The sequence below is a fragment of the Elaeis guineensis genome, chromosome 4, assembly GCF_000442705.2.
Source record: "Elaeis guineensis isolate ETL-2024a chromosome 4, EG11, whole genome shotgun sequence".
Taxonomy (NCBI): domain Eukaryota; kingdom Viridiplantae; phylum Streptophyta; class Magnoliopsida; order Arecales; family Arecaceae; genus Elaeis; species Elaeis guineensis.
Genome location: NC_025996.2, coordinates 29,841,114 through 29,913,202, shown reverse-complemented (window position 1 = coordinate 29,913,202; position 72,089 = coordinate 29,841,114). Strand labels below are relative to the sequence as shown.

Genomic DNA, 72,089 nt, shown 5'->3' with positions numbered 1-72,089 from the left:
TAGAGAACCATCCATGCAACTGTAGGACTCCTCCCGCTCGTACTGTGGTAAACATAAGAAAGAGGACACCTTCCAGCCATACACAGACTTCTCTTTGATTGGGGAACTATATTGTGATGTAGAAGAAAGAGTATCATTAGTCCCACATTGATTGCGAATCAAAAAAATTCTTTATATAAGAAGGAGCCATTCTTTGCACGTGAGATATCTTTTAAAAGACAAAACCGTGAGTCCATGGACTAGAGCGGATAATACCTCATATTTATTGGCCGCAATAGGATCCAAAGCTCTACTGGCATTTGATCGTTGCGACACAGATCTGGGAGCATAAGATATATCGTATTGAGAAGGCATCAAATAAACCTTCAAGATATGGGAGAAGCATTTCATCATTTATTTTGAAAGCTGGCTTTGTAGTACAAGCGATAATCACTCAACAGGTGTTGGAAAAACAGCAACATCAAAAGCTAATTAACCTTAGAATTCACAGGTCAGAGATGAACCCATCGACTTATCCCATAAACTGGATAGATGAGATTTTTGGGCTCAAACACCAACTCTTGAAAGGGAATGAGGCGCCGAGGAGTACATCCCTAGAAATGTCTACTTCCTCCATTGAAGACAATTCTTTGCCTTGCGCCAATTCTCATAAATTTTCTTGAACAACAACAGCATTACTGGTGGCGCGTCAGTCATATGGTGGAGCAGCTAGCAGGACCACCTCTCGTCTGTCTGGTATTGTAGGAATTGCAGCCCGGACACTTGTGAGCCACTATGTGGAATTGGACATTTGACCTCATTCCACAATCGTTGCAAAGGATCCACACCTGAAAAAGTATCAATTGACAGGAAAATTTAAGAACCCATTGGCACCATTTTTTGCTCCAGCCACATTCATTTTACAAAAAAATTAGCTCTCTCTCTCTCTCTCTCTCTCTCTCTCTTGTTGGAATTAGTTCAATCTTTCTTACCATCTTATTCTGGTACATTTCAGGCATTGGTGTCGAAGCTACCTGTAATTGGTTGGCAGGACATTTAAGTACTTGCCCATCAAGAGTTGCTAGTAATTAGTGATCACATCATGATGCGAGGAGAATAGATATTACCTCCTGATCAAGCTTTTTCCATACACCGGACATGTTGCAAACTGATCTTGAACAAACAGGGCATGTGAATCTGTGCATAATAAACCATGAAAATCCTAAGCATTGCAAGAAATAATGTAGAATCTATAGAAATAAGCATAAAAATCTTGTCCAGTTGAGAAGCTATCAGCTAATACATTCTTCATGTTTACTTACTGGAAATGCACCCTCATCTCCTTCAAGCATTCCAAATGTATTGTGTGACCACAAGGCAATACACTTATGTCCTTGGTTGACTCAAAAAGATACTGACAACACAATGAGAGAACATCAAATTTGTGAAATATTAGTAATAGCTGACTGCAGTATTAATTAATTAATCAAAAAGCACACCTCAAAGCAAATCGGGCAGTTGTGGTGCATTGCTCTTTCCACACAATGGTGTGAATCCTTCAGCGATGTGCTATAGCAACATCCTGAAATAGATGTCACAAGTCACAATTAAGTAAATTTACACGACTGAAGATCAAAGATACCAATTACAGAGAATACTGCAGGAAAAAATAACATACCACAACGATAGCAGTGGAAGAAGTTCTCCTCACCCGCGGTTCTGTTAAAAAAAAAAAAAAAAAAAAAAAAAAAAATTAATACAGAAAGAGTGTAAGGACCAGCCAAATAGTATAATAACTAAAACATGGCTCCGAAATAGTGATATGCTATGAGGGTTGAAAAACCCTAACCTGCATATCCCACATCCGTCACAATGGTATTGATTCTTAGAAACCTGGAAAAAGAAACGGATCTTGTCAATCACAAGAAGATTGACATAAAAATTTTTCGCCTACATAAGACAAAACAAATTATAGTAATAAGAGTTGTTGAGAATAATTATCCTTACATTGTCATCAAAGAACTTGCACTTGCCACAAAAGTATTTTCCCATGCAAACTCCACAGTTTGAGCAGTACTGCTGAACCTGATTATCAGAAACACCAAAAAAAGATTAGTTGCAATCCAGCAGCACTTCTCAGCCTCAAAACTGTGAGCAAATTGGGTGATGATAAAGTAGTCCAGAGTTGATTTTGAAACTTACATCTTGCTCTGTGTCACAGAGGGAGCAGATAACCTGGGACATACAGCACAAAGAGAAATAATTAGTGCAAATAATGATTTGTTACCTTGAAAGATTATGATTCCCTCTTTGAGGAATTAAGAAAATTAAACGAGGAGATAAAAAGTTCAAAGGAAAAGGAAGACGGTGGGTCTCTCCAAAAAGTTAAGACCTTATCCAAAACAGCCCTCTTTTCAACAAAATAACAATTTCCAAAAAAACGCTCCCAAAAATTAAAGAAACAAAGTACTCTCAACACCATAAAATTTTTTTAAAAAGTATGTGAAATTCAAGGGGAAGAAATGAGAACCACCTTGAAAAAGTCAGACAATTGATTATGGACAACAGTTGCATGTAATGGCAGAGCTATCTATCATTCAAAAGTTAAAAAGCACAACCTTATCCATAAACTAGCATCTTTTCTTAAGGAATTAAAAAAAAAAAAATCGAAGACTTTATCAACATATTCCCAACAATGAAACAGGTTCCAAACCATCAATTAAAACTCACACGAGATAAGGAGTAGGAGAAAAAGGAAAATTAGATACGAGCAAAATCGTCTAAAATTACAAATACATCTCCCAAATGAATTAAAAGCCCAACCTTTTTCACTTCATGGCGAGGAATCTCGTGACGTTCTCGAAGGTCAATTTCCAGGGAGTTCTGCTCAAAGTCATTAAACAAAAATTAGATTTTTTTTTTCCCCATCTTCACATAAGAAAATTTATATTTATCAAAACAAAATATCGCATTAAAGCCTTAAAAAAAAAGGTTCAAGAATCTCACCTTCACTTCGTTGTGGCAATGCCTGCAATCAAAGATCTCGTCACAGCACGGCGCCCTTATCTTGCATCTCCTCCTATAATGGGAGCACCTATTGCAATCAAACAACACTATCGAAGTCAAAATCAAAGCCTAATTTTTGTATATAAAAAAGGAAAAAGATTCAATTTTGACGAAAGTTCAAACAAAAATTCTGAAATGGTAACATACCCGTACTGCCCAGATCCCAAACCCATCTCGTTCGATGCCATGTCCAACCGATATCTGGAATCCGGATTGCAATAGACTCCACCAAAAATATCTTCTTTTATCTCCACTTAAAATCCAAAAACACCATTAATTCACCTAGTTACCTGAAGAAAACCCAGAAATTAAGCCATTTTTTTTTGACCGAACAGAAATTAAGCATAAATCCCCCCATCCCCCCCCTCTTTCACCTCCCAATCCATCTCCATCATCCTGCCATCCATTCTCACCTCTCGTCGGCTGCCAACGACGAGACGATGAGATACTGTTTCCCCGACCGTCAGGAAGCACCACAGAGGCCGGGGAGAGAGGGGGGGAGGTCGAAGGGTCGGCAGAGACCAATTAATGGCCTCCCCGGCGCCCTTCTGCACAACCATACGTCATCACCCCAATCACAAAGCACGCTTCACTGGAGAAAGTTGGTGCGGTAACGTTACCGGTGACTGAGGAGACGTGGCGGAGCGTGCGGGGGCAGCGGAGAAGAAAACATGGGCAAGAAGGTGCCCATGCGAATCGCGGGATTGGGGTTTTATGCCGGGGCGGTGGGGCGGCGCCGACAACGCCGGAGTCACGTGACGCCACGGCAGCATGGTGTCGGTCAAAAATCAAGGCGCCACGGAGAAATTATTGGTCCGACAACGTGGACTTCAAATCATCCAGCAAAACACCACGTTAATCAGTAAAATTTTAAAAAAAATCAAAAAAAAAAAATCGGAATGACTAGATATGATTAACTGTACATTTTATTTTTATTATATATTAATAAAAAAATAAAATTTCAAATCTCATGATGCTTTATCAAATGATCCAAAATCCACACCATAGGATATTTCAAACCAATAATTAAATATTGAGCATATCTCCCGAATATTGTATTTATTTTGAGATTGAAAAAAATAAAAATTATTATTAGATTAAATCTATCAACCCAAAATAAATCAATAAAACTGAAAAATAACACATTACACAATTTTTTTTTGTCAAATTGATCCACCAGCTAAGCGGTTGGATCCGATCCAATTAGAAGTTAGCTATACGTAGGAAATTAAATTAATGAACGTGAAGGGGTGGGACCGTGGGCCCAAGAATGGATGGAAGTAAATCAATGGACGGAGCTAGAGCTGGGTTTAGGACGGCGGATAAAGTTGGGTCACTTAGGATAGGGAGACGTTGGATACACGTGGGACGGAGGAGGTTGGTGTGTCGGCTACCACTTTGAGGGTGGCACGGGTTTCGGATGGGGACAGGTGGCAAATCATATTTTTTGGATTTAATGTGATGAGATTTTTATGGGCAATAATTGGGACATAAAATGGGTGCGTTGGATGGTAACGCATGAAAATATCTTGGGACTAAAAAAAATTATTAGATAAATCATATCTGATCCTAGAGCACGTGTACGGTGGATAATGGGGTTAATTTTCTTATCCCTATTGATTGAATACAACGGGGATACTGGGACAAGTCATTATTGGACTGATCCACTAAATTGGATCCATTTAATAATTTATCGACCGAGCCACAAGGTGCCATGAGCAAAAATTTCCTTCACATGGTATTGCCACAACCGAATTGTAGTACGACCAAGGCGTAACCCATCCACGTAGGGCTTTTAATAAACAGTGGGAATGGAAACTGGAGAAATTATTGCCTGGACCGCGCTCAGCTAGACCAGCGCACGTCTCGAAACCGTGCACGGTGGATAACGTGTAATCGGAAATCCATGAAATACAAGGATTGATGTGGTGTGTTATCCACCGTGGGATCTGGGTACCCCAGGTAATAATTTTTTTGAAAACTGTCTGCATCTGCTTGCCATGTGGACACCGATCGGCACAAAAGTTTCCTTGGATCGTTCTACAAGGCGTAACCCATCCACGTAGAGCTTTTAATGAACAGTGGGAATGGGAACTGTCTGCAGCTGCTTGCCATGTGGACCCCGATCGGAAGAAAAGTTTCCTTGGATCGGCGTGATGCTGCTGGCATGGCAAATGGCATAATCACCATTGATTTTTGTCAACAGTTCATCGGATTTTTAACCAATTTAATATTAATTTAAAAAAATTATCAAAATAATATTTTTTAAAAATTATTTACTGAAATACTATAAAAAATAAAAATATCCTATAATAAAATGATTTTTCATACTGACTCATCGTTCTTATCGTCAGTTAAAAAATAGGTGGCATGAGTCTATTAAGCTAGCATTCCTCCTTTTTTTATCCTGAATTTTTCATGACCACATGGCAAATAAAATCATCTTATAATTAGATAATTTTTTGATAGAAAATATTTTTATAAATAATTTACATGAAATATTATTTTTATAAATATTTTTAAAATTAATATTATTTTTGTAAAAAAATCTCATCCCACCGAACATCTCTTCTTTCTCTCTCTCCCGAGGATTCCAATTGTATATTTCACACCAAACCAGCACAGCTTTCAAAGCATTTTAATTTTTTTTAATAAGATGGACTATTTATATGATTATTATGCAAATATATATAATATATATATATATATATATATATATATATATATATATATATTAAAAATAAAATATTTTAAAAATGATCTAAGAAACTCGCTCATGTCAGTCCGCTAAAAGCGCAGATCTTCGAATAACCATTTAACAATTCAATAATGGTGCAAGCGAAAAAGAGATGCACCCCTCTCTCCTCGGTGAAATCCAAAAAAGAAAAGAAAAAAAAGAAAGGAATGAAAATTGGAATTCAGGATCCTAAATGCAATCTATGATGATCAATGTTTTAATAAAGGGAAGACAAAATTGAAATGAGGGGAGGATTCATCATGCAGCCGAGTGGAGGATTTCTGATGATGATTTGTTTGCAACGGGTTTTGCAACCTGTATTGTGCTTGAAAACCAAGACCGATTGCTAATGGTATTCTATTGCTCCAATGAGATTATTGTTTCGACGCACTGATGCTCCATTTACGTAGCAAGTTTGCTTTCTAATTTTGTTCGGCAATAGTGCTCTCTAATTACAAATGGAGACATATCTTGCAAATCAAGCATGCTGCTAGCTGAAACTTGTTGAGAACTTGAGATGCTCCAAAATTTATTAATGTGACCGGTGAAGGATCGTTGGAGGCATTCGTTGTGCGGTGCCCCAGAAGAGTGAGGCTCATGCAAGTGGCGCATTAGGCCTACTTACCTGACAACAATTGGTGAGTCCAGTTAACAAGCTAGATCCAGGGGCCTTTGATAGTTTAGGTTGACAGTTGTGTTGAATCCTTGAATCAACTAACCTGTCTGTTATACCAACATTGCACCTTGTACACCTGTGTGCGTGTTTTGGAAAAATAAATGGTTGAACAATAGCTTAAATGTTATCATTTTTTTGTTGCAGCTAATCTCTTGTTGCATCTATTATCGATGAAGAGTACATGTAAAATAAAATTCACACTGATCAGAATTATGTCCGACGGGATCCTCCAATGCTTAAGTCAGTAAGAAATGATGAATAACAGATAAGTATTTAGAGAAGCAGAGTTTCAGCTCCAAAGAGTCATTACCAAATACTGTTCATTTATCTCCTTTTATAGATGAGTTGTTGGTAACTATTTATAACGGTTAGACACGTGGATCTCGTTTATCTCTGCATTATGTGATCATAGGATGGATGGTTATACCGGTCACTGATCATGTTCTGGATATTATGCGCTTTCTGCGCTGGCAATTTTTGGTTTGCCGACTATATATCGGTAGTTTGAAGATATCGACTATATGTCGGTAATTGAGGAAGTCCGAATGACCATCAATTGGCAACTCTGATATGCCGACGGTCATCGATCTGAAATCAGCCGAGTCATCATAGTTGGAGTTTGTCAAGAATGGTTGAGGATAGCCAACTGTCAATCAGTCCATCGATTGATAGTCGACAGTTCGTGCTAATCATGCCGATTAAAAGTTAGAATCAGAGAGTCAGCTAAATTGTCCCAACAGTTGCCCCCCACTCGCAAGTCTAAAGTAATCTAACATGTGGATTGTCACGTAATTTGACACGTTGGACGAAAAGAGTTGTCACATATTGTCTCGAGCCCCGATTCAATTGCAGACATTAATGATTTTTTGAAATACGAAGGATCTCCAGCTGTTTTATCGTTTCGATAATTATGAAATCATCATTGGGGTGTCACTTCGAAAAGATAGTCCGACGTCTGGTGAATTCGGACGATTCGATTCTGACTAGTCGATTTCAGCCACGTGTCCAGATGTCATTGGCTTTGTGCTATTCACGTGGATAGTGATTAGGTGGCATGATCTGAGAGTAGGTGTGTCAAACCATCCGATCAATGGCCGATTTTGATATAGCTATGTGTCGAAATCTGAGGAAGCTCTGATTTGAATAATCTCATCCAGATCGTTGAAGGGTTCTATATATATAATGTCCCTTTTCTTGGGACTTTCTGCTTTTGCATTCATCATTTTCTTCTGCAACAGAAAGTTCTACCCCAGGCACTGAGAGCTTTCCTTATTCACGTCATTTTCTAGTTCCAGATCGAGTTCTCGTTTCCTTCTCCTAGGTTTTTTCTTCTTTTCTTCTTCTAGCTTCTTTCATTTTCAATTGCACGTAGGGGTAAGAAAGCGAAGGCTTCATCTTTTTGAGATAGTCGATCGAAGAATCCGACCAATGATTCTCATTCAGGTTCAGAGACGGAGGTTTCTTCCTTGTCCGAATCCAATGTTGATCGGCTCTGAGAACAGTATCATATCTCGGAGCAATTTTAATTTTTTGCTCCTAGTCCGGATAGTCGAGTGAACTCTCCTCCTTTGGATCAGGTTGCATTTTATGTCTTCGATTTTCGGGCCAGTCTTCGATTTTTGATTTCAGAGTTTGTCCGAAATTTTCTTGACTATTACCGTCTTTGCTCTGCTTAACTAGCTTCGAACTCCATTCAGCTGATTATCAGTTTTGCTCTGTTGTGTCATTTTATCCCGTCTAGCCCTCGTCCTTCTCTTTTCTAAGCCTTTTTTATCCTTCGTCCTCATCCAAAAGCCAAAGATTGTTAGTTTTTCAATCCGAGGAAGGGTCTTTCCTTTATTTTCGATCTTCCATCATCCATCCATGGGTGGAAAAATCAATTTTTTTTGTTTCTTCTTCATCTTCTTGAGGCTTCCTTTCATCTTGGGGCGATCTGAGATCCGACCCCAATGAACATAGTCGGATTGACATCATTGATCGGGAGGATTTTTTTTGACTTAAAGATATGGAAGTTCCAGTGCAGCGAGAGCTAATGACAAAGCAGGCTCTTTATGATGTGGACTTAGTTCGATAACTTCTTTAGCTATAGCATAATCGGTCACTTTATTTTTTTATTTGCTTTCAAAGTTTGTACTGAACTTCTATCTTTTGATTGTAGTTATGCGGTCGATAGCACGAGTTTTAGCTGCCAATATTCATCTTCATGCTGCTAGGAAGAGAGCAACGACCGACGTCGGATCATCCCGATTGACGAAGAAGAGTCGGGCTGATCTTGGATCGGTACCGATGAGGGAGGCTGACATTCGGTTATTGCATTGTCAGCTCTGATAATGCTTCCTTCTGCTAAAGTACTGTCAGTCGAAGTAGAGACAACAAGGATGAAGATGCCACACTAGAACCATCAGTAGCTCCTTCAGTCGGGGTACGGGCTGACCTACAGTCGCGATCAAACCAAAACTATCTGTTGCTATGCAAACCATTCTTGAGGTGGTGCGGTCTCGAGTGCAGTCGACACTGACTTTATGACGATTTCCAGCGAGCGACCGTCGATCGAAGAGTGGGGAAAGGCGCCGGCTACTTCTGTCGACAATGGATCGTCGGGGGTCTCCCCACCCTCTTTGACATCAAAATTCTGATTGATGAGTCGTTTTGGCCAATCTGACATTGGCCAAATACCTCATCGAGGCAACTCTTCTCTCGATCAACAGAGAGAAGGAAAGATTGGATAGTGTCCGAGATATTTTTTTCTTTTTATTTGACAATGCTTGGGATAAGTCAATGATACTTTTCTTTTTTTTTTTGATCTAACTTGTCCTTTCTTTTCAGCCGGCACACGATATGTATGCTTTGAAGAGCATATATCAAAATTCATTGAGCTTCGTCAGGCGTGGATGGATAAGGTCACAGTCGCCAACACAAAAAATTTGCTGCCATCGAACAACTTCGAGCAACAGCCAAATAGGAAAAGATGCTTCAGGAAGAAATCTCCCACGTGATGGTGAACTAAATCCTCTAGAGCCGAATTAGGATCAGCTCAACAGAGCATTACATCCCTAGAATCTCGGATCAAAAGTAAGAAGCATTCAATCAATCAGCTTCGGAGAGAGAGGGATAGATGCATCAAAGAACTCGAGGTAGAGCGTGGAAGGCATCGAGCCACCCAAGAGAGGTTGGCATTGGCCGATGCAGAGTCGGCCTACGTCATGGAAGAAGCTGAATCGACGAAGAATGCTCTGAGTTTGGCCATTGAGAATTTCAAAGAATCATAAGAATACAAAGATGAAATTTCGAGGGTAGATTCACCTCATACTGTATCAAATACAAACACGGCAAGATGCAGTCAAAAATTATATCCGAACTTGGATCTGAGCAACATCATCCCCCCTAGTTTGGGAGAAGAGGTTGCTGAGGAGACCACCATGTCGAATGAAGGAGATGCACTGGCTGCATCAGAACTTACTCCAACCATTGAAGTTGTACCAGAGCAAGGTGAAGAAGAAGCTGACTGGTGATCGGTGTAATACTTTTCTTTTTTTCTTTTTGTAATCATCTTAGTCCAATTTTGTAATTGGACCTTGGATCCAATTATATAATTTCTTCTTCAATGAATGAAAATTTTTAAGTATGAAATCTCTTTTTACATTTGTACTGTAATGTCGTTGAATAATAATCAGATTACTGATAATCCATTGGTGAATTGAATGTCGACCCATCCATCGGTATGAATTAAATATCGATCAATAATCGTAGTAGGGTTTGTCGCTAATCGGGTGTCAGCTGACTTAGCATCTATACTTTAGGTATTTGATAGACGATGATAAGTTGAATATTCTTCGACTGACCGTAGTCAAGTCTGTGTATTTTCTATTCGATCGGAGTCGAGTCGGTATAATATTCTGCTTAGCTAAAGCTAAGTCAGCATGAATAGTCATTCGACTTAAGTCAATTTTTATAATGAAAAATTGAGATATAGTCGGTACAAGTTGATTGATTACACAGTATTGTTCGACTTAAGTCAATTTTTATAATCAAAAATTGAGATATAGTCGGTACAAGTTGATCGAGTACTTATCGATCTGATGCTATTTTTGTAGATGACTAATAGTTGACTGAAGATTTCAAGATTCAGAGTCCCAATTTTTATTTTGAATATCATATGTAAATAATTTTATTGATAGCACATCTTCAAATTATCGACTTTCCAAGTATGAGGATAGTCGTCCCATCAAGGGTTTCTAGTCGATATACATCCGGATGAAGTGTTTCGATTATTCTATAAGATCCTTCCCAATTTGGAGATAATTTTTCTTGATCCAAAGCTCTTCGATATTCCAAATTACTTGACTCATTATATTGCTCTACACTTACTGATGGCAATCCGATCTCAAGTGGAATCATCGTTTCAGTTCTATAGGCTAAGTTGAATGGCATTTTCTATCGATATATGAGAAGTTATCCAATATGCCCTTAAGATCGAATATAATTTTTCTACCCAGAAGTCTTTAGCTTCATTCAGTCTGGTCTTGAGACCATGTAGAATTGCTCGGTTTGTCAACTTCACTTCACTGTTGGACTGTGGATGATCGACTGAGGTAAGCTTGTATGTAATATGAAATTTCATATAAAATTTTTTGAAATCTTAATTGTCGAATTATCGACTATTATCGATGATGATGGTGTATGGTAGACTGAACTATATATGATTGATTTCTGAATGAAATCTTCCATCTTACTTTTAGTGATTTGTGCTAAGAGTTCAGCTTCTACCTATTTGGTGAAGTAATCAATGGTAACCACTATAAATTTTCTCTGACCAAATACCGGGGGAAAGGACCTAATATGTCGATTCTTCATTGTGCAAGGATCACGGTGCAATGATTGATGTTAGCTGGTTGGCTGGTTGATGTTGTGTGTTAGTATATTTCTGACATGGTTCATATCTTCGAACAAGTTCAGCTGCATCTTTCTTTATGGCGGGCCAATAATATCTTTGTCGCAAGACTTTATAAGCTAATAATTTATCCTCCAAGTGATTTTCACAAATCTCTTCATGAATTTCTTAGAGTGTATAGTCGGCATCCGTTGGTCTCAAGCACTTTAGTAAGAAAAGAGAGAATGACTTTTATAAAGTTGTCCATTCATTAAAATATATTACGAGATCATCCATCATAGTTATTTGGCTTCTGAAGGAGTTGCAAGTAGAGTTCCATCAGTCAAATACAGGATAATCGGATCCATCCAGCTTGCTCGCCATTGATTTGCAATACTTCTTCGACTTTATCAATACTCGGTTGTTTAAAACATTCGATAACGTCCGACCAAATGAGCTGAATGAAATAGTTACGAGTCGAGAAGTGTATTAGCTTGAGCATTTTTTATTCTCGGAATGTAAGAGATCTCAAAATATTTAAAGTCGATGTGAGATCTTTCACTTTCTGAAGGTACTTCATCATAACAGGATTTTGGGCTTCAAACTCATCTTTAACTTGTCCGATAATCAATTATGAGTCGATGAAAATCTTAAGTTATTGATGTCAATTTTTTGACAATCTTCAAGCCGGTTAGAAAAGCTTCATACTCGATTTGGTTATTTGAGGCTTTAAAATTAAATCGAAGGGCATATTCGATTACGATCCCTTCGAAATTGATGAGGATGAAATCGACTCCACTGCCTTGTGTGTTAGATGCTCCATCAATATGCAGCATCCAAATCAATGCTAAGTCGGTCTTAAGAGTTTCAATTTATTTCGATTTATCGTCGAGCTCATCCTTAAGATTATTGTCGGATATGGTACATTCGACGATAAAATCGATCAAAATTTATGCCTTCATTGACGGTCGTAATGATATTGAATATCAAACTCACTGAGTTTTATTATCTATTTCATCATTCGACTAAAATATCAGATCGATATAGAATTATCTTCAGTGACTGATCTGTCAAGATAACTATTGGATGTACCTGAAAGTATAAATAAAATCATTGTGATGATATGATTAGAGCATAAATCATCTTTTTCATTCTTGAATATCGTATTTTAACATTATGAAGTACCTTATCGATGTCATAAATCGATCGTAGAATTCATTTTCATCTTCTTGAACAAGTACTGAACTAACCACTTTCGCTAAAGTTGCCAGATAAAGATATAATATTTCTTCCACCTTCAATTTTGTGAGTAATAGTAGAGATGTCAAATATTTTTTCGGATCCTCGAAGGACTGTCGGCACTCATCTGATCATGAAAAATCTTTAAGATCTTGAAGAAAGTAAACATCTTTCTATCGATCTTAAGATAAATCGACTGAGTACGCGATCCTTCAGTAGTTGTTGTATCTCTATCTTGGAGCTTGACGCTTCATATTGATGATAGCCTTTATTTTCTTGAGATTAACTTCAATTCTTTATTGTGATACAAGAAATTTTAAAAAAAAATTAGAAAGTTACTTCGAATGCATATTTAGTCAAATTCAATTTTATCTGATGTCATCGAAGTGTGTCGAAAGCTTCTTCCAAGTTTCAAATATGATTAGAAGTTTGGAAGCTTTTCATTAGCATATCATAATATAGACTGTCATGTTACATCCAATTTGTACCTTGAACAGTTTGTTAATCAGTCGTTGATAAGTAGCTAAGACATTCTTTAAACGAATGGCATTACTTTGTAGCAGTAGATACATTTGTCGGTTATGAAGGCAGTGTGTTTCTCATCTTCGGATACCATCCAAATCTGATTGTAGTCCGCGAAAATATCCATAAAGCTTAAAAGTTGATATTCTGAAGTTGCATCAACTAGTTGGTCGATCTTTGGTAAGGAAAAACTATTCTTCGGATAAGCTTCATTTAGATTTATATAGTCGATGTAAATTCTCTATTTTTCATTAATTTTTTTCACCATCATTATATTGACAAGTCAATCAAATAATTAGCTTTTCTGATGAAGCCAGCCGCAAGAAGCTTGTCAACTTCTTCATCGATGATCTTTTGCCTTTTAGGAGCAAAATACTTTTCTTCTATCTCACCGACTTAACTTTATGATCAATATTCAGTCAGTGAGTTATTACTTTTGGAAGAATTTCTGATATTTCGATTGCGATCAAGTAAAAATATGACATTTTTCTTAGTAGATTCACCAGTTGTTATCGCTCCGGATCAGATAATTACGATCAGTTGCTCAGCTAGTTCACTCATTTCTTCATTTTCTCTTTAGTCTAACTTATCAACAGACAAAGAATCTTCAGATTGATTATTCTTTGTAGAGATCATGAAGCAATATCGAGCAAGTTGTTGATCTCCATGCATTTCTGTGACTCCATTTTTTGTTGAAAATTGGATCAATAAATGATATGTCGATACTATTGCTCTCAAGGTATTAAGTTTAGATCACTCAAATATGATATTATAAGTCAAGAAAATTCAGACAACTGTGAATATCACGAGAGTGATACTTTATTGTGGATCTGTTTTCACAGTTAGTGGAAAAGTAATTTTTTTTTTCACAATAATTGCATCTCCAGAAAAATTGATAAATGGCGTAGAGACTCTTCTGAGTTGGTTAGTCGGTAGTCGCATTCGAAAGAAAGTCGAATAAAAAAGAACATCGATAGAGCTTTCATTATTGATTAATTTTTTTTTTACATCATAGTTTGCTATCATCGTCAAAATGATGATAGTATCATCATGAAGAATTTGTATTCTCCGAACATCATCTTTCGAAAAAAGATTATATTGTTAAGTCATCATTTTTTTATCGACTCTTCTTCGAAAGTTGCCTCCCAGTTCTTCGATCGTCTAGAGATCATATTAATCACTCCCACCATCGATCGATTGTTGATCATTTTCTCAGCTTATGGTTGAGGCTGTTGGTCAGTGGGAGGTTGAGTCGGACGATCTCGTTGAAATTTTTAAGGTAGCCACATCGGATCATGGCCTTTATTTCATTCCTGAGTTGAATATATTGTTCGATATCGTGATCGTAATCACGATGAAATCGATAATATTTTTTCTTGTCGTGACTCTTCGATGGCACTTTCATCGATGGAAATGTCGAAGATACTCCTTTTCTTCGATCTCTATTAAGATCTGCACACGAAAAGCAGAAAGAGAAGTACAGGAGTCATACCTGCTACCATAGTTATTCGGTCTTGGACTTCATCGATGGGATAAAGCTCGCTTCTTGACGTTAATCGACTTGGTTCGATCGAAGCTTCATTTTTTTTTTTTTGACTTTTTTTTTTGTCTGGCACCGGTCAGAAGTACCTTCATCCATGCAAATATACTTGTATGCGTGCTCCAAGAATTCATCATAGATCTAGAGGAGAGTCTTATCCAAAAGTAGATGAATCTGAATCTCCTCAGATCTCTCTTCATAGTCGAGATGACCATATCTTCATTGAGATCCCCGATCTCAGGCATGGTCGTGTTAAAGCAAGCCATAAAATTTTCAATGTATTTGTCTCGCTTTGCTTGATGGAGAAGAACTATCTAATGTCCTTGGCACCTTTCGACTAGTGTGAAATGGCCACGAAAAAATATTTGAGCTACTCGAAAGAATTTTGCTCTCTGATTGAAGTCCAGAATACCAAACTCGAACAGCATTCTGAATAGTTATCGGAAAGTCAATATATAAGAGGACATCGGTGGCCCCCTAGATCATCATGAAAGCCTTATAACTCTCCAAATGATCAATTAAGTCGGTAGAGCCGTCATATGACTCTATTTGCAGTATCTTGAATCGAGACGGGATCAGCTCGTCCAAGATACGCTGAGAAAGAGATTGGACAGTGTGAAAGTTGAGGTCATTGGAAGATTTCTGACTTTCCATATGGAGTCGGACAAGTTAGCGGTCAATCTTCTTAAATTTATGCTCGTAGTTATTAAGCCGCCATTGCTGAAAAAATCCGATGGTAGAATCTCCTGAAGAATTTGAGGATGGAGAAAGAAAGGTGCACGGTCTTTTTTCCTTTTTGATACTATGTACATGAGAAGGAGAAGAAGATCATCGTGAAGGATGAGTGACATGATGAGAATATCGAGAATGCAGTTGCTTGACTTGATGAGAACATCGAGACGATCGTCGTTCTGGAGATGAAGAGGGTGAGTACCGTGGAGGACGATGGCTGTGCCTGGATGGCACTGAATAAGCCACCGGCTCTTTCATCGATGGCTGCTGTTGTTGTTGTGTCTGTTGTTATTAGAATCTGTGCACCACCTCGTCAACACCTTCATTTGTTACATTAAAGCAGCAATTTGTACATCCATAGTGATTACAGGATGCGAAGAGCTGGGTGGAGGAGGGAGATCTTTTCGGTGAGAAGATTGCCTCACGAATCTTATAGAATTATTTTGAGCTTGATCTTTACTATGATTATTCATATTTTTGTCCCTTCCTGACGTGCTAATCTGTTGCAGTCAATCTCCTGTTGCGTCTGTTGCCGGTGAAGAGCACCTACAAAATAAAATCTACACTGATCAAAATTATGTCCGGCGAGGATCCTTCGATGCTTAAGTCAGTGAGAGTGATGAACGACAGATAAGTATTTAGAGAAACAAATTTCAGCTCCAAAGAGTCCTTACCAAATGCTATTTATTTACCTCCTTTTATAGATGAGTTGTTGGTAACCATTTGTAACAGTTAGATACGTAGATCCCGTTTATCTCAGTATTATGTGATCGTGGATGGGTGATTATATCCATCACTAATCATGTTCTGGACATTATGCGCTTTCTGTACTCACAATTTCTCATTTGCTGACTATATATTGGTAGTCTGAAGATATCGACTGTATGTCGACAATTGAAAAAATTCGAATGACCATCGGTTGACAACTCTGATATACCGATGGTCATCGATCTGAAATCAGTCGAGTCATCATAGTTGGAATTTGTCAAGGATGGTTGAAGATTGCCGACTGTTAGTTGATCCATCGAATAATAGTCGACAGTTCATACTAATCAGATCGATTGAAAGTCGGAATCGAAGAGTCGGCTAAATTATCTCAATATTTTCTTACTTGGATAAGGGAATAGGATTCAATTTTGATTAAGGTCAGCTCATGGAATGATATAGATTAGTAGGTAGGGATTTTTTTCTCTCGATCTTAAACAAAAGTGAAAAACAAAAGAAAAAAAAGAAGATTGAGCATAGGTTGGATTGCATATGCCATATGATCCAATTTAAATTTGGGTTACTATTTACCATCCAGCTCAGTACAAATAAAAATGATGAAATATATTGACCAGAGCAAACTTAATGACATGGGATATTTAGCTTTGGATTAACAAAATATGAGTTGTTTCCCTTGCCACCTCATGGATGTGATCTAGTTTGGTCACAGAACATGAACTATTATGGCTTGCTTGCTCGCTAATAGTGGCAATTCATTTCACAAGATCATCGATTTGTTTTAAAATTGTATTTATATTTATATATTTGAAATACATTAGTTGATCATCAATAGGTTATTGTTACCTGTTGGAGAAATTTCACATGGATCAATGATATAAAGAAGTCAAAGGCTCAAGATATCCCAACCTAATAAGTCCATCTACTGGGGCACCGTCGGCGTATTGTCGGCCATGATTTTTTTCGCTCCATCATCGACTAGTCTTCAACTTCTGTCCATCGGTGGTCCATAGCCTGAGCAGATGAAGACCACCGACTGACTCTTGATAACCCTCATCCGAATCTGCTAATATTTTCTCAATAGCCAATTTCTATAGACTAGGCTGAAGAGTCATCGATGCACTCGAATGATGAGCTCAGTCTGCATAGATAACGGTCTTGAACTAATCACATCCGATCGATCGACTTTCTGCTGTCGAACGGACTTCCAGCTCTTGACTTTCTATCCGAAGATGGCATAGAGCATTTGACTTCGAATCGTGACCAACCAATCCTTGACTCACTGATATTAGTTGGCATATCAATGCAAAGTGCAACGCTTGCTAGGCGACAACTGTTACAAAATGGATAAGGCAACTACTACCACCATATCCTGAGAGTCTCGAACGACAGTTCCGCCACTATGTACAAATTACGTCCTGACCGGATGGGATCGTACCAACTGACTTACTAACCAAAACTTGCCTCTGTCCATAAAAAGAGATCGAAAGGGGATCCTAAAAAAGATATGTCATTATTCTGCCTCTCACGCTCCTCCATCTATTGAACAAGAGTTCTGACTTGAGCGTTAGAAGGTCCCCACCGAAGCAACCTTCATGACTTTTTTACAGATCACTTCTCCAAGAGACCCAATTCGCTGTCCACTCCAGTATCCCGACGTCCTGCGAAATCTTGCACCAACAGATTGACGTTAAAGAAGGGCTATCCCATTTGGAGAAGTACAAATTGAGAGCAGTAAAATCATGCCACCTAAGAGAGCTTCATCCTACCATACCAATATCATCACTCCTTGATCGATAGAGAGCCAGACCAACAATCAGGTACAACCACCAGCAGCGAAAACTCCCCCGCCTCTTCAACCGATGGGGATAATGGTGGATCAGTTCAACCTACTCTTTCAGCAGGTCCAAAATTTGATGGCTGCTGTCCAGATGATCTGAGCCGCTCTTATACCTCCACAAACGATGTCGCAGTCTGATCAGGCCATCCCTGCACCTCTATCAATGGCACCACCACCAAATTCAGTCTTACAGTCACCACCATCGAAACAGCTGTGGGCCCCTCTGCAAAGTCTGGAGAGAAGACAAATCCGTCTTAGAACTCTGGAACCAAGAAAGCGACGATCTTCAAGCCCCCAGTCAGGACATGACTCTACCCCTGATTGGCATCTCCCTAACACTCTAAGGTTTGCACCACACAAAATGATGTACTCGAGCGATGGCTTCGGAAGATTGATCAATGGATTGATGCAATCGCAATACTCTTTTGGCACCATATGACAGGTTCAATAATGACCTTTCTTTTGATTCAAGGACTATACAGGAGTCACTTCTTCGACACATCAAGGCTCCACAGTTAGAAAACTATCATGGGACTATCGACCCCATCGATATTTTGAGAGCTTCAAGACGGTGATGCTTCTTCATGGAACCACTAATGCCATCCTTTGTCGAGTCTTCCCTCTACTCTAAAAAAGATGGCTCGATATTGATATTCTAGTCTGAAACTGGTCTCGATTCATTCTTTTGGATAGTTGAGCTGATCTTTTGTCGATCATTTTGTTAATAGCCGACATCAACAGAAGCGATCCAACTACCTCTATATTGTCAAGTAGAGAGGGTGAGTCGATCTAGTTTTTTGTCAACCGCTATGGCTACTCTGGATGTTCACGATCTGGATTATTCGATCGTGATGTCCGTAATGATGAACGGACTTTTGAAGAATGACCTCAAGAGGTCACTGGTGAAGACCTATTCCTGGGACTTCCCCAACATGTTGATCCAGGTGGAGAAATACGCCCACATGAAGGAGGTCTTCGTTGAAGATGAGGCCTCCACTAGTTCCATCATAAGAGGAAAGTAGAATAAGGAGCACTCATCGAGGTGAGAGGAGAGAATCCAACAGCACTCCAAATCTCCATCTCGAAAGTCGAGGAATGGGACCCCTCCTCAGAACTACCAACCTAGGAGTCTACAGAAAAGGGATCGGCATGCCTCACAACTGAGGAGGTATAATAATTACACTCTACTGAATGTCCAAGGACTCAAGTGCTGATAGAGATTAGAAGATAGCTCCCGGAGGTGAGGAACCTATAGACACCCCTTACTTGAAGAAATTCTAATAAGTACTGCTTGTACTATCGAGATCATGATCATGACATAGAGAAGCATATTCAACTCCAAGATGAGATCAAGAATTTCATCAAGCATGGATGTCTCGATCGATTTATTCAACGAAGAAGGGAGCAGCGAAAAGATCGATGGAGATCTCCTCGGCCAATAGAGCAACCACAGTAGACCGAGCTACAGAAAGATCGAACCCTAGTCAGCATAATAGACACTATCACTGGGGGGCACCGCAGCGAAGGGATCGACGAAAATGAAGAAGCGGTAAAAGATGGAGAACTGGAGAGCCTATAACTTTTATCGAAGAAGATGCTCAAGAAATTCAGTTCCTGCATAATAATGCGGTGGTTGTAACTTTGAATGTTGAAAACTATGATATACGTCGTGTCCTAATTGATAATGGAAGCTCTGTTGTTATCTTATTTTATGATACTTTTCAAAGATGAAATATCTGTTGATCGACTAGAGAAGATTGATTCCTCACTAGTTGGATTTATCGAGAACCCCAACCCTATGGAAGGAGTAATCATGCTATCTATGAATGCTGGCTGATTCTCTCTCTAATCCATCATTTAAGTTGATTTTCTGATCGTCTGAGTATCCTCAATTTATAATGCTGTCCTCGACTGACTAGACCTGAATGCACTTTGAGCCATTATGCCCACATACCATCTGAAGGTAAAATTTTCAACATCACATGGAGTCGAAAAAGTCTATGGAGATCAGGACTTGGCATGTCATGGCTACAATATCGCTTTTCAAGAGCCAGGCCTGTCGAGTCCTTCTTAATTGAAGGGTTGGATACTCACATGAGCTAGTCGAGAGTGGAGAGAACCAATTGAGGACCTCATCTCAATCCCTTTGGTGGATGAAAATCAAGAGCACACAATTTAGAATGGATCAAATTTGTATTAGGTAACAGAAGACCAACTAACCTTATTTTTGTAGACAAATGCGGACGTCTTCATCTAGACACTGGTGGATATGTCGAGGATTGATCCCTCGATAATGGTGCACCAATTGAATGTAAGCTAGAATCAACACCCCTTCAAGCAAAAAAAGTGGAGTTTCATGCTTGAGCAGTAGAAGGCAACAATCGAAGAGGTGGACAAACTGCTCCAGATAGGATTTATCAAAGAAAATAATTTATCCAGAGTGGATCGTGAATGTGGTCATAATTAAGAAGACGAATGGAAAATAACAAATATGTATTGACTTCACTGACCTTAACAAAGTCTGCCCTAAGGATAGCTATCCCCTATCGATGATTGATCAGCTGGTCGATGCCACATGGATCATGAGCTTCTAACCTTCATGGATGCCTTCTTCAATTATATCCAAATCCAGATGGCATCTAAAGATGGAAAAAAAATAGTTTATATTACTGACCGAGGTCTCTTTTGTTATAGGATCATATCTTTTGGTTTAAAAAATTCAGATACAACTTATTAGTGCCTGATAAACAAAGTTTTCAAAGATTAGATTGGATAAAATATAAAGATGTACATAGATGACATACTCGTTAAAAGCAAGTCTATGATGACCCATATCGATAATCTCAGAGAAATCTTCACCACTCTGTGAAAGTACAAAATGAAGCTGAATCTGACTAAATGTGCCTTCAGAGTGACTTCGAAGAAATTCTTAGGCTTTATGGTTTCCAACCGAGAAATAAAGGCCAACCTGAAGAAGATCAAGACCTATGCAAGAGATAGCTCCTCTAAGGATGATCAAGGAGGTACAGTGTCTCAAACAAAGATTGTTGCTTGGAACTTTTTGTCTCAAAATCGGCTGAATGATGTCTATCTTTTTTTTAAATTCTGAAGTAGTCAAAAAACTTTCAATGGATCGAAGAGTGCCAAAAAAATTTTATAGATCTCAAAAATACTTCGGATCCACCTCGCTGCTCGGCAAGCATGATCCTTATGAGGAGCTATTCTTATACTTTGCGATTTCGCCCACTACAATGAGTGTAGTGTTGGTTCAATAATGAAGTAAAATTCAAAAGCCGATCTACTACATCAGTTGAACCCTGAGAAATACAGAGACCCAATATTCAAAGCTGAAAAATTTAGCTTACGCTCTCTTTATTGTGGCTTAAAAGCTTTGATCTTGCTTTTAAACTCACACCATCATTCTCCCAACGAACCAACCGATAAAGAATATCCTTTATCGGCCAGATACATCAGGATGAATCACAAAATTGGTGATTGGACTATCCGAGTTCGATATTTAGTTTCGATCTCGACCAGCTATTAAAGTCCAAATCTTGGTCGACTTCATGGACAAATGTACTTATTTTGAATGAGCTAGCTAAGCTGAGAGAAGCCAAGCCCCAAGTGCCAATGGTCGAAGGTCCTTCAGAAACTTGTATCAATTCCTAGGTGATGTACGTGGATAGCTCATCCAACTCTGTAAGATTCGGAGTAGGATTGATCCTCTCAGATCCAGAAAGGATAGTAGTTGAGTATGCCTTGCACTTCGAATTTTAGCAATAAATAATGAAGCTGAATATGAAGCCTTGGCCGTAGAGCTCCGAATAGCTAGAGGGTTGGGATACGAGATCTGAAGGCTTGTAGTGACTCCCATTGGTCGTCGAGCATATTCAGAGTAATTATGAGGCCGAGGTATCTCTAAAGATCAGAGATCTGACATCCATGTTTAATAAATTCGAAGTCCAACAGATATCCAACTCAAAAAATTCTAAGACCGACTTATTGTCTAAGTCGCAACATCGGCACTACTCAACTTGCCTAAAAAAGCTTTCTTTGAAGTAATAGACAGATCGAGTATTGAGGAGCTGACGATCGTGATGCAAATGAACAAGAAACCCTCTTGGATTGATCTACTGATCAATTATCTTAAGACGGAAAGCTACCTACAGATCGAAAAGAGGCTTCAAAATAAAATATCAATCATCCAAATATCTTTTTTATAAAGGAAAGCTGTACAAGGGGTCCTATTCTTTGCTCCTTCTCAAATGCCTACAACTATCTGAAGCAGACTACGTACTTAGGTAGATGTATGAGGGCATTTGTGAGAGTCACATCGAAAAAGAGTACTAGCTTACAAGCTCCTTCAATAGGGCTACTATTGACCGACTTTGCAAAAAGATTTTGAGAACTATGTTATGTGGTGGCAAGTGCTAGAGAAATTCGAACATATAATGACTGCCCAATGCTGATTATCCCCATTTGCGCACTCTGGCTCTTTGTACAATGAGAAATGGATATTCTTGATCCCTTTCCACTAGCTTCAAATCAGCGAAAGTTTCTGCTCGTCGCTGTAGACTACTTCACCAAATGGTTAGAGACCGAACCACTAGCCCACATCACAAAAGCAAGGGTGACAGATTTTATTTGAAAATCAATCATATGTCGGTTCAGACTACCTCGAGTGCTAATTACAGACAATGGACGGCAGTTCATTAGAGCTAAGTTTGAAGAGTTCTATGAGGAGCATGGGATTTCGCACCATCTTACTTTTGTAGCTCACCCTCAAGCAAATGGAGAAGTTGAGGTAATGAATCGGACCATTTTTCAGGGTCTTGGATAAGATTGGATAGAGCCAAAGGATCTTGGACTGATGAACTCCACCATATGCTCTGGACATATCAAAATACCAAGAGCTTCGATAGGAGAAATCCCTTTTAGCCTAGCCTTTGGGATGGAAGTAGTGATTTTTATTGAAATTGAGGCCCCGTCAGCATGAGTTGAGAACTATGACAAGTTGATTAACTAAAAAAGGCTACGTACTGATCTAGATCTATTGAGAAAATTTGAGAAAGAGTGCATATTTGAATGGTGGCTTATCAGCACAAGATCGCTTGGTACTACAACTCCAGTGTTCGAAATAAGATCTTTAAAGTCGACGATTTAGTTTTGCATAGAGCAAAAGTTTTTCAACCTGACGAATGTGGCAAGCTAGCTCTGAATTAAGAGGATCTATACCAGATGGATGAAGTGATCAAGCTAAGAACCTACCGATTAAAGCAATTAGATGAAACCCACTCTTTCGACTATGAAATTCAGAGAATCTCTAAGTATACTATCAGTAATGTATCGTACAATACTTTTTAATAAAATTCTTGCTCTTTAAAAATTATGGTTTCTTATTTGCCCATCAACTTGCAATCCTCAAAAATTGAAGGAACCTTTGATCAGCTTTAAACTAAAGACGATCTTTATTCAGCCTGATTGAAGAAGTCTTTGATCAGCTTTAAACTAAAGATGATCTTTGTTCGGTCTAACTGAAAGAGCCTTTGATCAATTTTAAACTAAAGATGGCCTTTGTTTGATCTGATTGAAGGAATCTTTGATCGATTTTAAAGTAAAGATAGTTTTTGTTCAGTCCGACCGAATGACTTTTGATCGGCTTTAAATCAAAGATGGCTTTTGTTTGGTCCGACTGAAGAAGCCTTTGATCAGCTTTAAATAAAAGATGGCCTTTGTTCGGTCTGACTGAGGTTGCTTTTGTTCGACTTTAAACAAAATGACCTTTGATTGGCCTAATAGAGGAATAACTGATGATCAAAAATTTTACACATGAATACTACGCAAGGAGATGTAAAATTCATTTTTATCATTAAAATGTTTTACAAAAATAGTGCTTCACGCACTACCAAAAAAAAAAAAAAAAATAGAAAAGGGATGAGAAGTTCATTCCTCATTCGAGGAGAGGGCCCCTATTTTCTCACCATTGTTGTCAAGGAGGAGGTAGCTGAGGTCCAACTGTGGCATCATTCGCCACAAGCGGGCCTTACAATCTTTGAACCCAAAGATGAAGGCGGAGGCCACGGCATCAGTGATTTCTTCCTCGAATGTCGTCGAGGTCTTAAACTCCTCGATACAACGCTCGTGGACCACATAGGGGATTCACATAGTGGAGGACGAGGCACTCTCACCCCCGTAGCAGTGGCGGCTTCTTTTCGGGCTCCATATAGGGAGTAGAAACCTAGCTCGACTGGGGGCAAATGGCATATCAAAGGATGCGGACTGGCCCGGCTCCCCTTTCTTCATCCTTTTTGATGAAAGGGCCTTCTTCAGGCGGCCCTCCTCTCCTTGACAGTCTCCTTGATAGCTTTCTTAGAGAGCATCAAGATGGCGGAGGGAACAGAGAGTTTTGTAAGTATTATGAGAGGAAGAATGGAAGGTGATGTTGAGAAAAATATCTCAAAATTCAGTTCACAATAAGACTAAAACGAGATCTAGGATGAAAAAATAAAATCCAATAAGATCAAGATCAGTCCAAATGGAGTCCAGATGAAGAAGATACACGTGAGGAAGTAGGTTGGAAGCAGCTGGTACCGTCCATGGGCCGTCGGAGGGGACCACAGGCCAGCACAGGTCGGAGGTGGTGCAGGCTAGGCTCGATAGCATGCTGGCACTGGGCCAGCCTAGGCATGCGCATGGCCCATGAACACGGGCACCCAGGCCCGTCTGGGTATCACAGTCCATGGTAGACCACACTCTGTGGCGGTTCATAGGTGATGGCATGGACCAGAGCATAATCCGATGGCTCTAGAATGGGCCGATCGTGATCAGACGGTTGAGAGGCTTTTCGAGTTTGATCAGGAGCGTAGGGATGCATGATTGGATGGCCACAATGCAAGCCGGTCACAATTGAATGGTTAGAATTGATTTTGAACTTTGATGTGGACTTAGTCTTCTAGTGAAACACTATTTTAAAATTTTTGGAGGCTATAAAACTTCGATTGACGATTCGTTTATTGGGTCAGATAGCTGGTGACGTCCTGATCATGCAGAGAGATTTGTTAAGAGATTTTAGAGAGTTTTTATGAGAATTTTGGAGCTTCTTTTTGAGAGACTCTTGTATAAAAATTGAGTGGTAAGTTTCTTTTATATTCTTTGATTTTGTTTCTCTCATAGTGAAGCTTGCACGCCCCATGAAGATAGGCTTGAAGTCAATCCATGTATTTTTATTGTGTTTGTTTATTATTTTTTTTTCTCATGTGGTATCAACATCTGCTTTCGGATATTGTTGCGATCTTGAGTGGGTGATCCGTGTTCCGCAATTGAGGGATCTACTCCAACAGGTGAAGCTTTCGCGAGCCATCAGCCCCTTTTTATAGGTGTGAGTGCCTCCATTGATCATCAATCACTAGTTTTGATGGTACAATTATTCTCTAGACCATAAATGGCACGTCTTTCCAACCTCAAAAATCAATCCCAATGATGCCTCACAGATCGGTATACCGTCATGCGGTGCATCTCCATAGGCTTGAAGCGTTCTTTCAAATTTTAGTCCATCGAAAGAAAAACAGCCGTTATTCTCCATGATCATTGCCCAATCACGTCACATCCATCTTAAATGCATCTTGATTTATGAAGTATCACCCATAGCTAATGTATATAGGGAGCGATTGATATGATGAGTGTCGAAGATTTCTCGTCAGGAATGTAACATGAAGAAGTCCAACGATGATACTAGATAGCATTGCAGAGCGAAAGAAAATGTGATATAAAAAGTTTTTATTGCATTTATCAAATTTTTGTGATTACAGGAACGTCGTCACCCTGAATGGATGACGATAAAAATTGGTACATGATGTCACAACTAGCCCTGACCTCCGAAGCATCATCAGAAACCACCTCATGGATCTTTGCACCGTCGGGATCGACCTTGCTCCGCTCCCTAGTCAGATTCTCAGGATTCATCATCGGAGAAGATCAGTCTCCTATAGAATTGTCGGAATCCGCCATTCAAATCAAAGTGGAGAAGCTGAAAAACCAATCTGGAGGAAAAAGTAAGGAGGAGAAAATAGATGGGCAAGAAAAGACGATCAAGAAAACCCATGAGAACAAGGGTAGATATAGAGAAATGGAACAGCGGAAGGACACCTTCAGAAATACTCCTGAAAGACTACGGTGAAGACGACATAGTGGCGATCTAGACAAAGAAGATAGAAAAAAAAAGAGAAAAAATAAAAGAGACTAGGAACAATCGAAGAGTCGAGATAGACTTTTTCCTTACTTATAGTCGAAGAAAAATAATCCTCAGAGATATTGAATCGTTTCCTGTCAAATGACCTGTGGCATGTGGTGCCCCCCTATTTGTTAGCCTCAGCCACCAATTGGTCAAATCAATACCACACTCCAAAAGAGAGATTTCGAATCACCCCTCATTTAATTTAGCTATGATGGTTTGGCCATGTTGCTTCCCATCTGTTCTAAAAATCATGCATGTCCCACAATTGAAAAGTCTCTTCATATCTTCAGCTTAGGGAAGAAAGTATACTCCCTTCGCCTGATCAAAGTTTGGACTTGAGAGTAAGGGACATGTATTAGGAGAAATTTTATGCTGACCGATGATATAAAGAAGTCTAAGGACCCAGATATCCTAGTCTGATAAGCCCATCTCTTGGGCTACCGTCGATCTATCATTGGCCATGACTTTTATCACTTCATCATCGACTAGTTCTCGACTTTTGCCGATTGGTGGTCTACAGCCTGAGCAGATGAAGCCCTGCCGACAGGCGCTTAATAACCCTCATCCGAGTTTGCTGATGTTTTTTCAATAGTCAATCCTTGCAGACTAGACTAAAGAGTCATCGACATGCTCAAATGATGAGCTCAATCTATCCAGATAATAGTTTTCAACTGATCACATCCAACCGACTGACTTTCCACTGCCGAACGGACTCCTAGCTCTTGACTTCCCTATTCGAGGATGGCATAAAGCATTCGACTTCTAATCGTGACCGACCGTCAGCTCACTGATATCAGTTGGCACACCAGTGTGAAGTTCAACGCCTGCTAGGCGACAGCTGTCACAAAATGGATAAAGCAACCACAACCACTATATTCTGAGAGTCACAAATGACAGTTCCATCATTACGCCCAAATTACGTTCTGATCAGACAGGATCGTGCCAACCGACTTATCAACCAAAGCTCCTACCTCCGTCCATAAAAGGAGGTCCAAAGGAGATCTTAAAAAATGTACGTTACTATTCTGCCTCTCATGCTCCTCCATCTATCAAACAAAAGTTTTGACTTGAGTGTCAAAGGATCCCCGCCAAATAATCTCGGCTAGAACTTTTTTATAGGTCACTTCTCTGAGAGACCCAATTTTGCCGTCCCTCCAGCATCCAATGTCCTGCAAAACTTGCACCAACATTGTCCAACCCGGCTCACCGATGAATCAATGCCAATAATAACCTGCATAACTTACTAATTCCCTATCTTCTCTCAAGGAAAAAGAAAATCTCTAGCTTGAGAAACCTAGGCAACTTACTTGGCATACTTTTTCTTTTATTGTTTTTGTCTTCTCGAATATATAGAGATTTACATAGAACTATAAACAATTCTATTTTATATTATTCCTTAAAGTATATAAAAGCATCTTAATTTTTATATATTTAAATTCTAAAAATAATCCGGATTATATTTCTCTTTCAAAAGGCTACAAAACCATAATAGTATTTTCTTTTAAAATGCTTTAAATATACTAGAGTTTTATCACATAATGGACTCCCAAAACTTTTAGAAATATATTTCAGTATATTTCAATCTAGGATCTCAAGGAATGAGAAAAAGAGATGCTTTTGAGCCAAGAGATGAAGGCATGAAGCTGATATATAAATACATTAAAAAATAGTTATAACTAGTGTCTTTAATAGACATGCATGCATCATAACTAGTAAGATAAAACATGTAAAGATTTCTAATAGAATCTTAAAATAGTACAAGAAAATACTTGATGGGGTTAAGGTGCCTGCCAGTGGGTTAGGTAAAGCCGAGCTAAGTTTGGGGGTTGAGTCCTGTCCTTATTGTTGATAGGTGGAGGATCTGGCGGGGGGTTTAGTCTGCCCTCACTTGTTGATAGATGCAGGATTTGGCTAGAAGTATAAAATAAGATCTATCAATGTAATGAAGACCTAAGCTGAGATGGCAATTTAGTCTAATCCATCGGATATCCAATCTAATCCAACTTGAATGACGTAGATTTTATCTGACTTGATTAGAATTCGGGATAAATATAAGTTTAGAAAATACATCCAAAATAGATTTGGATCGGATATGGATAATAATATGCCACATTTCAAACCATCTGATATAATTTTGATCTAATAATTTTATAATATTGATATATATCTGATTCGATCATTCGATTCTATCTTTTTTTATCTATTTGATTTGATTTGATTATATTTTTATTTAACTCGGTCTAATTTAATTCAAGATGGATATAGGTGTAAAATTTTTTATTGCAGGATGGATGCATGTTGACCGGTATCCAAATGGATCCATTGCCGCCTCTGGCCCGAGTCACGATCGTCCAAACCCTAGTCGAGAGAAGGCCAAGCGGTGGAATATTGAAACCCTTTTTTCGAAGGAGCCGCTGCGTCTCCAAGGGAAGGCCAGAAGAGCAACGGCGAGAGGCGAGAGATGGCCGTTCCGGGGAGGCGCAACGGTCTGATGGACGATGAGGAGGACGAGGAGGGACTCTTCGACGAGGTGGAAGGAGAGGCCTGGGCCGATCTCCAGCGGGACGTCCCTCCCCACCTCCGCGCCCTCGTCGACGCCGCCCAGCGCGGCAACGTCGATGCCCTCCGCCTCGCCCTCGGTACCCCCTTCAAAACCCCTATATCATATATTCCTCCTAAGAAATCGATCTTGTTCAATTCTCTGATGTCCTAACAGGATTTTATCTTTCGTTCGGTGCAGTTTGATGGGTTTTGTTTCTCAGTGCTATTTAAATCGATTGCCGCCCTCTTTTTTCATAGAAAAATCTATTAAACTTGAATTTCGGTGAATAACATTGTCCATCTATAATGCCAGATGGGCAAGTCCTGTTCTGAATTGAAACTTGATTGCTCATGGAAAATCAAACTGTTCAATTGCTTATGTGTTGGGGAAGCTTTGCGATACGTCGATTGATGTATGAAACGGAATACTAATAATTGTGTGAATAAGTATGTGCTTTGTTTTGTGTCTGATTGGAACTGTAGAGGAGGTATATCAGCTGAAAACTTTAAGTTCTGCATAGGGTTCCTTCACTTGCACGTGCTATTATTTCATCATATCTTCCTTCCCGCTGCAAATGCTAGGATAATAGTGTCTTGTTTGATATAACCTCCGAGTCATCAATGTTAGCTTTCATTTGTTTTAGTCGTCAATATCAGGGTAAAAGAACATAGGATATCAAGCAAGAAGAAAAGGGTACAGATTACCATGGCAGAACCTGTTAGGATGTTGAAATTTTCATCTTTATTAGTAACCATCATGTTCTCTTAGCAATGCCATATGATGTGTCAATTTCCTTGATTTTTGTGCATCCATTGTATGGTTTAAGAAAGAAATATCAAGGTACCTAGAAAAATTAGAGTGATGAGGAATCTTAGTAACCTAAGGCGGAGTGGGTGTAGGAGCAGATTCAAGTGTGGGCATGGGGAAGCACATTTTCCTGAAAAGTTAGAATAAGAAGTGCTTATATAGTGGGTGCAGAGTGAATTTTTTGCGAGATTCAAAAGTGGGTGCAGTGTCCTAGACAGAATTTTCTCACTAGTATGTAAAAAACTAGTCATATCTGCTGAAAAGCCAACTTGTGATTACTTTTAGGTAGCATTTGATGATCCAAATGGGACACCACGGTGATCTAAGATCACTGATGATCTGAATCCTATGGTGATCTAATTACCAGTAATTTAAGATTACGGCGTTTGGTAGGCCATGGTCCAGCGATTAAAGATCCTCGAATATCTATGAGTAATTTATTTGATATTCTATAGAAATTTAGATGACTGATTATATAATACCAAAACGACCCATAATATATTCTATATTATTAATCATATATAATATATCATAAATATTACTATATTTATTAATATATTAATAATTAATAGATTCTATAAAAATATGTTTACTAGTACTATAAATTATTAATCCTGTAAAAATATATTAATTATTATTATAAAATGAATATTTTTATTTATACTTATAATATAGTATTTATTAATATAAAATTGATTAGAAAAATAAGGTAAATAGAAGTAATATATTAAATAATTTTTATTATATAAATATAAAATGTAATAAGATATTTTTACTCTGATTTCAAATTATCATTGAATCATAGTATGGCAATAATATGATTAATAATATATTGTAATATAATATATATCATAAATATAATATATAATATGAAATATAATATAATATCATGTATATAATATTGATATAATATATTAACGATATATTGATGTATCTTTTTTTTGCTAAATTAAGGGGTATTTCTATCCTTATATTTTAGTCCAAGATCGTTGTCTGGGGGTGATCTTGGATTTCAATCTGAAGGACGAATATTCCATTACTGGGTTGGGGGGTGATCTAAGAAGTGGAGGTGATTTAGAATCACTGCCACATAGAATCACCGTGGTGCAATCAAACGTAGTGATCTCATCACCTTTACTCATATCATCTTTGATCTTAGATGGATCACCTCATACCAAACGTCCGCTTAAAATATCTTTCATGAGGTAGAAGCTGGGAATCTAACTTGGTTGAACTTATGCCTTTAAAGTACAAAAGGAAAACAAGTTAGTGTGCCCATGATTGGGCTAGGTAAAACTACTCGGTATTAAGAGTAGAATGCTTTCACATTTCATTTTTCTATTTTTTATTCTTACTTACAGCACCTCTATTTTTATATGTTAGTTAAATCAAACCGTTTGATTCATCCTTGAATACATGCACCTGCAATTAAAAGCAAGAATTAGTATGACACTTAAATATTGGATTTTGAGAAGAAAATAGTTTGGATATTGGAAGGATTCAAACACTTAGACATGCACTTGAACTTGAGAGATGTACCCAAGTTCATGTAGCATAGGTCTGACTGCGTGCTATATTATTATTATTTTTCATTTCCCTCCTTGGATTAGCAGCTATATTTTATGATACCTTGATCTTTTTTTTTTTGTCCTAAAGGCCTTTATTTGAGGTGTTTTTGGAATAAAAGATGCCCGCAAGATAAAAATTCTTTTTTTCTTGTCTAACAGATGCTGTTCTCTGTTCCCAAACCATGAAAATAAATGGTCTAGTGAACTAGTCATTATGTAAATTTTGGCTTCAAGGGGACTATTAGTCACATATGTGTTATCAGCCTTATCTTATCAATTACTCAAGCTACATTGATGAGGCAATACTTTGTCCTCTAGCATATCTTTTTGCAATGTGGTTGAAAAGAAAACCTATAACTCAAAAAAGGACTTAGCTTATGTTTTATCTTTTTGTTAGCAAAGGGCTTTATCTCTAGTGAGTAGGATTGTCTAGTGAAATTCAGCTTGAGACATTGCCATTTAGAAGCTTTTGTAGTTGGGTTTTAATTGCTTCTTGAGATACCTGTAGCTTTCTTGATGGCTAGATACTTGCTAACCGGTCAGCTAGTTGGTTTGCTTCCCTGTAGACATGTTTAGCCTTGAACTGTAGAAGATACTTCTTTGGATAAATCTGCTTCCAACCCAAGGTTCTGCAGGTGGAGGAATTGCAGGTTGGAGCACCCTCCCTAGCTCTCCTCACCAATGTAAGATAGTCACAACATCTGTTTTCCCTATTCTCTTGAGATGTGGAAGCTAGCACCAACCTTTCTCCCTATGTGGTAGAATAGTAATTTATATTTAATTCATATTTAGAGTATTAACTTGAGGGTTAACACCTAAATGCCATTGCATGCAACTTGGGTTGTGCTCAACCCAAACCTGAATGGCCTGAACCACTTGTTGGGGTAGGTTGGGCCTATGCTTAATGAACTTGTGTTGCACTTGAGTGCAAAAGGTCCAATGTGGCCCCATGTTTTGTGGTGTTAGGGTTGAGCTTAAACCCAATTTGTGGTCCATCCCATTTGGATAAATAGATTTATACTATGTTTTGCAAAATGAACTTATCTATTTCACATAACTATATATTTGGTTTTATCAGGTCATAGAATTGCATAGAGGCACTCAAAAAACATCCTAGCTAATCCAATTTCTAACCTAACAAGGATTTCTAAATCCTTTCCCTAATCTCAAATTACCTGTATTATTTGACTTAGCCCGGCATTGGTTGACTTAACACAACCCAAACCAATAATAAACTGACCCAACTGAATTTTGCTAATATGGTGTTCTGTTGGATTAGATTGGAGAAATCTCAACCCAAGAAAGAATTGGGTTAGCATTGGAGATATAGTGGTGTGTTGGGGAAATCCCAGTTCAAGGTAGAGATGGGTACTTGGTTTAGGGTTGGCAGATCTGGAGTTTTGGGTTAGTCTTAAACTTGACCCAACCCTTCAATGTCCTATGTTTTGCAAGTTGGATGGTTGAGGAAGCTTAACAATCTCTACAACATGAGCGAAAGACAACAATGAGCTATTACCTTGTCTTGTTATATCATATGCTTTCATGGATTTTAGAAATCACAATAATGAGTATGTAAACAAAATAATTCACAGCATATACTGGAAGAGTGATAATTTGTTGAAAACAGTATAAACTCTGAATATCTAAATGAAGTAGGTGATCTAAAGATAATTGAGTGACCTTTTCTTTACAAAGTTTCTTGGCTGATATCTTGAATGATGGACCGAGCCCACTGTGTGGGGTCACATGGGCTACTTGACAGCCTTGCTTGAAAGTTGTGGGTTAATGGCGAAAATAATAGATTACATGGATTATCCATATGAAACTACACATTGGAAAAATGATTCCAACCATCTATCCTATATGAATGGGATCAGTTTTTTTATGTAAATATATTACCATCAATCCTTATTCAATTTGACGATGACAGTAGTAGGTGATGTAATCATGAGGGAGAGAGCACCTTGGAACTAAACCTGGTGATTATTAAATTTATTAAAGATGACCTGCAAGTAGTTAATTGTACTTCTGTTAGTAGGATACCATCTTATCTCCTGTGCTTTTTTTTTTTTTATGGATCAATATTTGATCAACCGAAGTTTGAGAATGTGTTTCATCTGTTCTCAACATGAAGCATTCCTTCTTTTTATTAGCATTAATTTCTGGCCAACCTAAAATTGAGCATGAAGGGGCAAGATATGAAATCTGAATTGCTTTTTGGAAGATGGGATGACAACCTTATTGGCTACCTAGTTTAAGTTCTTCCAGTCATTGGCCATCACCTGAGACTCAGGTCTTTTAGATTTGGGAATTGTTTGAACTTTGAACAAGGATGGTGAAAATAAAGGGTCAGTAATCAGTATAGAGAACCCCATCCACCTTTTAGGTATAAGTTGTTAGCCAAAGAGCCAAATCAGAACACAGAACCCACTTAATGTGACAGGGCAATGGTAAAAAGTACTTGTTTACTGTCATGGTGATCCCTTTGTTACTAGCTGTAAATGCAATCTGGTTGTCAGGTTAGTAATCAATTATTTGATATACAATCGACTATATTTTTAATTTTTGTAAATTATGCTTATTAAATTCTTTGAAGCTCCTAACATATTGTTGATCTTGTTGTGATATGGTGTGCTATTATGTGTCCTCATTGTGACAAGTATTTTTCGTGGCCTATGAGTTAAAGATGGAACCAGTTATGCTTTCCCTGCTTTGATCTATTATTTATTATTAACTACTGCCTGATTTTATTGTGCTTCTGCACACTAAATACAGATAATCACAATGGCAGCATTGATGATCCAGTTGAAGATGGTGATACTGTCCTTCACTTGTCCTGTCTCTATGGCTATCTTCCGTGTGTACAGGTTGGCAATCTAATTTTTGATTGGTTTTCTTTTTTTTTTTTTTTTTGGGCTTCTTGATTGATCATAATGGTGACATAGGCTAAATCTTCCTCTCAGCTACTGTTGCAACGGGGGGCTAACTTAGAGTCTAAAGATGAGGAAGGGGCAATTCCTCTTCATGATGCTTGTGCTGGAGGTAGGTATCACATGATCTGGGTTTTAGGCCATGACCTAGTAGGGTAGTTTCTGACCTTTTAAGTTCATGGGATCCAAACCTGATGCCCATCAACAGGCGAAATAGTAAACCAAGAAAGACCTATGTGCCTTTTTTTATTTTTTTCCTTTTGATTCCTCACATGAAACAAATGTGCAGGATTTACCGACATTGTTCAATATATAATCAACTTTGCTGGTAGCCCTGAATGTGTTGAGCGAATGCTGAATACCACTGATGCTGAAGGAGATACTGTAATTTAGCTTAAACTCTAACCCATTTGTCTTATATGCCTATTTTGTTTTCATGTTTCAAGATATGAATAGTCTTGATTTGTTGTATGTCCAGCCTCTTCATCATGCAGCTAGAGGTGAACATCTTGATGTCATACGGTTGTTGCTTGCAGCTGGGGCTTGTCCTAAGAAGACAAATGCATATGAAAAGGTTCATATGACATGATTTTTGATGCCATATGTTAGTCATTTTTTTTTTGTAGTCCAATCCCTATTTACTAGATTTACTGGTTCTCCTGTTCTCCAATCACAATTATTTATATCTAAATTACTAACTAGTGACCTCAACAGACTCCTGCTGAGCTTGCGAGTCAAGATACAGAAGTTCAGAGTGTTTTAACAGCAGCAGCGGCTTCTGCCCCAGATGCTGTTTGTTGTCAGTAGGATTGGCAGAACATTTGAAAGCCAGTCATAAGTACAGCCCCCTTTCTTCCACCTCTACAGTAAACTGAAACTTTCTATAGGAATGATTTGGTAAGTTGAGATTTATAAGGATGGAGATTGTTTTTGGTTTGCTTGGTTAGAATGGTTTCATCATAAGAATATCACTTACAATTAGAACTTTTTATTTGTGTACAAGTACTTTTTGCTTTTGGGATACCCAGGATCATAATGTATACTCTCAAATTTCTAGTAGATTATTTGATGAATCAGTTCCTTGATTAGATCTCTTCATATTCTGGAAATGGTTATTTATAAAGTTTAATCTTTTTTCTCTTCTTTCTTACTAATAAGTAACTGAACTGACGACTTGTTTGGATGATTTTTTGCTAGTGCAACATGTATATTTTGCATGTGATGTATCAGCCTGGTTAGAGAACTATATATGTCCATTTCACGACCAATGATTCCCCTATTATTTGTCTACACTCAGATCTTGGGATGATAATATAGTGCAGATGATACTTCTAAGCTTCTTGCACTTGTGGCACATTCACAATGAGAAATTCTTTGTGCACCGCCTGCGGTGTAGAAAATCCGACGTAGAGCGCATCGCTTTGTTCGATTGGTCCACGTAGCCATCGCTTCCCAACGCGCACTTAATGCCAGCAGGTTGGCTTTTTCGTTTAAAAATTTTGTATGATGAAAATACCCTTCTTAACAATTATAACACCACTTCTTAAAAATTATGACACCTTCACAAAAATTATGACAACTCCTGCATAAAAGGCTAAATTGAAGCCATGTGTCATAATTTTTGTGAAGGGGTATCATAATTTTTAAGAAGAGATATCATAATACTATTTCCGCATATATTCATTATCTTTTTTCTTCCGTGCAGTATTATGACATCTTTTCTTAAAAATTATGACACCCCTTCACAAAAGTTATGACATTCCACTTCAGTTTAGTTTTTTATGCAGCGGATGTCATAATTTTTGTGAAGAGGTGTCATAATTTTTAAGAAGGGATGTCATAATTTTTAAGAAGGGGATTTCGTCAGACAAAATTTTTAAACGAAAAAACCAATCTATTGGCATTAAATGCGCGTTGAGAAGCGGTGGCTACGTGAACCAATCAGACAATGTGGTATGCTCCACGTTGGATTTTCTACACCACAGGCGGTGCAAAAAGAATTTCTACATTCACAATTCTTTTGTGGATTTTTTGGATTTTCAACATGTCAATTGGGGATATTGTGTATCTACTAGTTATGTAGGGTATATTTTGAGGGAGTGGGTGGTATTAAATTCTTCACCATCTATTCTGTGCCAACAATAGGGTGCTATAGCCCATAAGTAGATTGCTTGGATCAAGCATTAAGGATGAACTTGGGTCTTGGGTCTTATATGGACGTCTCTTTTTCTTTTAGAAGGCAACGGATTCAGAACTGCAGTGTGAGTCGCTCTTCTTCGGTTGGTACTTACTACCCTTCCTCTGTCTAATGACCAACTCCCTTGATTCACTAAGACTATCGGATGACATGGGAAAAAATTCTTCCAATCGTTCCTGGGGATCTTCTACTGAACATAAAAAAATTCACTTGGTTGAGTGGGTACATGTTCTGCCAATCAAAATCTAGTGGATTTTAGGCAATCATGCTCTTAGACGTGCAGGCTCGCTTTAATGGCTAAAGCTGCACCCAATATAATCCTCCATCCAAACTTATTGTCGTCCCAGGTTCTTTGGACCGAATATCATTATGATGCTTCATTGTCTTCTCATACTCAGAGAGGTGTTTTTTAGGAGATTTGAAGAGGAGCCTAGCTTCTATGGATGGGTTATTGGCAAATGAAGCCTTATTTGGGTTTTTGCTGACCCTTGGCTTGACACCACACTGCTTGACTTACGTTGCCTTCAGCTTTTAACGAACAATAAACAGTTGAATTCTTAGCTTTTGACTCTATCTTTTCCCTTCTCATCTTGCTGCTTGAGTGGCTGCTTTGCAAATATCCAGAAGTGATTGGAATGATGGACTAATATGGGGTGCCAAACAGTGCCATACCAAGATGATTCGTAAGGGGGCTTGCAGTATGATTCTCATCATCCGGAGAGGGATGTCAGGTTCGCCTTGGTGAAAGTTTTCATAGATAAACATATTGAATATCAATTAGTAGCATGTCAAGATTTACAAATCATGATGGTCATACTTAGTAAAACTAAGTTGATGAGAATTAACTTCCCATTCTTTGACATCATTAACCAACCTATCACCTTGCTTCATAACAAAAAAATCCACCCTAAATTACCTATCTTGAAGGTTAGCTGATGTGCACCCTATATGTCTAGAAAATTCCAAAACACCTATCACGTCGTTTGATAGCAAATCTCCATTCCTTATATTTCAAGATAAGCTCCTCGTTTGTCAGTGTTTGTCATATATCTATTTGCTATATAGTCAATTGTTCCTCCAAGCACAAAGTTCATGTTCATGGCCTAAAAGTCAATAAATTTCTTTTCCATTGGGGGTTTGCAGTGTTGGGATACCATGTATGCAGGAAGAGGGTCTGGGTGGCAACTATATTCTTTTAGCGTATCTTGCTAGCAACAAGTTTTCCTTTTTAATTCTTTCCCAGTAACATTCCAAGCTTGTGACATTCTCTACGATCTTTCTATTCTTTATTTTCATTTCATTTGTATATATTACATGTGAGTTATTAGTTTCATATACTTATTTAGAAGCCTATCTCTCTTCACATATATTATAAATGATCATCACCGTGTGTGGTTGCCAAATAGCTTATTCACACGTAACTGGAGCATGAATGCTATATCAATTTACCAACTCAAGATTTTGGCTTTTTGATGATATTAAATCAAGATTTTGTTAAGAGGGAATTTTATCATTTAAATAAATAGTGGATGCATTGTTCTCGCATAGAAGAGATTGATGATAACTTGACTGAGAAGTTAATACGAGTCTATATGCTGGCACATGTTTTAAAATATATCGGTCTAACAAGTTTAGTCATTATTTTCCATTTATGTTGTAGCTGTTGTACACAACCACCTTATGTTTCCTTAAAATTACTAGCTTCTTGGATGTAGGCATTTGTGATCTGTGCGCTTTCGCTGATTATAACTATGAACACAAATGATTGCTTCATACCTGAATATATAAATTGTTGCTAATTGAGAAAGTAGTGAAATTTGTCATTCGTCCTATTAGTGATTTGTGTTAATCAATTGCTCATTAGACAAGCACTGGTATTTATTATTTTTCCCATGTACAGCTTGTCATTCTACCAATGAATGATCTATTTTAATCATTTATTTGAATGGTATAGCTGGACTCATAATTGAAATCATCCTTCTGTTTTAATATTAATTAATTAGAGGACAGTTGTAGTTGAGTTTAAAGAGAAAAAGAGATTAATGATAAAAATGTGCATATTATAATTTTAAATATAAAAAAATAATTAGTATGTCATTTTTCTATTACGTCTAATATGCTAATTTAGAAGTTAAACTTTGTCTCTGTATTGAAAATTTGATTCTTTAAAGAGTCAATGAATCATGCTGACCATTTTTCCTGATGAATGTGTAAATAAACTTTGGTCGATGGTATGCTAGAAAATAATGCCACTAGGCTCACTAGTGTAGATGGCCTAAAATGAGGTACTACATAACCTATTTTTGGAACATGGATCTTTTGCAGACTGCGCTCAAATGCTCACTCTGTACCAAGAGCACATAAGTTTAGACTGATTGACATTATTTGACAGTCTTTAAGCTCTTATTAGTTTCAGAGTAAAATAGCTACAAATAAGTATTTATGCATATATTCATTTCTTCCAGCAAGCTTTTGCAACTCTTAAAACATGTCACAGTGATCAAGGAAAAGTGGGTTGCCAGATTAATAAAACGTATTTCAGGTAGTTTGCTTGACGTTGAAGGAATTCTTGGAACTAAGCTACCATAGTTTAGTTCAAGCAAGTGGAAGTAGCATGGTTTTCAGGTTAATGAAGGCAGGCTTGATAATCATGTTAAATTACATTAGGAAATTAAGTTAGTAGAGAAATTGAAAAAATGACTAGATGTAACCTATGAGAGAACTTATGGATGCAGGAAACTACATAATTTTCAGAGAAAGATGGGGATGGCGGCCTTTGTGGACCAAAAGAAGTTTAATGCCAGACTAATGATGAATTGATACTTGTCCTTTTGTCGAGGCTTTTTGGTTTTGCTAATATACAGAAAATGAGTTCATTATTCTAAGGAGTACCTTTTCTCCTAAAGATGTTTGGCAGTGAAAAGAAAACTCTAGAGAGATGACAGGGACCGAGAATATAAAAGTATTGATTTTGACTGACCAAAGAAGTTGGAAAAATTTTTGCTACCGTGCCATATTCAGACTAACTCATCCATATCATGATCACTTTCTCAAAATTTTCTTGCATATCGGATTGTCCTTCTGTGATTGTCTTTCTGTTATTTAATTTGCGAAAAACACATGGTTTCTTGTTCACTGTAAGAAATGGAATGGAGAACAATAATAAGAAAAGCTTCCTCTCAAAAGATAAAAAGAGAAGTTACTGTTTGTAGTTTACATTTTTTTTTTTGGCATTCCAAGCGCTCCACCAACCCCCGGTCCAAGTAGAACCATTAGAAAGATTTCAAAGGAACAGGGAATAAAAGAAGAATTGCTTCATAAATTCCAAAAGTGAGATGATGCTGCTCTAGCCTGACCTAGAAATATACACGCAATCATGCATGTATGTGGACTCTACCCGTTGATAAAGGAGAGATCTATCCATGGACAAAAGTGAGGGGTAGCTTACACTTGAGTGTAAAGTCTCATGAGGCCTGCGTGAGCTGGGAGTGGGATCACTAGATGTTAAGTGAAGAGTAGACATGAACTTATGGGTGGGATTAGGTCTTAGGTCACTGTCGTTAGAGGGGTTCTGAGGCCACTTGTCTCTTTCCTTACATCACCAAGGCCAACATGCATTAGTTCCAACTTCCAAATGGTACTCAAATAACAACCACAATACTACCGGCCGCTATCAACTCCCCTTCTTTCCACTTCCACTAGTAAGTAGCTACCCCCACCCCAAGCCTCTCTAGCACCATCAAAGGGCTTTGTGTTTTTATTTTTGTGTGGCCATCACATGCTCCTCTTCTTATCTCTACGCTACCTAGCAGCCTTGTTGACAAAATGGATGGTGACATCTTTACAGTGTATCCATGCATGTCTTAGTACATGTGGGAGCAAATGAATGGCCGGCCTTGTTCTACATGCTGGTCCATTAGAACTCAGCCTTGCATACATAGCCATGGTCTGTTTCCTTGTATTTATTTTGGCGAGCTGACACATGGGATGACATAGAGGAATGGGATTAATTACCATTCAATCAAGGGGGTGGTGACTGGTGTTTGCCCATTAAGAAAGCTAACAGTTTCTTTAAAATTAAGAAGGGGATGAGTGGGGCATTGACCATATCACACTGCCACTACTCCACGCTGCTGCTAAGTTAAAAGCCAAAGCAGTGAAACAAGAGAAAGCTGGAAATGCCAACAAATGTTTTTAGCTGGTTTTAGGTGGATGAATTGTTTTATATCATGCTGTGGGTTCATCGCCGATTATGTTACGCTAGTAACGGTGGATGACGTAGTTATTCGTCGTTCTAAACAAAGATTGCCGCGTGCTTTGTACGTTATCATCGGTGTAGAAAGTATCCCACTTCTAAACTTTTGTGGAAGTCCGAGTTACATAATGTACTAGAAAAGAATTTATGTTTCTCTGCTGTACATGAATGAGACCGTCGTCACTTGACACTGATCGAACAAAATTCGCCTCTGAAAGTGAGGGCAACTGCTAGGGCAATATTTGTATATTTTGTGGCACATAAAATTCAACGGCAAGAGTGCAAGACTAAAGAATTAGAGGGTGCGGGACAGGGGTGATTTTTTTGTACCACTCCTTTAGCAAGATGGGATTTCAGGAGGAATGGGTTAGTTGGGACCTAGGCTGCATTGAGGATCCTACTTTTGCTTTCTTGCTTAATGACCCCTCCATGAAATTTTCCGATCTATTTAGGAGTCAAGGATGTTCTCTCTCTCCATATCTCTTTACATTTATGCGGATGTGATCTCACGTATGCTCATGGTATTGACTGCCTACCAGCCTACACTTTTGGTTCCTCATCTATGTCACCTATTATTTGCGGATGACTGCATGTTGATTGCCCATGCCACAATGACCAATGCCAAGATATTGAAGGATCTCATCACAAAGTGTTGGTTTATGTCTCATCAATGGGTAAACTTGTCGAAGTCCACAATTAAGTTTTGTCCAACAAAGAAGTTTGTTGAGCAGCAGAAAATTAAGGAATGTTTGGGCACTGTTGAGGATGGCAAGATGTGGCATGATCCTAGGGTACCGATTTTAGGGAGGAAGCTGAAGGTAGTAGATTCTGCCTTGATAGTCTAGAGAGTGCTGACAAGATTGGAAGGGTAGAAGCAGAAGTTTTTTTTAGTGATGGGTAGAGTTGTTCTAGTCAAGTCGGTACTTTTTGCAATCTTAACCTATTTTATGTGGAGTACAATTCTTCCAAGGGTAGTGATCCATAGTCTGGAGATTGTGGTGAGAAATTTTTTGTAAGGTTCCATCGACAAATCTAAGAAAATTCGAGGCGACCTTGGATTTCCGTCTCTGAGTGCCCAACACGACACTTAATAGTTTAGTCCTTAGAAACGTCATGATTAGTTATGAAAGTATCCACCTAAGCAAATGAATTTAGCCACTTTGATGCCTTTGAGAGATCTTTGACAGCAAAAAAAAAAAACCTGGTCTGCACCTTCTCATGTGATTTACTTCATGTGGGAGCCTCCCCCCTCTTTGGCTTCCTCAAGATTGACTTTAGTGGTAGCGTGTGTATGGTGAAACCAATGTGGGGCTGGTTTTGTGATCAGAGGACCTGATTATTTTTCACTAATGGTAGGTGGTACTTATATGATATTACCGCATTGCTTAGGAAGTTAAGAAGAGCATGGGAAGGACTAGTATATGCCTCTAAGATTTTAAAGGCTACTAATATTGTGCTAAAAGAGGACTCCAGGATAGTGACCGGAGGGGTTGGGCAATATATGAATCAGATTGGTGAAGCTCACACTCTCTTAATGGATATTTGGAGAATTGAATCTTCCTTGTCATATTTTGAAGCCACTTATATTTGTAAAGAAAGTGATAGTGTGGCTGATTGAATGGTAACATCCATGGCTCATCGTGCTGACTTGATAATTTGTGAATCTTGGGATTTAACAAACTCATCTTCATGATATTTTCATCTTTGATTGTAACAACCTAGGATTTCATCAAAAAAACTAGTTGGAAGATATTATTTGAGTTTCTTAATCCTGTATAAATATCTCAAATTTTTTTAGTAAATAATTAATGTAGAATTAAATATATCTCCGTACAAATTCTCATATACTGCCCTGCTTAAGCCATAGCGTCTTCACTAGACTAAAAGTTCAAATTCATGCATCCATTTATAAACATCATGATCGGCTCGTAGTTAACTTTAATGAATCCGTGCTACAGTATCCTCTAGTCCAGATAGACTATGAGCTAGATTAGCTCTTATATCATTTATAACAACTTAAGATCTCATCCAAAAAAAATAGCTGGAAAGTATTATTTAGATTATTTAGTTCTATATAAGTACTCATAATTTTTTCAATGAATAATCGATGTGGAATTAAATATATGTTTATATACGCCTTCATACTTAATGCTTCTGGTTGTATTTATTCAAAGGCTGCGTAATTGGCAGCTCCACACACACACCAAAAAAAAAAAAAAAGAGTTTGTTTTATGAGTTTCGCTCGGAAGAAAACAGAGATCATGAAGTACCAACAAAAGAAAGGCTAAAGTTACATATAGATTGGTTTGCCTTTTTTTTCTCATTAGCATGCCCCCGGATAGGTGGATGAGGCTATGTATAAGGGAGGCTGGCGTGTTTCATGTCGCGTGCAAGATACAGAAATCCTGTGCGAGTGTCTGTAAAGCACGACTTCATCATGTAATTATGAAAGGTAGAGGCGTGTGCATGTATGATTCTAAACTAGCTAAATCATGAAGTCATGATAAGTGGACAAAAGATCTTAAGGATAATAATACTAAGTGAAGAAATCATCATTAATTAACAGCTTGCAGAGTGACCAATCACAGTTATATTCAATGTAATTTTACTTAATTAATGATATAAATACTACGTGCAAGTCATCTTAATGATTTAATTAACTTTTGAAAAGAACGTAGAGTGCGTTTTACAATAAATATGATTCCATTTTCATCATAACATGGAATAGCTTGTGTGCATCACCTACTGGGTAACTCATTGTTGCACATCAAGGCCATAGCAGGTTTGCACCTAACCCACACCCTCACTGTCGAACATGCAGAGTGCTTAAGAATTGGGTTTCTCCATTTGTCAAGCAGTGGGAACCAAATGCTTTTATAATTGACAGAGAGTTTCCACTCTCAAATGTTAAGAAAAATCCATGACGTCCACAAACTGTACAAAAAAGGAATAGTTTGATTCTGAAGGAGAGGAAACATGAGAAGGGAAGACATCTCGGCTACCAACTCGATGCCTTTCTTGCACCATCACTTAATAGGGGAATATGGTGCATGCTGCCAATCACAGCCATTTTCTCTTATAGATCTCATTCATCAAGCTTTTATATTGATGTTCTACTAAAGGAATGGATGGCTGTCATTAGTGGTGTGCATGACCACATGGCGCACATCATGTAAGATATAATTTCTTCATCTAATAATAGTAATAAATGTAGGCAGGCATTCCACCTTTCCTGCTTCTCACAACCAATGGAACAACTGGTTACGCCAAGAATCTGCCTCCCCAGCTCGTTCCACACACATCTCCTCTCTACCTCTCATTGACTTGCTTCCAAGAGACCCACATTCCACTCACCCCATTGTCATATTTAATAGCACCACGTCAAACCGTCCAATTGATACAAGCCATGATCCTATTGCCAATAATAGTAAATAAACCTTTTTATTAGCCACCGAATCCAACCCAATCCGATCATGCAAGAGAGCAACATGGGGTTGGGTTGGGTGGTATGTAATATAACCAAACCAGTAGTGCATAAAATTACCCAAGTCAAGCCCTCACACCTACTTTAAGCTTTCTTTATGCATGACACACTTGTATTATACAAGTCTATAATAAAATCCAAGCCAACAATGAGCTAATTTTGTAGTCAAATTTTAAATTAGTGTCTTCCTGTTATAACGGCCGTCAATGAGATCTCTATGGTGCAGGTAAACCACTGAAAACATGCATAATACATTATATAAGATAGTGTATGCTGTTTGCACTACAAAGATATATTTATTAGTCTCTACTTTATAATATTGGAGCAGCAACCACAATAACCGGTACTTTCACAACAGAGAGAAACATATCCATTTGTAAATGATTAATAGGGGGTTTCACGTCCTATATTTTCTTTCTCCTATATGTTCTTTTTTGTGTAGGCCAGTTCTTCTTAAGTAGACCATTTATTTCTTACTCCTCTTTGATAAGACCAACCCATCTTGTATCTTTATACTCAACTTTTGTTGAATTTTATATTAATCACTTTAAAAATTATAATTATGTGCATCCATATTTATAATTTTTTACAGTGCAAATTTGCAAATGCGGTTGTTAAATTTTAATGCCAAAAAAAATTATCAGAAATGTTTAAATGATGATATAATTACAAATAATATGCACAACCAAACATCAAGAAAAGATTGGGGGCAAAGCAATTGTTTTTGGGAGGTGAAGGGGCCTTGAACCTGGGTTTTGGCTCCTATGAGCAAATATTGTTTTTTGGCTAACCTTTATTTCTTGGTTGTTTTGGAATTATGAGTTCTTTTAGCAGCATTTATAAATATATTTCCCCCCCAAATATTTAGCATCACAAGCATATAGTACAATAGTCATCAGTCCATACGTACTCTATATTTTTTTTAATGGTATATAAAACCTGCTAACTAAATTTGAGATTGGGTTACGGTACAAATTTCACTGTTCTATTATGTTATAAGACTCACCTATTTTGATTGATAATGTGTTTGGAAAAAAATGCAAAGAGCTAAAGATACAGTAAATAGTCGTCAAGTTTGGTTGCTGGGAATAAGGTGGAATAAGGCTTATTCCACCTTATTCCCCCAGATATACTATGAAATGGCAGTGGATCCCGTGAGTTTTACAATTTCGATCAAAGATTCATTAATTACACCTTATTCCTTTTTATCTGGTTTAAACTATTCTATGTTTCACCGTGAATAGTTATTCTAAAAAAAATGATGAAAATAATTTTATCTTATTCTAATTTAGAGAATAATAATGTATAATTATGATGGATCCTATAAATTTCAATCAAATACAAAATTAGAATAGGATGGTAAATAGGTATTTTAAAAAATTAGTATTTTTATTTTAAAAATATCAAAATGACTGTCAAATACTGTTCAAAGAATAATGTTCATTCAGGGAAAAAATTACTGCTCATTGTCCTGTAGATCTGAAACTCTAGAGGGATACATCATCAAAATTCCTAAGACCAACTCTTCCATGTGCATATCACATGCCATATCTGATCCACAAAAGTTTTTATGGCTTGGCTTTCATAAGACAACAGTTACCCAACAAGAGAGAGCGGTGGAATCAACAATGAAATACATACATACATATATATTATCGGGATAAATCGATCGACCTCCATAAACTGACTGATCTCTAGCACAAATCGACCGACATCCGACTCTGACCCCACAAACAGATATGATTCAGGTCAACCGACTACGACTTCGACTCAACAACAGCCGACTGACCAGACATACAACCCCGACCGACTCTACATCGGCTGATTACGTGGTTCCGACTCTTCATCGATCAACTGAGCGAACCGTACCGATTTATTACCGACTGATCGACTAATGATTCGATTACTACCGATCGATAGCGGACGACTTAGACCATCAGTATAACAGAACTACTAGCCGACGGTCGCTCATAGATTCTACCGACATATAGTCGGTTCTACCGACATATGGTCGGCCAGTCAATCCAAATATACATAACTATCACGAACAGTTACCGACCGCATATCACGGCACGATCAGTGGGAGTTGACGATCCATTACGTGATAATGGCCCGATGATTTAGCGCCATAAAATACGGACCACATCCGACGGTTACAAGAACCTTGTCTATAAAAGGGGGTAAGAAAAATAGGCTGGTAAGTCACTTCTGATCAGAACTCTGCTACTCTGAATATTGACATCTACTGTTCACCAACTTCTCTCTCTAACTTAAGCATCGGAGGATCTCCATCGGAGACAACTCCGATCAGTGTGGACGTTGTTTTGCAGGTTCTCGTTCCCGACGACAGGCGATCTATTATCGGCTGACCGACTAATGATTCGACTACTATCGATCGACAGCGGACGACTTAGACTATCGGCATAACAGAACTACTAGCTGATGGTTGCTCATGAATTTTACCGATATATGATCGATTCTACCGACATATGGTCGGCCAGTCAATCCAAATATACCATAACCGTCACGAACGGTTACCGGCCGCATATCACGACGCGATCAGTGAGAGTTAACGATCCACTACGTGATTATGGCCCGATGATCAGTGCCATAAAATGCAGGACCATATCCGACGGTTACAACTATCTTCTCTATAAAAAGGGGATAAGGCAATAGCATCGGTAAGCCACTTTTGAGCTGAGCTCTGCCACCTTTCTCATTCAAAAATACTGTTGCTCAGTCTCTCTCTCTGACTTAAGCATCGGAGGGTCCCTGTCGAAGATAACTCCGATCAGTGTGGATGTTATTTTGCAGGTTCTAGTTCCCGACGATAGACGACAAGGGAGTTGGCCGCAACAGATTGATGCGCGAGGAAGGGGAGAAGGTAACTCGCAATGACGAAAATCAGAGCTCAACGGTCAACAGCAACCAAATCAGCGAGGCACTCTTCTCATCGGGAAGAGACTCCTCCCCTGCCTCCGGTAGTAGAGCTCAGTTCTCCGCGATCCGTGATCACCACGAACGCCCAGATTGCTGCAATCGTGTAGCAAATGAACGTTCTTACAGAGGCGGTCAGAAGCCTCCAGCAGCAGCAGACCCGCCACCACGGTTGCCGGTATTGCAACCGGTGGCGCATTCGGTGCCATCCAGGCACAGCCGCCATCATCCATGGCAGTCTCCTTCATCAGAGCGATCGTCTCGACTCTCTCATCGGAACAAGCAGCGGTACTTGCGGTGCTCTCGATGCACCACCCACCATTCACGGTGTCTCTCTCCTTCTCAGTTGGATCGAACAAGGAAGGGAAAGCGACTGTGAACACCATCTGCTTCCTCCTCTAACTCATCAGGAGGTTCAATCCCTGGAGTTTCTCACCACCAGTGGCTCGAAGACTACGAATGTAAGTTTGAGAAAATTGACCTCCAACTTGCCCAATTACAGGTGGACGGTCAGAAATTTTCAAACGATTTTGATTTTCGTACCGCCCAACCTCTCTCTCAACATATCTTGGATGAACTGATCCTGACTCGGTTCAAGATGCCGCACGTGGAACCCTATGATGGTTCCACCGACCCAGTTGATCACCTTGAGAGATACAAGGCTCTCATGACAATCCAAAGGCAACCGAGCCCTTCTATGCATCGACTTCCCGATCACACTTCGAAAAGCTGCTCGAGCCTGGTACTCTGAGCTTCGATCGGAAAGTATCCACTCTTTTGGACAGCTAGAACATTCCTTCGTGGTCCACTTCAGCACCAGTCGGAGGTCGTCACGAACCTCGGATAGTCTCTTCTCGATCAAATAAGGAGAGATCGAAATACTCCGAGATTTTGTGGCCTGATTCGATGTGGCCACGCTTGAGGTCAAGGACCTCAATGAAGATATGGCCATATCAGCCATGAAAAGAGGTCTAGAGGGTCTCGATTCACGTATTCACGGGACAAGATTCTCCCTCGGACGTATGCTGAACTCTTAGAGCGCACGTACAAGTACATGCGCACGGACGAAGGAGCTCTGACCGGCGCCAAACAGAAAATAAAAGTCAGAAGAAGAAGAAGAAGAGTGGGGCTCTGGCTAAATCAAATAGGCCCCCGACTGATGAGCGAGCCTCACCCTGACGATGGAGTCCAAGGTCGATGTATAACAGGTATGACTTCTATACCCCTCTTTCTACTCCTCGTGCACAGATCCTCATGGAGATCGAAGAGGCGAAATATCTATGGCACCCTCCATCGATGAAAATGGAGAACTGCGATCGAAGGAAGTATTGTCGGTTTCACCGTGATCACGACCACAACACCGAACAATGCATCCAGCTCAAGGATGAAATAGAGGCCCTGATACGATGAGACTATCTAAAAAAATATCGGAGGGATCCGCCGACTCAACCTCCAGTCGACTGAGAAAGTTGTAAATAATCAGCCGACTATGAGAGTCATCAATATGATCTCTGGACGACTGAACTGAGAGATAACTCTCGAAGAAGAGTTGGCGAAACGACAACAACTCAATGTAATAACTTTTTCGAAAGAGGATGTTCGGAGAATTTAAACTCCTCACGACGATGCTGTTATTATTTTGATAATTAGCTAATAAAAGCATGATGAATATTTTATTCTACTCGACTTCCTTCCGAATGCAACTACTTGGAGAATCAACTGCTTTAGTATCGACTATATTTTATCCTCTTGCAAAAATCGATACCCCGACTGCGATTTTAAAGCGACATCAAGTATGCAGGCTTTCACTGTAAAAGTCAGAGGATCGACTATCTCGACATCGAATATACTTCGATTTTCACTGTAAAAGCCAGAAGATCGACTATCTCGATACCGAATATACTTCAACTTTCACTATAAAAGTCAAAGGATCGACCATCTCGACACTGAATATACTTCGACTTTCACTGTAAAAGTCAGAATATCGACTATCTAGACACCGATTATATTTTGGTTTCCTTGCAGAACCGATTTATCAACTTCAACTGGAGGCCAGCACCGGCGATGCATACTTGCTTCACAAAAGCCACGCTGCCCTCATAGTCGGCTCTCCATTGAAGTAGCTGACTAATTTGCCGACTTAGTATCAACTAAGAAAGGCAAAATGCCAAGACGACTAAGGTCGAATTGGAACTATATCGATATGACCATGGCCAGTCGAGGATATTTGGCTTGCCATCGATTATCAAACAATACAACGTATAAACCCGATCAAGCTTCGGATAATAGATATTCAACTTATTATCATTATCCTAACTAAATACGTCAGAAAGTACGCGACTAGCAAATTCTACAAAGTCTACGAAATGGTCGAATCTACGATCTATATTCAGAGATTATTCTACAAACAGACATTGTAGACTCGATGATACAGAGGAGCATTTCACAACAAAAGTACTTTTTCATTATCAAAAAAGAAAGATTACAAAATTGAATCGAAGTCCGATTACATCTTTCTTTACAAAAAGAGAAACAAAAAAAAATGCTGATAATCTTCATCGCCGCCCTTTACTTCACTGAAGAATCGGTAGGCCCACCTTGAATCGGCTTCTTCGACAAACTCCACCTTCCAGCTTGGGGGACAATATGACTCGAGTTGAGATGTAAAGATGATTGATCAATCACATTGCTCGGCCAACCACATCAATAGCTTGATCCACTCGTACGGGAACAGAGAAGGTCTCACCAGTCGACGACTACACCCTCCTCGTATAAGAGCTAAAGAAGGACTTCAGATTTTCATCCACCGTCGAAGATGACCTTCAGCTGAGATGGTGATGCGGGATATACGGTAATGAATTGTTGACCCTACCATAGGTATCAGAGTGAAAAGCTGACATCGATCCGAAGTGCAATGCCGCTTTCGAAACTGACCAACATCGGACCCGAGAACAAGAAAACTCCCATGCCGATAGAGAGTCGTTGGTCGGAACCTCCGACCAATCACCCCCTGCAGGAATCTCACCCATTGGAAGAACTATCAAAAATCCAAAGAAACTCAAAGAGAAAACGACAAGGAATGTTTTCGCATGAAAGCAGCTCTCTGGCAGAGCTATCCCACCAGAAGAGACAAAATGAGGGATGGATACTCGGCTGACAGCAGTCTTTTATATAGAGAAACGTCCAACAGCCTGGATGAAAGGAGCCAGATCGAGACCACATCGGATGATGACACACGGTAGCATCTGGACCATCATCGACCCGACAGTTCGACGCACCTGCACCAGATTAAACCACGTCACCTTCATCCATGTGTACAACTCCAACCCAATAACATCTCGACACGTGACGAAAATCTACATGTCAGAATCAAATGGCACGACGTCGGTTCACCTTCCCACCTTCCGTAAACGACATTTGAAACCAAATCTTCCTGCTGATATGATAGCTCAAAGATGATAAAATGGTTGATTGATCGCACTCTAGAGAATGTAGTAGCAGAGTCGGGATTCGACATGACAGACAACAACTCTTTTCATCCAAGGCAACTGATCACGTGACGATGCACGTGGCAACTCACCATTGGACTCAAAAGTGGGGGTGCAACTATTAGGATAAACCGACCACCCCCATAAACCGACTGATCTCTAGCGCTGACTGACTGACACCTGACTCTAACCCCACAAACAGATATGACTCAGGTCAACCGACTTCCGATTTCGACTCAACAACAGCCGACCGATCAGATATACAACCCCGACCGACTCTACATCGATTGATTATGCGATTCTGACTCTTCATCGATCAACTTAGTGAATCGCACCGACCTATCACTGGCTGACCGACTAATGATTCGACTACTGTCGATCAACATTGGATGACTTAGACCATCGACATAATAAAACTACTAGCCAGCGGTTGCTCATGGATTTTACCGACATATGGTTGGTTCTATCGACATATGGTCGGTCAGTCAATCCAAATATACCATAACCATCACAAACGATTACCGGCCGCATATCACAGTGCGATCAGTGGGAGTTAATGATCCACTACATAATTATGGTCCAATGATTTAGCATCATAAAATGCGAGACCATATCCGACGATTACAATTATCTTCTCTATAAAAAGAGGATAAGACAATAGCATCGGTAAGTCATTTTCAAGCTGAGCTTTGCCACCTTTCTCATTCAAAAATACTGTTGCCCAGTCTCCCTCTCTGACTTAAGCATCGGAGAATTTCCGTCGGAGACAACTCCGATCAGTGTGGATATTGTTTTTCAGATTCTCGTTCCTGACGATAGGCGACGAGGGAGTTGGCCGCAACACGCGCGCGCGCGCACACACATATATATATAGTTAGATTAGAATAAGGTTAATCGAATTTGAACTCGGATCTGATCAAATGAAAGCTCTATAAAAAAGTCTTATATTGATGATCCAAGTTATTAGATGCAATCCACTATCTTAAAACTATTTGCACATCAAAAATCATATGATTTAAAAATCTTTGACCCATACATTAAGTAGTCAAAAATTGGATAGTCTACATTAAATTAAATTAGATATATTTTTTGGTCACTTGATACATAGACTAGTGATCTCTAAATAATATAATTTTCGAAGTGCAAATAGTTTTGAGGTATATATATATATATATATATATATATATATATATATATATATATATATATATATATATATATAGTTAGATTAGAATAAGGTTGATCGGATTTGAACTCAGATCCGATCAGATGAAAACTCTATAAGAAAGTCTTATATTGATGTTCCGAGTTATTAGATGCAATCTACTATCTTAAAACTATTTGCACATCAAAAATTATATGATTTGAAAATCTTTGACCTATACATTAAGTAATAAAAAATTGAATAATCTATATTAAATTAAATTAGATATATTTTTGATCACTTGATACATAGATCAGTGATCTCTAAATAATATAATTTTTGAAATATAAATAGTTTTGAGGTAATAAATTAACTTCTGGATCATCAATATAAGAGCCTTTTCATCTGATTTTGATTTGATTGGATGTAAATTCAAATTTAATCTATATTATCCAAATCTATATATATATTATTCTCATGACGTCTACAAGTAGACCCTACTGTCTACTAGTAGTGGTAGTTTGAGGACGGTGAGCGGATCGAGCCCCGTTTGCTTTTCCAGTAAAAGTCAAGCTAGCCACCCATCTACTTCTCAGATACAAAAAGCAAATATACAGACATGTAAAAGTAGGTAAATAATGTCCACAGATTAGAAGCTCTCTAACAAGAACAGCAACAAAAAAAAAAAAAAAAACAAAAGAGGTGGAGGAGGAGCGCATTTTCCGTGCTTCTAGGCTTTCGCTCCATTCCCTATCACCAAGAATCCTCGCATTAGAAGTTACGGGTTTGCTTCAAAGCCAACCGAACCTCCCCACACCTCTTCTTATCCTTCTTGTTTGCCCCCTCACGTTATTACTGAACTCCTCTCTTTCTATCCCTCCTTTTTAGCCAGCCCTCGTTAGAGAGGCAAGGCAAACACATGCCTTTACCGTGCTCCACTTTTTGTTTCATTTTTAGTTATGACTCTCTCCCCTTTTTCTCTAGCTATACCTGTGATTTTTTGGAACCAACCCTTTTCTTAACCGACCTTAGCTAAGTATCGAGTGCACACAACTTGGTTGGATAGCCCACCCTTCCCCCGTCCTTTTCTATTTGTTTCTTCCCACTCCCCCTCTCTTCACTCCACACCTCTCCTATTTCCACCTAATTCCCTATATTTTAACTTCCTCTCTCTCAGCTATATATGTGAGCAAGTGAGCTTGGCAACGGAAGGAATGGCGGACTAATTCACGGTTCTTCTTCACAAGAGGAAAGGGCGGCTTTTGACTCCTCTCGCTATATATAAATATAAATAAACTCCCATCCATCCCTTCATTGTTCCACCTCTCTCCCACTATAAATATATATATATATATATATATATATTATCGACACCCTCTTCCACTCCATCCACCTCGCTTCCTCCATCACTTTACCTCGTTTTCTCCTCCTCCTCCTCTTCTTCTCTTTCTCTCTCGTCTTAGGGGAAGGGGAGATGGAATCTCCAGAAGAAGCCATGGGCTCCAACAGCACCACCAGCAACGGCAACGGCGGCGAGTGTACGCACGCCACCTCCACCGCCATCGTCGTGAAGGGAAAGCGCACCAAGCGGCCAAGGACCCAACCGCTGGCCCTGGCGGCCGCCATGGCGGTCGCCGACTCCTCCTCGGCCTCCTCGGCTGATGCTTCGGGGAGCATCACCGAGGAGGAGGAGGACATGGCCAATTGCCTCATCCTCCTCGCCCAGGGTCGCGCCCTCGATGCCGGCGGCCCCAAGCCGGAATTGCCGGCCGAAGAGGGCGGCGGGACCGATAAGTTCACGAGCCGGAGATTCACTGAGGCGGCGACGACCACCGGCGGCAAGGCTGGGTTCTACGTGTACGAGTGCAAGACATGCAACAAATGCTTCCCGTCGTTCCAGGCGCTGGGCGGGCACCGCGCGAGCCACAAGAAGCCTAAGCTGGCGATCACGGCGGGCGAAGAGAAGAAGGCGTCGGTCGAAGAAGATATGCTGAAGATAAGTATGAATTCTTTCTCCAAGGCAATGGTCAGCGGCGGCGGCACCAAGCCGAGGGTGCACGAGTGCTCGATTTGCGGGTCGGAGTTCAACTCCGGGCAGGCGCTGGGGGGCCACATGCGGCGGCACCGGCCGGTGGTAATCCCGGAGGCCGCAGAAGCCAAGAAGGAGCGGACGATCCTCTCCTTGGATCTCAACCTCCCAGCGCCCTCCGATGACGACCGGCCCGAGCTCCAAAGGCCGTCCTCGCCGGCTTTCTCCTTTGCCAGCAAGCCGCCGCTCATCTTCCCGGCGTCGGCGTCGGCCTTGGTGGATTGCCATTACTGAGAGCAAACTAATGGAAGCAGAGCTATCCATTCTTTTTCTTTCTTTTCCATTTCCTTTCATTTTCTTTTCTTTTCTTGTTTTTTTTTTTTTTCTTTTGTTCTAAAAGATTAAATTGAGGATTATGTGGGTCATGTGAATTACTTATTTGCAAGTTGGTATTGATATATATGGATGATTCTTTGAATTCTTTTTATGTATATTGATCATAGTTTTCTCCGATTGAGATCGTACCTATTTGCCTTCGGTGAAGGGGAGGAGGAGAGGTGCCATTGCGTTCACGTAAAGGGAGTGAGTTCTCTCTTTTTCTCTCTCTCTTTCTCTCTTTCTTGGTTTGGTTTCTCCACCACCAAGAAAAAAGGCCGTGGATTAGGTTCCTCCTCCCATGAGTTTGTTTCGTTTGGAAGACACCTTTCCCCGCCCAATAAATGCCAAAGGAATAAAAAGAGACTGACAATGTGGCAACTTGTATCTTTTAGGGCCCTGGTGTCTACCAATCACACACTTGGACCATCCATCACCTCCCTCACTCTTTTATCTCAAAAGGAAATTATTACTTGTTCAACTCTAGAATTGCATGCGTTCATGGTTGGAGTTATATAATTTATTTCATAGTCGGCAGAGCTTGCAAGTGACTCCTTGGTCCTACCAAGGATCGTCCAACACTGACCAATGACAAAGCACCGAATTCTACAATTTATAATTTTTTGTGGTTCTAAAATTCATATAGGCATACTTATTTTTGTTTTGGTATGGATTTTTATGTGCATCACCGAAATCCACCGGCTACCGAGGGACCAACAGATGGATAAGGCATTTATAGGTTGCAAGATATCAAACCGCCTAGAGACATATCTCCTGCAAATGAGGTCATCCCAACTCATTCCTTGCCTAAAATCACCAGATCAATGCAACATATCAAGTGCAATGGATGTGAAGCTGCCATTGCTTTAAGCCATCACCATCAAGAGGTACAAGCTCATCCTCTCGCCATTTTAGTTGGCCATCACTCCGTACCTATTTGATCCTGATTACTCGCTTAAACCTAATTGTAAGCAACACGTTATAATGCACCAAACAAATCCCTTCCTTTGGCCCACAAGCTTGTGGCAAGATTTGAGCATGGAATTACAGGAAACTCCCTTAATAAGAGCTTGACTTACCGACATCTTCATGACTTGATCTAAGCTTATTAGAGTTGAGTGCACGTTTTGGCAGTGAATTAAGGGTGTATGACAATCTCACATGGGGTTGGGTGGCAGCCCCTTTTCTAATCCATCAACTCCACCAGCTTTTTTTTTCTTCGAACTATCAATTGTTTCAAAAGCTAGCCTTTTTTGATTGGTGGGATTCCTCTCAGCTAGTACAGTCACCTACTACTAGTGGAGTGCTTCACACTCTCAGCAAAGTGAGCTTCACTCCTGTTTATGAGGTCAAAGGCTACTCCAGTAGTTACAAGTCGCTGGATGCTACAGCGAGGCCACTTTGCCTTCTGGCTTCTGCCGTTTGCTAAGAGCTTTTTTGTGGTAGAATTGAATTCATGGATGGTGGTTGGCTACCATTGGGTATAGAGACGGCAACATAATATATAGTTTAAGGGTCGGTTTCGTCATCATGGTTACCATCCTTCCACGGTTTAAGCTTCCGTGTAATGACTGGTTTGCTCATAACCATTGGATTTAGACCAGCAAGCTCCCGTAGAGTCGGTGCCACTTGGCCGTTCTCTATTGGCCATTTCTGGAATAATCTTTTAAGAGACTTTTGGTAGCATCCACGTTGCATGCTTAAGAATCTGACTAGAATGAAAAATGAATTAATGAACATTATATTAGCACCAATGGAGGGTGGTAACTGGTTTAGTATGCTAAGTAAAGTAAATAAATAAAAAGATCTATACACATATTGGTGTAATGCATGGAACATGAAAGAAAAAGATACTTTCTTAATCAAAAGGATATATAAAACTGATACAAATCAAAAGCATAAAAGCTTTTATGTGTACTTTCTGCATACAGAAAAGCTCAAAATATTAAAAATGACCGAAAATAATTTCTATTATATCAATATATTTAATTTATGATTAAAAACAGTTCAGGAAATTAAATTCCAAAAGAAACAAAAAAATGAAGCATGCTACCGCGTTAAGTCCATCAACAATAAATGTCAAGCATTGAAATACGGTAGCATATGAAAGCCATCAAATACATTGTTTCTTAAGATCTTGGATTAACTTTTTTGGAAAAAAAAAAAGAGAGAAATATTTGGTCGTGGTAAGTCCTAGATTGTCAGTTCCTCGTTGTGATGATTGCATCTTTAGCCTCATTTGTGTACGTGTCAAAATAGAAGCAACAAATCTATCTTGGTGGTGATTTGGGGATTAAGTGATGCAATGAAGATTAGGGAGGCTGTGTAGGAACACTGTCCTTGCCAATGGCTATGTTCCTTATTTCCTATCATGTTCGCCATAACCAGTAAGCTTTAGTGATTGATTTGAAGCTGGATTATATGGATAACAACAAAGGGATAAAAAAAATCTTATGCAGCCATGGTTTCAAAGTGAGGTCATCCTGTGGAGTCCTCACCGTTACGAACAGCAAACATGAACTCTATGGAGCTGTGGAAAAAGAAGGAGAACCGGGAAAACAAAAATATTATGCGAGGTTAAAGGAGAGCCATTTGCTATTAGAGATACAGGGGAGTTTATCTGGATTTTGGGGTAGGATTAGAATTGGCCTGAATGGTTGTTCACTTGTGATGTACAAGCGATATATAATTGGATTGTTCGAGCGATACAGCCATGTGCCGTGGGTTTCTCTCTCGGCGAGACCCACAAGGTTATATCTCATGGAGGTCACTTGTCAACGTCTCGAAAAGGCAAATTCTTTGTGCACCACGGGTGACGTAAGAAATCTGATGTGGAGCGCATCATTTTATTCGATTGATTCATGTAAATATTATTTTTCAATATATATTTAATGTATGCAGATCAATTTTTTCATTTAAAAATTTTTTATGATAAAAATATCTCTATTTTTTGATAAAATTATGATTTTCTATGTCTATATTATGACATCCTGCATCCAGAAAGTCATAACTTTTTTCACAAAATATTATAATATAATGCAGAATATTATAATATGCATAGGATGTCATAATTTTTTTCAAAGAATAAGGGTATTTTTGTCATTCAAAATTTTTAAATGACAAAATCAATCTGCAGGCATTAAATGTGTGATACCCGGTCCAAAGTTCTTCTTGCACAAGTCTTGGGGCATGAAATTGAAAACAAAAAAAAGGAAAAGAAACAAAAGAAAAAAAAAATGTTGGGAGTCTTCTTCCGTACGAACTCATCGGAGAAGAAGTCGAATCCGGAAAGAATTCAGCCTCCTCTCCATTGTATAAAACTCTCTCCTCTCTCGTCCAAAGCCGACCATGATGAGCCCAACCTTCTTCCTCTTTTCTTTCTCTTTTTTTCTTCCAATTTTCGCTGGATTTCCTTCACCATGGCCATTGAAAATTGAAGCTAAAAACATCATCGGAGCCAAGGTAAGGGCTCGATCCTTCCTCCTCTCTCTCTCTTCCCTATCTTTCCATGACTTTAAGCACCACCGAAGGCCATCGGTTTCATCAAAAATCCACTATAAATGAATCTCCTGTTTTTCCGACTTTGATTTCTTCTTTCTCCGGCTATCGACGCTGTCGTCACCTGACACCGGACCCTTGGTCAGGTTATTCGGCCTCCCTACAATGCTTCCCAGCGAAGTCACAGCCACCGGTGAATGATTAACGGCCAAAATCATGAAAAATAATAATAAAAAAAGCCCTTAGATCCTCTATTTTTGGATCTTTCCTATATTTTTTCCGTTGGCAATACTTGCTGTCGGTTCCCTGCCCCATCACCATCGGCCACCTACTGCTATCGGTCGCCGTCAGTTTTCCGACCAAGAACCACGAACTGCCCTTTCCTCCCTTCTTTGGCGATGGAAAAGAAGAAGAAAAGAAGAACAAGAAAAGAAAAAGAAAAAAAGAAAGAAGATTTTCTATCGCCTTTCTCTCTCTCTCCTATTTTCTGTCTCCCTCTACTCCCTATTTCTCTCTCATCTAATCTATGGGCTTCGGTATGAATCTAAGATGATCTTTTCAAAAAGATCCAGAACCGCTTTGATAGCCATGCAGTTTATTAGATCCCAGCCCAATCTTTGCCAGAAATTCATAGAGTTTGATCACCGTTGATCCTTATAGAGTCATCATGATATGACATCTGATGATTTTGATCACAGATTCTTCTTTTGAGAAATATAATTTTTTTTTATTTTATCTCTCTTTATCTACTTTCTCTCTCTAAGAATACTTATGGATCCTATCGAGTCATATCTTCTTCTTCTAAGAACCCATGTTGACTCTGACAAAATAACCTGAAACTGCTTTGATATTAATTCATGTCACATGTCAATCCAAGTCGGACATGTGTAGTATCTTTGAAATATACTATTGATGAACTCTATTGATCGATCTTGATCTTGATACAATCCACACTCCATGATTCATTGATCAGAGTTGCTTAGATCGGATTCTCAGCTAGGAGGCCATGAATTATTTCGATGTCCAGACAGCCTATCGGATCGATCATCCGATCAACGACCTCTTTATTTAATTTTATTGAACTCATTTAAAGAAAATTGATTATAATTTAATATTTTAAATAGAATTATCTGATTCATTTAAGGAAGACTAAAGATCTAGGACGATCGAAGTAAGTGGATCTTACGCTCTTTATATATTTTTAAATAACCATATTTTTTATGTAAAAAATTATTGTTGATGAAATCATATTTTTCATAAAATAAGAATAAGTATATGTGATATGAAAAAAATATATTTTATTATGAGCATTGATTCCATGAATATATCTTATAAAAATAGCATGGTTATGAAGTATGAATTTTATGATTTTTCTACCTATGTATATGTATGTTTTAAGAAAAAAAGATGTAAAGATTTCGAAGTCTCTCAAATGAACGAATCTCCATAGAAAGGTCGACATCCGAAGCTAGCATCTACACGAAATATAGTCCCGCCAACGGATATCAAGTTGGCACACAAAACAAGAACTCTGTCAATTAAGAAACATGGCCCTGTTACAGGTATAATTGTGATCTTAGCATGAATATCTGTGAGCAATATTTTCAAACATAACATAAATATATGATAAGAATAATTTATAATTCATGTTTATGAAATATTCATGATTTATGCATGTATGATTGGTTTATGACTTATTTTATTATATATTTTATAAAATATTTTATTTTATATTATCTGTTATTTTCTAATATTGCATTATCATGAAAAAATTTATGCTTGATCCGATAAGGAAGCGTCGATTCTACTTACTGGGCTAGTATAGCTCATATTCTTTTTTTTTTCTGTCCAGATGAATAAGGTTAGAAATGAAGCATAATTCAGACTTGAGGGTCTACGCTAATGAACCTGAAGATTTTATAGCTGAAGTCTAGTTTGTTGGAGATTATGGGCTTGTAGTTATTATTTATGAATTATAAGATAAGGATTTTATATTTGATTATAGATTTAGATGCTCTGAACTAATATTAGTTTATTTACTTGATAAATAATAAAATTGAATCTTTTATTATAACTTATTTTTGATGAATTTTAGCTGATTATGATTAATTGACTTCGTATTATCGTGGATCCCATTGCTCGGTAGCATGATCGTATTATATTCCAGATTTGAAATATGATATTTTATGGTATCAGAGCTTAGGTTATGATTACTTGAGACTATGGTATAAGTGACTAGGGCTAAGTAATATCAGAGCTTAGGTTATGATCAATAGAGACTATGACTTAAGTGGGATTTAAGTATAAAGGTTATGATCACAAGAAACATGATAGAAGTAGTAGAAAAAATTCAAAATCTGGATTTCAGATCAATAGGCATTATAATAAAATTTTTGCATAAAGTGGTATACGATGTGTATTAAAGAATTGGATGAATTATGTCTTGGATTTTAATAAATAAGGCTTGACTTAAGTACGAGAGATGTTGACTCTAAAATAAAATAGGACATATTGATATGTTATATTGAGTATGCTTGTTCCATTGTTATTTAGATGATTCTGGAGTTCTAAACTTGATATGGATAAAGATCATGATGGCTTTTTAAATTTTGTTAATTATTTGATCATTACAATTTTAGATTTATTAGAATAAATTTGTTTAGGATATGACTTAAGAAAGAATTACATCATACAAAAAATAAATATTTTTTGAGCATTAAACCTATAAGAGGATCGTGTATAAAATTTGTAGGTAAATAAAAATATATATATATATATTTATTTATTTTATTGATGGATTGGATGACATGCACATATTAATGAAATCTTTAATAATTTATATTATCATTTTTTATATTGGATTACTTAATCTTTTTTAAGTCTGTTGAAGATAGTGGGGTGCATTGATTATTTCAAGATAAAGTTTAGATTTTGAAGATGATCTAAAGTATCTTGCTATTATCAAATTTTTGAAAGACTTATATAATTTTTTATTCAATAAGTGATAAAATTTCATATCGATTTATTTATTGATGTAAAAGTCATGATGAAAGAAGCTATCCATAAGAGATAACCAAATTGATTCTATTTACAATGGTATTGACTCGAGACCTTCTAATTTGTTGGAGGTTTGGGTTAATTATTTTATAAAGAAAGGTTAGTTTGAAATTATCTCAATTATCAAAAAATTTAGAGTTAACTTACTTCAAATTAATTCTAAATATATTAAATTCTAAATAAGCAGTGAAAGCTTATGTAATGATTTCAAATATAAAAAATGGATCAAGATTTAATTTTAATGTGGCATGCTCGAGGAATAATAAAGATAAAGAAACTTAAAACTTTGTTCTAGTTTTATCTATAAAAAAAAAATTAGAAGGTTGGATCTTTTGCTAGGATTCATCCGATAGTCTTGGAGAATTCGATGGGTTCATATCAGAATACACAATAGAATTGTGATGGTTAAGAATACTAATTCTAATGCAATAAGTGATATGAATGGAGACTTAACTTTCATAAAAGAGACTGCAATTGACAAATGAAAGTATAAGATTATTGATCCTTAAGATCATTTAGATGTGGCAATACTAACTTTGATGTTTGATTCATTTGCTATAGTAATATTTGAAAGAATTTTGAGCATCTTAAGTTTAAAGTTAGTGGATTGATATTTCTTGATTCAGCTCGGATGTAGAATATTTTGGATATAGATATCTTTTTCTTAGCTTTGACATTATTATTCTATTTGTTTGAATGGATTTGAAGATTTTTTTTTATAATAAGAGCTTAATTGTTACATCAAATATGAAATTAAAAAGATAAAGAAAGTTGTAGATTATGATGAGCATCTAATGCTCTAGACTTTTCTATATTTATTAAGACTAGATAGGATCGATTATGATTCTCATGTAAAATTAGTCAAGAGCAAATAATTTCATAGATTAGGAATTATGGAATTTCAATCTAAGATTAAGAGATCAAAGAAATTCGTTATCTTACAGATAGAAATAATCTAGTTTTAAAATACCATATAATTATTTATGTTGAGGATTTGTGGAATAAATAGATAATTTGGAAGCTTAAAAAAAATATGAGGGCTATATATTTTCAATATTCAAAACCTCAAGTATGTCAAGTTTCAAGGATGAAATTTTTTTTTAAGAAGGGTAGAATGTGATATTCGATCCAAAATTCTTTTTGCACAAATCTTGGGGCATGAAATTGAAAACAAAAAAAAAAGAAACAAAAAAAAAGAAAGAGAAAAAAACATTGAAGACTCCCGTTAGGAGTCTTTTTTTCATGTGAACTCATCGGAGAAGAAGTCGAATGCGGGAAGGACTCGGCCTCCCCTCCATTGTATAAAATCCTCTCCTCCCTCATCCAAAGCCAACCATGATGAGCCCAGCCTTCTTCCTCTCTTCTTTCTCTATTTTTTCTTTCAATTTTCATCGGATTTCCTTTACCATGTCCGTCGAAAATTGAAGCTGGAAATGTCGCCGGAGCCAAGGTAAAGGCTCGATACTTCCTCTTCTCTCTCTTCCCTATCTTTCCATGATCTTAAGCACCACCGAAGACCGTCGGTTTCGTTGGAAATCCACTATAAATGAATCTCTTATTTTTTCGACTTTTATTTCTTCCTTCTCTGGCTACCGACGCTGTCGTCACCTGACACCGGACCCTTGGTCAGATTATTTGGCCTCCCTACGATGCTTCCCAGTGAAGTCACATCCGTCGGTGAATGATCAATGGCCAAAATCATGAAAAATAAAAATAAAAAAAAGAAAGCCCTTAGATCCCCTATTTTTGTATCTTTCTCATATTTTTCCTACCGGCAATCCTTGCCGCCAGTTCTCTGCCCCATCGCCATTGGCCGCCTGCTACCGCCGTCAGTTTTCCGACCAAGAACCACGAACTGCCCTTTCCTCCCCTGTTCGGCCATGGAAAAGAAGAACAAAAAAAGAAAAAAAAAAGAGAAAAAAAGAAAGAAAGAGAGAAAGAGGATTTTCTCTCTCCTATCTCTCTCTCCTCTTTTCTGTCTCTCTCTACTCTCTATTTCTCTCTCATCAATCCATGGGCTTCGGTACGAATCTAAGATGATTTTTTCAAAGAGATCCAGAACTGCTTTAATAGCCATGCAGTTCATCAGATCTCAGTCCGATCCTTGTCAAAAATTCATAGAGTTTGATCACCATTGACCCCTATGGAGTCATCATGATATGACATTTGATGATTTTGATCACAAATTTCTCCTTTGAGAAATACAAAGATTCTCTCTATTTTTTCTCTCTTTATCTATTTTCTCTCTCTAAGAATAGCTATGGATCCTATCAAGTTATGTCTTCCTCTTCTAAGAACCCATGTTGACTTCGACAAGATGACCTGAAACTGCTTTGATATTCGTTCCATATGTCAATCGATGTCAGGCATGTGTAGTATCTTTGAAATCTACTATTGATGAATTCTATTGATCAATCTTGATCTTGATCCAATCCATACTCCATGATTCCTTGATCAGAGTTGCTTAGATCAGATCCTCAGTTAGGAGGCTATGAATTATTTCGATATCCGGACAGTCTATCAGACCGACCATCCGACCAACAACCTCTTTATTTAATTTTATTGAACTCATTAAAAGAAAATTGATTGTGATTTAATATTTTAAATAAGATTATCTGATTCATTTAAGGAAGACTAAAGATCTAGGACGATCGAGGTAAGTGGATCTTACGCTCCTTATATATTTTTAAATAATCATATTTTTTATGTAAAGAATTATTGTTGATGAAATCATATTTTTCATAAAATAAGAATTAGCATATGCGATATAAAAAAAATATATTTTATTATGAGCATTGATTTCATGAATATATCTTATGAAAATAGCATAGTTATGAAGTATGAATTTTATGATTTTTCCACCATGTATATGTATGTTTTAAAAAAAAAGATGTAAAGATTTCAAAGGCTCTCAAATAGCTATGAATGAATCTCTATGAGAAGGTTGACATTCGAAGCTAGTATCTACATGAAACATGACCCTGCCAACGGGTATAAAGTTAGCACACGAAATAAGAACTCTGTCGATTAAGAAACATGACCCAGTCACAGGTATAATAATAATTTTAGCACGAATATCTGTGAGCAATATTTTTAAATAAGACGTAAATATATGACAAGAATGATTTATGATTCATGTTTATAAAATATTCATTATTTATGCATGCATGATTGGTTTATGATTTATTTTATTATATATGAAATGCTTTATTTTATATTATCTATTATTTTTTAAATATTATATTATTATGAAAAAATTTATACTTGATCCGATAAGGAAGCACCCGTTCTACTTACTGGGATAGTGTAGCTCATATTTTTTTTATTTTTTTTCTGTCCAAATGAATAAGGTTAAAAATGAAGTATGATTCAGATTTGAGGGTCTACGCTAACGAATCTAAAGATTTTATAGCTGAAGTCTAGTTTGTTAGAGATTATGGATTTGTAGTTATTATTTATGGATTATGGACTTGTAGTTATTATTTAATTTATGATTAAAAATAGTTCAAAAAATTAAATTCCAAAAGAAACAAAAAAAAAAAAATATGAAGCATGCTACCGCGTTAAGTCCATCAGCAATAAATGTCAAGCATTAAAATACGGTAGCATATGAAAGCCATCAAATACAATGTTTCTTAAGATCTTGGATTAACTTTTTTGGAAAAAAAAAAAAGAGAAAGAAATATTAGTTCGTGGTAAGTCCTAGATTGACAGTTCCTCGTTGTGATGATTGCATCTTTAGCCTCATTTTTGTGGACGTGTCAAAATAGAAGCAACAAATCTATCTTGGTGGTGATTTGGGAATTAATTGATGCAATGAAGATTAGGGAGGCTGTGTAGGTACACTGTCCTTGCCAATGGCTATGTTCCTTATTTCCTATCATGTTCGCCATAACCAGTAAGCTTTAGTGATTGATTTGAAGCTGGATTATATGGATAACAACAAAGGGATAAAAAAAAATCTTATGCAGCCATGGTTTCAAAGTGAGGTCATCCTGTGGAGGCCTCACTGTTACGAACAGCAAAAATGAACTCTATCGAGCTGTGGAAAAAGAAGGAGAACCGGGAAAACAAAAATATTATGCGAGGTTAAAGGAGAACCATTTGCTATTAGAGATACAGGGGAGTTTATCTGGATTTTGGGGTAGGATTAGAATTGGCCTGAATGGTTGTTCACTTGTGATGTACGAGCGATATATAATTGGATTGTTCGAGCGATACAGCCATGTGCCGTGGGTTTCTCTCTCGGAGAGACCCACAAGGTTATATCTGATGGAGGTCACTTGTCACCGTCTCGAAAAGGCAAATTCTTTGTGCACTACCGATGACGTAAAAATTTTATTATAAAATATATCATTTTATCTATTTAATATATATAGATCAATTTTTTTATTTAAAATTTTTTTATAATAAAATTTTTTATTTTTTATAAAATTATGATATTTTATATCTATATTATGACATCCTGCATTCAAAAAATCATAATTTTTTTTATAAGATGTTATAATATAACGCAGAATGTTATAATATGAATAGAATGTCATAATTTTTTTCAAAGAACAAAGATATTTTCGTCACTCGAAATTTTTAAATGATAAAATCAACCTGCAGGCATTAAATGTGTGATACCCAGTCCAAAGTTCTTCTTGCACAAATCTTGAGGCATGAAATTGAAAACAAAAAAAAGGAAAAGAAACAAAAGAAAAAAAAATGTTGAAGACTCCTTCCGAAAGTCTTCTTCTGTGCGAACTCATCGAAGAAGAAGTCGAATTCGAAAAGGATTCGGCTTCCTCTCCACTGTCTAAAATCCTCTCCTCTCTTGTCCAAAGCCGACCATGATGAGCCCAACCTTCTTCTTCTCTTCTTTCTCTTTTTTTCTTTCAATTTTCACCGGATTTCTTTCACCATGGCCATCGGAAATTAAAGCTGAAAACATCGTCAGAGCCAAGGTAAGGGCTTCATCTTTCCTCCTCTCTCTCTTCCCTATCTTTCCATGACTTTAAGCACCATCGAAAGCCATCAATTTCATCGAAAATCCACTATAAATAAATCTCCTATTTTTCCGACTTTGATTTCTTCTTTCTCCGACTATCAGCGCTGTCATCACTGACACCGGACCCTTGGTCAGGTTATTCGGCCTCCCTACGATGCTTCCCAACGAAGTCACAGCCACCGGTGAATGATCAATGGCCAAAATCATGAAAAATAATAAAAAAAAGGAAACCCTTAGATCCCCTGTTTTTGGATCTTTCCCATATTTTTTCCGCCGACAATCCTTGCCGTCGATTTCCTGCCCATCACCATCGGCCACCTATTGCTGCCGGTCGCCACCAGTTTTCTGACCAAGAACCACGAACTGCTTTTTCCTCCTCTGTTCGGCCACGAAAAAGAAGAAGAAAAGAAGAACAAGAAAAAGAAAAAAAGAAAGAAAGAGAATTTTCTCTCTCTTATCTCTCTCTCCTCTTTCATGTCTCTCTCTACTCCTTATTTCTCTCTTATCTAATCCATGGACTTCAGTACGAATCTAAAATGATCTTTTCAAAGAGATCCAAAACTATTTTGATAGCCGTGCAGTTTATCAGATCTCAACCCGATCTTTGTCAGAAATTCATAGAGTTTGATCATCGTTGACCCCTATAGAGTCATCATGATATGACGTATGATAATTTTGATCACAAATTCTTCTTTTGAAAAATACAAAGATTCTCTCTCTATTTTCTCTCTCTTTATCTATTTTTTCTCTCTAAGAATACCTATAGATCCTATCGAGTCATGTCTTCCTCTTCTAAGAACCCATGTTGACTCTGATAAGATGACCTGAAACTATTTTGATATTCGTGCCATATGTCAATCCATGTCAGGCATGTGTAGTATCTTTGCAATCTACTATTGATGAACTCTATTGATCGATCTTGATCTTAATCCAATCTATGCTCCATGATTTTTTGATCAGAGTTGCTTAGATTGGATCCTTAGCTAGCAGGCCATGAATTATTCTGGTGTTTGGATCGGACCGACCATTCGATCAATAATCTCTTTATTTAATTTTATTGAACTTATTGAAAGAAAATTGATTATGATTTAATATTTTAAATAGGATTATCTAATTCATTTAAGGAAGATTAAAGATCTAGGACGATCGAGATAAGTAGATCTTACGCTCGATATATGTTTTTAAATAACCATATTTTCTATGCAAAGAATTGTTATTGATAAAATCATATTTTTCATAAAATAAAGATTAGCATATGTGATATGAAAAAAAAAAGCATGTTTTATTATGAGCATTGATTCCATGAATATGTCTTATGAAAATAGCATGGTTATGAAGTATGAATTTTATGATTTTTTCATCTATATATATATATATGTTTTAAGAAAAAAAATGTAAAAATTTTAAAAGCTTTTAGATAGCTATGAACGAATCTCTATGGGAAGATCGACATCCGGAGCTAGCATCCACACGAAACATGACCCCACCAACGGGTATAAAATTAGCACATGAAACAAGAACTCTGTCGATTAAGAAATATGGTCCTGTCATGAGTATAATAGTAATCTTAGTATGAATATCTGTAAGTAATATTTTCAAATATGACATAAATACATGACAAGAATAATTTATGATTCATGTTTATAAAATATTCATGATTTATGCATGCATGATTGGTTTATGACTTGTTTTATTATATGTTCTATAAAATACTTTATTTTGTATTATCTGTTATTTTTTAAATATTGTATTATCATGAAAAAACTTATGCTTGATCCGATAAGGGAGCGTCGGTTCTACTTAGTGGGCTAGTGTAGCTCATATTTTTTTTTCTATCCAAATGAATAAGATTAGAAATGAAATATGATTTAGACTTGAGGGTCTATGCTAACGAACCTGAAGATTTTATAGTTGAAGTCTAATTTGTTGGAGATTATGGACTTGTAGTTATTATTTATGGATTATGAGATAAGGGTTTTGTATTTGATTATGGATTTAGATGCTCTGAACTAATATTGATTTATTTACTCGATGAATAATGGAATTGAATCTTTTATTATAACTTATTTTGATAGATTTTAGCTGATTATGATTGATTGACTTCGTGCTATCATGGGCTCCATCCCTCGGTAGCATAGTCGTGTTATGTTTCGGATTTGGGACGTAACAAAATGTATGTTAGAAAGTGATTGGACAAAAATACCCCTTGCATATTATGATATTCTGGACCATATTATGACATCTTGGGCTATAATATGCCACAGAATGTCAATTTTTCCAAAGAGCAAGGGTATTTTCGTCATATAAAATTTTTAAATAAAAAAACCGATCTGCAGACATTAAATGTGTGTTGGAAAAAGATGACTACGTTGATCAATTGGATAAGGCGGTGCACTCCACATCGGATTTTTTACACCGCCTGTGGTGCACAAAGAATTTCTCCTCGAAAAATAATGAATGGGCTTTGGATAGGCGCGTTGGCCATTTAGGCCCTTATTAATATGATTATAATTACTCTCGTGGACACTAATTTATTGGGCCAGATAACACCCAGGTCCGAAAGTGAGGCCCAACTAGTTAATGTTCACATAAGGTGCATAGCTCCAACCTTATTTACACCATTATTGGAGTTGGGAGGTAATGGCATTAGGTATTGGAAAAAACAAGATTGTATCGAATAAATGCTGCATGTGGTTGTTATACTGCTCTTGAACTTGGTTTTAAATAAGATGTGCAGCAACCCCACCAACCCCCCAAAAACTTTCAAAAGCCCACCAAAAAAAAACCTGATGTTTTTGTTTCTCTTCTTCTTCCTTTTTATTTTTTTCGTAACCGGGGTCAAGCACTAGACCCATTTAAGTAAGAAGGTGCTACCACTCATCTACAGCTCAGTTCTCTTTATATGGACATAACAAGATGAAAGCGCAATGCAACGTCCAAGTGCAGGACATCCATATCCTCACCATGTTTTCATGCTTCTGCGCCTCAAAAGTTGTCTTACTTGTTAGAGTACATAGATAAATAGCAAATAAGTATTTAGGCCTCCTTCATATCCTCAGTTGTAATCGGGGAGCAGCACATCAACATCTATTTCTTAATCTATGAACTTCGGGGAAGTTGAAAATAACTTTCAGAATCTATACGACTACATCTTAAAACATTCTTTGTTTTAAAATTTCTTCTTAATTTATTTGTGCATCCTTTTCCCCTTTTCTCGCTCATATTTGGTGGAATTTGGTAAAATATTTCTTCTGCAGCGTATTATGAAGGAACAATTTTTGCTGGTACCTGATGTTAGGGAGTCTTCTTTCAGCGCATGTATCTGCTAGCGTTGACAACATTTTAGTAGGCAATAAGGCTATTAAGGATGAGAGCAAGCAGGTAAAATCTTTAATAAAATTGTAGCTACAGGTCTCTGTTATTTACTGCATTCATGATAGCGATCTGATCTTTCCGCTCGGCTGTGCCAACATCACGAAGCCAGATGTTAGGAATGAGCATGTCATAATATTTTTTTGGAGAACATAAATTGCTTGTATGTGATCAGTCTTGATGCTGTTTATCTTTATATCAGTATGTGATCACAACTTCAATATGTGCAGAGAGGAAAAACAAAATACAACTTGGAGCAGGTTTTATTTAGCACTGCTAGGATATAAAACGAAGATTAGCAGAAAGTGACTTCAAAGCTGAGGAATGTCACCTAAGATGGTAAGGTCTAAGCACTGCTCCTGAGCAGCCAGCTTGCTATGTGCACCTTTTTTTTCTAGTTTGCCGATGTTTCTTTCTTCTTCTTCTTCTTCTTCTTCTTTATTTTTTTATTTTTTTTTAATATAACCAGACAACCACATCAGTCTAATGCGAGAGCAACTCAAAAGATCAAGATACACAAAATCCCACAAGACTAGCAGGCAGTCCTCGTCCTGTCTCCAAATTCAATCATCAGAGTGCTCCGTAACATACGCCACCACCCAATCTGCAGCAATGTTTACCTCTCGATAAACTGGAGAGAAATTCAGACATCTCAAATAAGCGGATGAATCTCGAGCTGTCTTTCACTTATCTGAATCCAAACAATAACAGTAACAAAATCACTCTCAAGACAGATCCTCTTCGCATGAAGCTGTTACCTAGCAAAGATGACACCAGTCCAGACGGCATGAATCTCCACACTGAAGATGGAAGGCTCAAATAGGTAGCAGCCACCAGCCGCCAAAAGTCTAGTATTAGGACCGCGAATGACAAAGTCTGCACCGCCTCTTCCATTTCTGACACTGTCATCAAAGTTTACCTTGACAAACCCTGAAGGTGGAGGCTCTCAAGAGATGGATAAAATCCTATGGATCATGTGGCATCCTTTTTTAGCCTGTCTGCAATTTGTTGGGCATTTGTATCTTTACCGATGGCCGTTGTAGCTGTTTCTCACGGCTTACAGCTCATGTGATGCTCTTATGCATATCCTTCTAGCTTCTTGGATGCATATCCTTCATTCCTCTACTCCTCTGAATGCAAGTGTATGCAATATACCAGCAAGATGATTTTGCATTTGGCTTAGTTTTGCTTTCTTAGTGACCTAAAATTATGCTAATTAAAGTAACACAAATTTCCGAGAATTATTTTTATGTACGAGGGATTGCCTAGAAGAAGCTACGGTCATAATGCTGGCACTTGATTTCTTGCAAGACTGTATTTGCAGTACTCATGGCTGCTAAACGGGACGGATCTCATCTTCAAAATGCAAACTTGATTCAAAAACTTGATCGGCACGTACTTGGAAAAAAAAAAACACTACTTAATCGGCATTTTCTTTTGCCAATTCTGATGACACTGAAGACAGCCACGGGCAATAAATCATCACCTTGCTACTCTTTTAACAATCTGGAGCAACCAGGATGTAAATTCTATTGCATGGAAGCATTGCTTACCACCTTCTACATGGTAAAGGTAGGTAGCACCTTCTCCATGTTTTGAAAAATGAACATAAAGAGATTGGTGAGGTTACTTACCTGCATCCAAAACAAATGTTGCTTTATTTGTGCTTTATGCAATTCTTCATCAAAGCTTCAGTTTATTGCTCGCCGAAAGGAAAAAAGACATGTTTATAGCTCCATCTCAGTTCTCTCAACATCCAATTATCACCAATGCGGCAATAAAGTAGCTATGCAAAAATCACACCCAAATATTAGCTGATAATTAATTACAGATCTTGTGTTCGTGCCCTGCATTACTAGCCTTGTGGATTGCATATCACTTGGTTTTCTAGTAACCTAAAGCAAAGTTCCAGGATACTAATCGTTGTAGTAATCGAAAATTCTCTAATCTCTATCCCCCACAGATCCAAAACCATTTGCTGTTGATCTCCAGCTCCTCCCACCACAGCTCAAACCCATCACAGCATTGATAAACTGGAATGCCCATATATAAATCCAAGAGTTATCAATCCGATTGTCATGCCAATAGCATTTTGACGAATTTTTTGTTTGTTTTTATTGAACTGGCCAATCATAAGTCTTAATGTAGTAACATGAGTACCAAAGAAACAAGACTGGCATAAGATAACTTTGACTCAGGACTATAAGTCAAAATGTGACTAGGTTGCCAGCATCTATAACAAAAAAGCTTTACTCCACAGATAATTGAGATTATGCCTAGTCGCCTTTCATATTACTCGTTCCTTGCACCTAACTCCAAAAAATACAGTGCCCACAGCAACTCAAAATTGACATCAACACATGAATAAATCACATAATTGGAGTCAACCCAAAAACACCTGCACATGCAATACAGTAACGAGAATGAGAAGATGAGAAAAGAAAGCAAAAATATTGATAGTTCAATCTGTAGAAAAGGAATAGTAACTATAAACAGAGAAGAGATAATAATTGCAGCTTGACTATAAAATCTATGTGAAATCTGAATATCTTCTTTGAATGATCATGCCCCTCGTAACCCAATCTTCAGACGTTCAACACCTCTAGAATCAGCTAGGTTTGAAGTTCTGAAATGCAAAAAATGTGGGGAATTTGCCAAACGTTTGGAAAGAATTCAAATCATCAAAATAAAAAATTAACAAAAATAAGTTTAGGATTATCTGTATATTTATATTTTAAATAAAAATAATAAGCATAGGATAGGTAGCACAAGAAATAATTGCAAAACAACACCAGCAGCAATAACAGAAAGTGCCCTTAGCTTGTATGCTATTAGTTTTCTTGAATCAGTTCATGAATAAAACAACAAAGAAGTCCAGGAAAACTGTTGATTATTTTGACTCAACAATCGTTAGGTCAAGAGGAAAACATGAATAACCCAATAAGTTTATATGATTCAGATAGCATTGGTCAAGATACGGACAAAAACTTATCCTGATACAAAAAAGACCCAGCAACAAGCTTGCACACGCTTGTGACTATCCCTCTGTGTTGGAATGGTCAACATGATGAATGATGAAATTCTACAAATGACTGATTCAACGTCAACAGGTTAATTTTGGTTACAACCATGAAGCACATGAGAACAAGCATTGTTGAGTTTGTAAACTTGTACCAACAAGCAGGGATCAAATTAAACCTCAATTCCACCATAATTGAAGCTATGATCAATATTGCTCTCAATTTACAAAATAAGA

General features: G+C 37.9%; 4 protein-coding genes across 10 annotated transcripts in view; 2 read left to right on the top strand and 2 right to left on the bottom strand.

Moving 5' to 3' along the window:
* Nucleotides 1-373: 373 nt before the first annotated feature.
* Nucleotides 374-3,818, bottom strand: LOC105043171 (E3 ubiquitin-protein ligase RZFP34). 5 transcript variants are annotated; one of them, XM_073256094.1, is made up of 13 exons: nt 3,666-3,818; nt 3,193-3,335; nt 2,986-3,073; nt 2,803-2,862; nt 2,182-2,214; nt 1,987-2,064; nt 1,829-1,872; nt 1,658-1,698; nt 1,479-1,561; nt 1,302-1,393; nt 1,107-1,176; nt 972-1,013; nt 374-827 (listed from the first exon to the last, which is right to left on the bottom strand). In XM_073256094.1, exons 2-13 carry the CDS (start codon nt 3,231-3,233, stop codon nt 693-695), a joined length of 807 nt encoding a protein of 268 aa, XP_073112195.1. In that variant the 5' UTR covers nt 3,234-3,335; nt 3,666-3,818; the 3' UTR covers nt 374-692. The 5 variants fall into 5 exon arrangements, with proteins under 5 accessions (XP_073112195.1, XP_029119808.2, XP_073112197.1 ...); XM_029263975.2 differs by having other exon boundaries at nt 3,193-3,298; nt 3,666-3,684; XM_073256096.1 differs by lacking the exon at nt 3,666-3,818 and adding an exon at nt 3,420-3,657.
* Nucleotides 3,819-28,506: 24,688 nt separating this feature from the next.
* LOC105043170 (uncharacterized) lies at nt 28,507-35,092 on the top strand. 3 transcript variants are annotated; one of them, XM_029263977.2, is made up of 6 exons: nt 28,507-28,796; nt 33,850-33,941; nt 34,020-34,116; nt 34,294-34,388; nt 34,483-34,608; nt 34,719-35,092. In XM_029263977.2, exons 1-5 carry the CDS (start codon nt 28,619-28,621, stop codon nt 34,591-34,593), a joined length of 573 nt encoding a protein of 190 aa, XP_029119810.1. In that variant the 5' UTR covers nt 28,507-28,618; the 3' UTR covers nt 34,594-34,608; nt 34,719-35,092. The 3 variants fall into 3 exon arrangements, with proteins under 3 accessions (XP_029119810.1, XP_029119809.1, XP_010918912.1); XM_029263976.2 differs by having other exon boundaries at nt 28,512-28,796; nt 34,483-34,578; XM_010920610.4 differs by having other exon boundaries at nt 28,516-28,796; nt 34,038-34,116; nt 34,483-34,578.
* Nucleotides 35,093-52,511: 17,419 nt separating this feature from the next.
* Nucleotides 52,512-54,016, top strand: LOC140857306 (zinc finger protein ZAT5-like). The gene has a single exon (XM_073256089.1). It carries the CDS (start codon nt 52,984-52,986, stop codon nt 53,830-53,832), a length of 849 nt encoding a protein of 282 aa, XP_073112190.1. The 5' UTR covers nt 52,512-52,983; the 3' UTR covers nt 53,833-54,016.
* A 16,890-nt stretch (nt 54,017-70,906) lies between these two features.
* LOC105043169 (superoxide dismutase [Cu-Zn], chloroplastic) overlaps nt 70,907-72,089 on the bottom strand; it is a 9,665-nt gene continuing 8,482 nt past the window's right edge. The window contains 1 exon segment of the mRNA XM_073256086.1: nt 70,907-71,231. Within this exon segment, the coding sequence (XP_073112187.1) occupies nt 71,217-71,231 (15 nt within the window). The 3' untranslated portion in view covers nt 70,907-71,216.

Coding starts and splice junctions, on each gene's coding strand:
- LOC105043171 (XM_073256094.1), bottom strand. CDS start 3,233: ATGGCATCGAACGAGATGGGTTTGGGATCTGGGCAGTACGG. Junction 2,863..2,985: donor ATTGCCACAACGAAGTGAAG/GTGAGATTCTTG, acceptor GACTTTGAGCAG/AACTCCCTGGAAATTGACCT. Junction 1,873..1,986: donor GCAAGTTCTTTGATGACAAT/GTAAGGATAATT, acceptor TTCTTTTTCCAG/GTTTCTAAGAATCAATACCA.
- LOC140857306 (XM_073256089.1), top strand. CDS start 52,984: ATGGAATCTCCAGAAGAAGCCATGGGCTCCAACAGCACCACCAGCAAC.
- LOC105043170 (XM_029263976.2), top strand. CDS start 28,619: ATGGCCGTTCCGGGGAGGCGCAACGGTCTGATGGACGATGAGGAGGAC. Junction 28,797..33,849: donor TGCCCTCCGCCTCGCCCTCG/GTACCCCCTTCA, acceptor CACTAAATACAG/ATAATCACAATGGCAGCATT. Junction 33,942..34,019: donor GCTATCTTCCGTGTGTACAG/GTTGGCAATCTA, acceptor ATGGTGACATAG/GCTAAATCTTCCTCTCAGCT.